The sequence below is a fragment of the Ceratotherium simum genome, chromosome 21, assembly GCF_057802395.1.
Source record: "Ceratotherium simum simum isolate JZ-2026a chromosome 21, ASM5780239v1, whole genome shotgun sequence".
NCBI classification, from domain to species: Eukaryota; Metazoa; Chordata; class Mammalia; order Perissodactyla; family Rhinocerotidae; genus Ceratotherium; species Ceratotherium simum.
Window position 1 is genome coordinate 44,272,020 of NC_141920.1, and position 67,077 is coordinate 44,339,096.

At 43.0% G+C, this 67,077-nt stretch overlaps 2 protein-coding genes and 1 non-coding gene across 7 annotated transcripts; 1 reads left to right on the forward strand and 2 right to left on the reverse strand.

The window, feature by feature from the left end:
• Nucleotides 1-8,487: 8,487 nt before the first annotated feature.
• Nucleotides 8,488-35,603, reverse strand: SNX5 (sorting nexin 5). 4 transcript variants are annotated; one of them, XM_087445655.1, is made up of 15 exons: nt 35,157-35,400; nt 32,105-32,180; nt 29,882-29,944; nt 23,813-23,917; nt 22,607-22,717; nt 21,544-21,665; nt 20,191-20,314; nt 18,873-18,968; nt 16,884-16,989; nt 16,723-16,798; nt 15,726-15,765; nt 15,550-15,636; nt 13,714-13,873; nt 10,390-10,475; nt 8,488-9,288 (listed from the first exon to the last, which is right to left on the reverse strand). In XM_087445655.1, exons 3-15 carry the CDS (start codon nt 29,942-29,944, stop codon nt 9,238-9,240), a joined length of 1,227 nt encoding a protein of 408 aa, XP_087301781.1. In that variant the 5' UTR covers nt 32,105-32,180; nt 35,157-35,400; the 3' UTR covers nt 8,488-9,237. The 4 variants fall into 4 exon arrangements, with proteins under 4 accessions (XP_087301781.1, XP_004433781.1, XP_087301782.1 ...); XM_004433724.3 differs by lacking the exons at nt 29,882-29,944; nt 32,105-32,180 and adding an exon at nt 35,473-35,603 and having other exon boundaries at nt 35,157-35,239; XM_087445656.1 differs by lacking the exons at nt 32,105-32,180; nt 35,157-35,400 and having other exon boundaries at nt 29,882-29,959.
• LOC147914299 (small nucleolar RNA SNORD17) lies at nt 29,159-29,395 on the reverse strand. The gene has a single exon (XR_015555699.1). It is a non-coding gene; the product is annotated as a small nucleolar RNA SNORD17 (small nucleolar RNA).
• Nucleotides 35,604-35,744: 141 nt separating the features above from the next.
• Nucleotides 35,745-53,443, forward strand: MGME1 (mitochondrial genome maintenance exonuclease 1). Of its 2 annotated transcripts, none has more exons than XM_087445657.1 (5): nt 35,745-35,833; nt 36,547-37,126; nt 40,805-41,021; nt 51,737-51,869; nt 52,263-53,443. In XM_087445657.1, exons 2-5 carry the CDS (start codon nt 36,613-36,615, stop codon nt 52,422-52,424), a joined length of 1,026 nt encoding a protein of 341 aa, XP_087301783.1. In that variant the 5' UTR covers nt 35,745-35,833; nt 36,547-36,612; the 3' UTR covers nt 52,425-53,443. The 2 variants fall into 2 exon arrangements, with proteins under 2 accessions (XP_087301783.1, XP_004433780.1); XM_004433723.3 differs by having other exon boundaries at nt 35,767-35,894.
• Nucleotides 53,444-67,077: the final 13,634 nt, after the last annotated feature.

Sequence of the window (67,077 nt, forward strand, 5' to 3'; positions counted from 1 at the left end):
AATTCACTGGTGACTGCTCAGTAATAGTTGCCTTAGTTCAGGCTCCTCCAGGAGCCGACCCAAGAGGAGGACTTGGGCATAAGCATTTTATTTGAGAAGTGGCCCCAGGAAACCCCAGCAGGGGGTGTGGAGGTGAGACTGGGTCATCGAGCAGGGACTGTGTGGAACCCACCTCCAATTTGTCCCACCAAAGGGCAAGGACCCACAAGCTCCTGTATCTGGCTGGAGAGGGTCACTCCTGGGGCTCTGACTGTGGGCATGCCTGGGCTGGTGGACCTGCCCCTGCAGGCAGGCAGGCCCTGGGACAGAGAGGCAGGGCCAGTCATGTGTGTAGGAACAAGGGGGAGGGAGCCTTGGAGGCCAGGGCCCTGGGGAAAAGTGATAACAGCATTGTTTAACCCAGGTACCAGCAGTGCTCCAGGGGAGAGAGATCAAAGAACAGCTCCCTAGGGAGTATTTCAGCAGAGAAGACGAGGCGGGAGCAGGAGGGCTCGTGTTGTTGACTCTCCACCTTCAGGCTGGGTGCTGAGTTTTCCAAGCCCACCTTGCTAAGGGCTTTGCCTGCAAAGGCACCTGGGCCAACACCACACTTTTGGAGGGCAGCTCCACGATCCAAGGGAGCAGGGCCCAGGCCACTGCCTAAGCTGCCCGCCCAGCCACAGAAAAGCCACAACCTGTCACCCCTGGTTACACTGCAGACTCCTTGGCAGAGATGGAATTCCTAGAATTAGCCCCCAGGTAAATGGCTCCAAACCAGTGGTTCAAACAGCACTGACAGAGAGCCTGCGTGCGCACAGTCGGCAGCCAGGAGACAGGCAGGGACCAACAGTATGACAATGTCACGTTAACTAATCCTTACTATGTGCCAAGTACTGTGCTTCTAAAGGCTTTGCATGGACCACCCCCTTGGTCCTCCTGGCCCCTAGAGCTAGTCTGAAATATTATCCTCCTCTTAGATGGGACTGATGATCCAAATGCCACTTAGATGTGGGCAGAAGAGGGGCAAAAATTTTACCACCCGGACCCTCTTTTTGTGCTCAGAGTAAATCCCCTCACTTCACAAATGTGGAAAGGAGTGAGCAGCAGGAGTCTGTCCATGGTCACCATTGCTCACGAGTGAGGCAGAAACTAAGTCAGGCAAGGCCTGGATGATTCCAAAACGTCACCAAGTTCTTTCCCACAGGAGCCACAGTCCAGTGGGGGAAACAAGGCCAGGAGGAAAACGAGCAAGAGAAGTTCTCCGGAAACACAGGAGAGGCCACAGCCTGGAGCCAGGCGCTGGGCACCGCCCAGATGCCCCCCTCGCTCCTCCTCCTAGGGCTTATTGTCTGTCCGTCCCGCCCCCCCCCCCCCCCCCCGCGCTCTCTTTAGTAGTTCTGTTAAGTTTCTAAAGAAGTGTCTGGAAAAGTACTTAGGAGGGCATCAGAAGGGGTTGCTGGCCTCCTACTCTGAAACATTTGCCCTCTGATTTTCCCGCCCCCTGCAGGGCTCTGCAAAGGAGCCGCTCCCCTGCCTGTCTTCTCCGCAAGGAGAGCCAGCCTGCAGCAGGAAAGCAGCCCCTTTCATTAAGCCAGGGAGGGGCCTCGCACTGGAAATGGAGACCCCACGTCTTGGGAAACTGCTGAGGAGGCAATAAAATTAGAGGGAAGGGCGGTGAGCAAATTACAGACAGGGAGTGGGCTGGCTGAGAGCCTCTCATTAGCCTGATTAGCTACAGTAAGAGACCCCATGGAAGGAGGAAAGGCCCCGGGGGAGCGGTTATCTACCTCCTGGGGGATTGAGGACCCCTCCAAAGCCCAGGCTCCCTCACCAGCCTCTGCCTTCTGGTCAGACCCTGTCCCCTCACGGCAGGCGGAGGACCCACGGGAGTCCCAGATGCACCATTTCTCTCCCTTTGAGTCTGGGCACCTGGCCCAGCCTCCAAGCCTCGTTTTCCTCATCTGTAAAATGGGTCTGATGAGCATCCCTGGCTCATAGGCAATGACCAGGATTCATCTAAACAAATGGTTCTAATCCCGCCTATAGATCAGAGCCACCAGGTGGATCTTGCAAACCACCAACATTTGGGTTGTACCCCACGCCACTGAAATCAGAACCTTTGTGGGTGGGCCCAGGCAACAGCATTTAAAAAATCTTGTAGTGATAGCCAGGTTGAGACTAGACGGTGCCTATGAAAGTGGCTACAACCCCTTGGTTCATGTCACCAACACCAAGATAAACGGCTCATTTTGGGGGGTTGCCCTCCCTGACTCTCATCCTTGTAAAATAGAGGCCACTTGAGGACAGGGCCCTCATCTGTCACGGCCACCTCCATTTCCCCAGGGCCTGGGACACACCTGGCATAGAGTGTTGGTTGAATGAATGCTCTTAACAGAACAAAACCTTAAACTTACAGGGAATCTAGGGCAGTGAACAGCCACACTCGAGGGGCATCCACTTAACATTCATTCACTTATTCCACGAATATCTCCTGAGGACCCACATGTGACAGACAGGCACTCTTCTAGGCATCTGGGGCACATCAGAAAACACAAAAGGCAGAGTCCTGCCCACCCTCCTTGAGCTTATAGTTCAGCAGAGACAGAAAATAAGCTATACATATAAAGAGTAAAGATGGAGAGCTTTGTGAAGAAAAACCTTTTTGAATATAGTAGAGTAAGGTACTGTGGATCAGGAATTAAATAGGGTGGCCAGGGAAGGCCTCAATGAAAGGCGAGATTTGAGCAAAGACTGGAAGCAGGTGAGGGGAACAAGCCAAGGGACTATAGGGGGAGAACATTCCAGCACAGGGAGCAGCTGGAGCAAAGGGCCTGAGGCAGAAGTGTGCCTGGGGTTCACTGGAGTGGAATGAGGGAGGGGTTCAAGCAGAGGTCAGAGAGGTCAGGGAGTTCCAGCTGCTGCTGCTGAGGAATGAGCCACCACGATTTAGTACATGAAACCACCAGCATCTTACTACACTGAGGGATTCTGTGGGTCAAGTATTCGGACAGGGTTTAGTGGAGTGGCTTGTCTCTGTTACACAATCTCTGGGGCTTCAGCTGGGGCTACGTGACTGTCTTGTGGTGACAAGAATGACTGATCTGGAATTCTCTAGTGTGCTACCCAATACAGTAGCCACTTGGCACATGTGGCCATTTAAATTTAAATTAATTAAACAGAATTTAAAAGTCATTTCTTCAGTTGCACTAGCCACATTCCAGGTTAGCTCAGGGCCAATCTTCCTCACACACACACACACACACAAATCAGGAGGCCTGGTAAATTTGGATCTTAGACAAATGACAAATAATTGTTTTAGTATAAGTATATCCCAAAAATTGCACGGGATGTACCGACACTAAAGAAGTATTGTTTATCTCAAATTCCAATTTAACAAGCTTGTCTGTGTTTTATCTAAACTAGCTAACGTGGCTAATGGCCACTGTATTGGACAGCACAGATATAGAACATCGCCATCACACAGAAAGCTCTATTGGACACCGCTGATCTAGAGACTTCACTCCCTGGGCTGGTTCCTGGGCTGGGATGACTTGAAGGCTGGGCTTAACTGGGGCACATGGCCTCTCCTACATGGGGCTTGGCTTCTCCCAGCACAGCAGCTGGTTGAGAGAGAGAGAGAGAGACTCGAGGGAGCAAGGAGCATCCAAGAAGCAAGGCTCCCTCTGGTCTATACTGGGAAGTGAACGCACAGCATCACTTCTGTCCCATTCCATGGATTACGAATGTGTCACTAAAGCCAGCCCAGATTCTAGGGGAGGGGAATTAGATTCCTGTGATGGGGAAGCAGCAATGTCACCCTCCAGAAGAACACATGGGATTGGAAACATTGTGGTGGACACCTTTGGAAAAATAAAACTTCCGGGTCAGGGCAGCAAATCAGGCAGGGCCTTGTAGTCGCCAGAGGACTTGGGCTTTTACGTTGCATCAAATGGGGAGTCATGCAAGGGTTTTTTGTAGAGGTCATGAACAGACTGAGGGTTTACAATAAAACATAAGGGGCAAAGACAGGAATGGGAGCTTATCTAGGATCCGGCTAGGCGGAAATCGGACCCCCAGCATACTGGTGATGCAGTTCCACGACAATCCCAGCCTCCCTCCCCAACCCCCCAGCTCCTCAACAAGGAGGCTTCCAATAGCACCTCAGGCTAGCCTCATCTCTGAGGCAAGACACATGCAGTCAGTTTCATGTCCCCTGCCCCTCCTAGTGTGACAATCACTTTAACAGACAGGGCAAAAGGGGTCAAAAGCGCCGCAGACACAAACAGACTTTAAAAAACACTCTGTGCAAGCCCTGTAGGGATTCCCAGCAGGCGTTTCCAAGTGCCCTCCCGACCGCCCAGACTCGGGATTTCCTGTCTTCTGGGGCCATGGCCCAGCAGGCCAAGATCAGCTTCACGGAAGGAAGGAATGGGACTTTATCGGTTGCCTGTTTGCGTGTGCTCACTGGCTCCTTCTCCTCTCGTCCCCTGAGGGTCCTTTTCTTGTATTCCTCCTCCTCCTGCCACTTCTCCTGCCTCAAATACACTCCCAGCTCCCTGCTTCCCAACACCACCGAATCATGGGCTCATGATACAATCAACAACTCAGAGGAGCGGAGAGGACCCGGGAGCCCCAGCCGGAGCCGGCTGGAATCTCAAAAGCTGACTCCAGGGCCGGCCCTGTGGCTTGGTGGTTAAGTGCGCGCGCTGCGATGCTGGCGGCCCGGGTTCGGATCCCGGGTGCGCATCGAGGCACCACTTCTCTGTCCATCCTGAGGCCGAGTCCCACATACAGCAACTAGAAGGGTGTGCAGCTATGACATACAACTATCTACTGGGGCTTTGGGGGCAAAAAATAAAATAAATAAAATCTAAAAAAAAAAAAAAAAAAAGCTGACTCCAGCTCAAAGTTTCCACACTCGAGTGAACTGCTCAACTGCTTTACAGAACCTTCCCTTACCCTGGCAGGACAAGGGCAATGGGGAACTGGGACTCACATCAACTATGCCAAGAATTACCATGTGTACCAGGCCTGAATCAGGAGTAATTGGTACTAGCCTAATGGCCCAGCAGCACCGTTTTTATTTGCTGTTCCAGAATCTTGCCTTGTCTCAGGTTGATCATCCAGGTCCCCTCCTGCGGTTTTGCAGTGTAGTGTGGCAGGGACACGGCAAAGAACAGACACATGATCTCCATCCCATCTCCAAACTCCAACAAAACCACAGGAAAGGATCTGTGATGCGGCAGTTAAAAAATTAAGAAATAAGTCCAGTAATAAACAGTTCCTGAAATGTTAAGCAGCTGACCAGCCTTCCAAATCTTTGCAGCAAGCTTTAGCGGAAATCCTTCACCCCAAACCCCCAACTCTCTCCCCTTTGACTGATGCTAAAAATCCCCCTTTAGCTGAGCGTGCACCAGATTAATTAATGCACGTGGTCAAGAGCTGGAAGGCAACCATCAGAAATAAAAATGGCTGTGGGCTGGGATTACGGGCTCTCCTTTTCCTGAGTGTTTTGAAGATTATAGGTCCCATAGTTTAGCAAGCTTTACAGGAGTTTTGTAATGCATATGACACAATTAAAATTAAAATCCTCCTAAAGTGGCCACGTAAGTCATTCACAGTCTAACTAATGAGGCCTTTGCATAAGGATGGGGGAGGTTTGCTGAATGGAGGGACGAGGGTGGGAGAGCCAAGATACCCTCAGCCTCCTCCACACGTTGTCTCCAAGGAGTCCCGCCCTCTTTCTGCTGGCATGGGCAGTGGAAAGACAAAGATGCAAAAGAGGTGTTCAGGTCTCTGGACCATGGAGACCATTCCAAAGGGAGAGATACTCAACCACCAGGAACCTCCAGAAACCACCCCAACTCTGGTATCCTGCTTCCTTTTCTGCAAAATACACTACATACATAGATGGGGAAAGAAATCAGAAACATATCTCATAACTGACTTTTATGGGATGTGGTAAAATAAGACTCATACTTTCTAGTTTATACGTTTGTATTGTTTGAATTCCTTCTAAGTATGCATTGCTTTTATAATCAGAAATAAAGATGAAAAACAAAAAGTAAATGCCTTTGAGTAGTGGCAAACCAAACCTTTGCTGTCCACCCAGGCAAGGGGAGCCGTGTGCACCTGTGTGCTGAGATGGGATGGGGGAGGGAGGGTCCTCCTGGACCTTTCAGCCGCTGGCTGTGTCTGACTTCAGTCACTGCCCAGCTGTGGTCCTCCCTGCCTTCCTTCCAGGCATGCTGCGTGGCCCAGCTCTCAGCCTCCACTACCTCACCGCTGTTTGACACCAGTGCCAGAAGGCAAGTTCCCAGAACAGGAGAAGCAGCCTCAGCAACAGAGGTTGTGCCTCGGGTCCCCAGGAATCTGAGGCCCACATGAATCCCGGAGAGGACTACTGGTCTGGGAAGACACCGTTTGACATAACTTGAAATCTTGGATCCCATGACATTTCTCTTCCTGCCTCAAGATGATCTTTTGAGCAACCCTGCAGGAACACTAGGTTTCCCCCTAGTTGCATCCAGAGAGGAGGCTCCACAAGCCATGGGCGTATGGCGGCCCTGGGTGCCTCTGCTGCCTACAGGCTGCAGGTTGATGGTGCAAGGCACTTACTTCCTTGACTGCTCGAAATAGCTTCCAAATGGAAATCCACCCCTTACAGAGCTGGGTCCAGGCATCCTCTCAAATGAACCTCACAACCCCAAAAGGCAGGCAAGGCAAATGTTAGCGGACAGACCCAGAAAACTGGGGGTGGAACAAGCAAACACATGGGGAGGTAGCTGGCCCACTCCTTATGCTTTAGTCACCCCTAACAGCAAGAAAGGCATTAACTGACCTCGAGTTTCTACCAAAGCTTTACGGATCATGGGGGGGTCTGCACTCCCTCATCCTCCTTCAGGGAAAATGCACTACCTATGCACTGCAGCTGTGTGTGCTACAACACAGCCTTCCTACGATCACTAGCTGTCAAGGCTCTCAAGGTAACCCTCAACCTGATGGCACACTCCCACTGAGGCTTTCAGACACCCCAACAAAACCCTCCCCACATAGCATTCTGAAGTGGCCTCAACTCACCCATTGGCTTTAAGAAAAACATTTCAAAATGTTCTACCTAAGCCCACCTGCACTCTTGGAAGGCTCCTCAGCAGCTAGTTTCCCACCCGGCTTCTCCTCCTGCCGAGGCTCATACAGAAGCTGCCTGCCCTTTGCTCTGTGCTCCCCTGCCCACAGGCTCTGGAGCAGGTAGAGCATGGTGGCACCTAGTCCCACACTGCCTTACCTTCATGTTTCAGGATGTTGGCTAACTCTCCAGCCAGCTCACCTGGTTCCTCAGAAACACCGAATACCAGACTGCACACAAAGACAGTGACTGCTTCTTTGACGTGGGCAGGAAAGGGAAGGGGCTAGAAACATCCCCATCCACTCAGACCCCCGTGGAATTTCATGAATGACCATCAGACACAATTACGACTTTAAAAAATTATCTTTGAGCCAATAGTGCAGAAGATAAACACCTAGAATCGTGCCCAAGTCTGTATTCAAGATCGCCGGTATAAAATTGAGGGGTACAAAGTATTGCTGCAGCTTACAGATTTGTCTGGTTCAGGGCAGGTGCATGCTTAGGTCACTCAGCAAGCAGGGTCAGTACTGGAACCCATGTCCCAGCCGCCTGACACTCGGCAATAGACCTAGTCCAAAGTGCTACGAGGTCCCAGTCAAACCCTGAAGCAACTAGCCAGAGCTTCTGGGACCAGGTGCCACACAGGTACACACTAAGAGTCGCCCACCCCAACCACACGTTAACACTTGTGCTACTAGAGCCAGTAGAGGGGTGACTGGTTAGAGAGAGATGTGGTTAGGAACCCAGACTGGAGTTACAACTGTTTCAGTTCACTCATTTTATGCAGCATACTTTCCAAATATGTAACATGAAGAGAGAAGCTACCGTGTCTGGCCCGTGCAGTAAATTTTAATTACCTGTAACTGGTTGGGAGGCAAGAATGCAATACCAGTTTAAGAAAAAATGCTCCCCATGGTGTTCAAATATCAAAGTTCTGCAACCCTCACACCAGTTGCAACTGATTAAAACAAGAACAGAGGCCAACAGTGGCGGGTAAAGATTTTCTACACGCGTCTCAAAGCATCTTCCCAATAGTTAATTACAAAGGTCTTATAAGATGTGCAACTTCACCAGGGGAAAACCGGGCAGGCACCACCATAAGTGCTCAGTCATCACCAACGATGGGACCCATATCCTTCCCAGGACACAGCATCACTTGTGTTCAAGTCTGTCAAAAATGCAAGTCTGCATCGAATCATGAGCAGACAAACCCAGCTCTGGGGACCTTCTCAACAAACCCTGGCCTATAGGCTTCACAAGTGTTAAGACAGGAGGCTAGGACCCTGGGCACATAGCGAAGCTCTCACCCCTGCCACGGCTTAGCTGCAACCGCAGTCTAGGGGTACTCTTGGCCGTGTTTCCCACAAAAACACTCCATGTGGTAGCATGGTTTATTATTTTATTATACACTTTATAAAAAGTCCACACACTTATACCCCCACTACCATTAGGGAGAGGGTTCACATCTTAATGTAGATCTGTGATCTTCTAAAGCAGCCCGTAGTATTTGTTTTTATCCTCTCAAGCTACTTCTCTCCCCTCCAATATTTACATCCCCACTACAAAAATGGAGCTGCAAAGGGTGTATAAAGACAAATGAGATTTTCCTTCTCTTGTTATACTACAAACATTTGAGGTGACTAAAGAACCATGAGTAAGAGTGAGAAATTATCTAGTTAAGGAATGGAATGTCTATGTTAACTGTAACAAGTAGCTGAATTATTTGTTGTAATTGGCACCTACCCTAAAGTAACTGGTTTGTAGGGTCATGGGCACATGAAACAGTGAAGACGATGTGTGCCAGGCAATTTGCTTGTACTTGTTTCTAGAAGGCACATGTTTCCTGCACCCTTTCTTAACAACTAAAGACAAATTACAGGAGAATCCAGTATTCAGATTCTGCTCACTTTGAGGTATTAAATGCATAAGGAAATGGTTATGTCCAAATAGCAGGAAATAGAAATATTTTTAAACCAACACGGTTAAGTGTTAAAAAGATTTTTAGAAATCAAAATATTTATTCACATAATTTTAAACTGAAGTCAAAGGTAATAAATCTTCTGTGGCAATGATTTAAGTGCAAGTGATGCTGGCTTTCTTCACATTCACATCCTTCACTCAGAAGAGGCAGATCAGTTGTTCTTGAACAGGTCAATACAGCTCTGCAAGAGGGAGACATTGTTCTGGAAGAAAAACAACAAAGCAGACCAACAACTCGCCATCGAGGCCAAGACTTCCTATATATCTGTAAGAATTAAACTCAAACTCACCAACTTAGCTTTTCACAACCTATCTGAAGCCAACTGAACTGGCTTGACGCTTTTCTTCATTAAATCACAACTGAACCACAACCTAACCCTCTCACCCCAATTTCATGTTGGCGAGTTCCTCTCCCTCAGAGGGTCTGGGAGTGCTGCCTGAGGGAGGCTCACAGCAAAGGGGCTAGTGGTCGCCCCTCCAGCACCTCCACGCCCCCCCCCCCCCCAGCGCTTTGTTCCCAATGCAGTCTTGACAATTCTGCTTACTGTGACTTAACCTAAATGCTATCTATATAAATAAGTTGTTCTTTGATGTTAAAGGCCTTGGAAAGACTGGAGAAAAAGTTGCTAAAAATTAGTAATGGGTAAGATTATAAATGAGATTAATAAAAGATAAATATTGATATAGAACTTTGCACAAATTGCTTTACAAAGTTCTCACTTGTAAGGAATTCAGAAAACTTAGCAACACCCAGAACAGTATGGGTACGATTTATATATAAATGATACTTTAAAGTCTAACTTAAAAGGTCATACACAGCAGGACTTTCACTTAAGCAAGTGAATAAACACATCTACGTTGTAATCAAAATAAAGGAATTCAAAATACACACAAATCTTCCAAGTCTTCTTGCTTTAACCAATGTTAATGGCCAGTGACAGTGGCTCCCTGCTGACCCAAGGGCTAACCCAGTTGCCCTGGATCAATAGCACTCTGGGGATCAATCTTGGCTACACCCAGGAACCACCCAAAGAGCCATCCCCAGAAATTCTGAGCGAATGGGTCCGGGCTTCTAAAATTCTTAAAAGCTCCCTAGTGGATTCTAATGTGCACCCAGCATTGAGACCCACTGTTCTCCATCTTTTCTGTGCTAAATAATCGAACAAGTGGCTCCCACCTACATTACACGGGATTAAAACCACAAGAGCAAACCCCATCTGCCTGATGAAACTGGGATAGTGAATTGGGAAATAACTGCGGAAGAAACCCTAAAGCTGCTGGCTTAATTTGAAAAAAACACTTACCCTGGCATGCTTTATTTCCAGTTCAGACATTTCAATTAGATTCTTTCTAAATGCTGCCACTCTCTTTCGTTTGAAATTGATTAGTTCTATAAAAGAAAGTTTACCAAGAAAAGTTGAGAATTTTCATCTTTAACTTTCAAATATCATTCTTACAATAAATGATCCAAAGGTTTGATGCATCATATTTTTATTATCTCTATGATTGGGACACATACCAGACATTCTGTGGACACCATAGTGATGTGCTTGCCAAGTCTTTAAATGAGCACCACCACCCAATCACACGACCATCAAAATTCGGAGAATGGCCATTGACTACTTGGAGCATCTCTGAACTGAGCAACCTCGCCCTTAACCTCTAGGTACCAGTGCTTGTGGAGACAGGGCCTGGGAGGTGTGAGCCCCACATACTTACACCAATGGCTTTTTTGTTTTTGCTTTTTAATGTGTTATTTTTAAACTTTGAAAACTGCTACTCTCATGTTCAGACAGCTTTTCGGTAGATACGATCTCTAGGCCATGCCACCTTTACATCTATCCTTTCCTTTCCTATCGCCACCATCAGAATTCAGGATTAATGCTCTATTAGAAATCAGGGTAAACCAAAAATATGTACTTACTCCCTTCTAATTCCCTCCATAAACTTGTGAACTTAAGCTCTCTGCCTTGCAGCTCTCATCATCACTCCTGTGGTCACAACTCTCCACAGCTCAAGCTGGTACTCCAAGGTACTCAGGAGCAAACTCACCCTCCTGTATCACTACATCTATACAGCACTGCCCAGCAGAAACATAATGCAAGCAGCCACATTAACAAGTAAAAACTTGCACAAAATTTTTATAGTGATGTGTTAATGACAATACCTTGGATATACTAGGTCTTCTCAGATCTCAAGATAAGCTCACTTCCTTCCTCTGGGCCTCGTTCCTCAGGACCAGGACCCAGCCTGTCTCCCCCCACACCATCGTTTGTACTATGCTCGTTCAACTGACTATTCAGCTCAGCCACAAACCTTAGAACTTGGACCAAAGGCAAACAGATTAAGACCCACTCATCTCAGTATTCTACAGAATACTGTATTTCTGTACTTTTAAATACCATACGCCCAGGCTTTCATATTGAAGGAAGAGGATAAAATCTAACAACACAGGAATAAACCTTAGGCAATAAGGATAGGCCTAAATTGGCACCATTTTAAAGCTTTGTAGTTTTTCTTTAATCCCCTCTAAAACTGTCAGAGCCACTAAACTCTGGCCTACATAATAACCTAAGATTTCAACTCAGTAATTATGAACTGTGTTCTTTTCCTTATAAATTTAAATTAGGTGTTAAAAAAAGGCCAAGATTTTAACAATAGGGCAACAAGGAGGTTCCTTTGAAAGAATCCAAGGCAGCCATGTGAGCATGTCTGCATGCCATTTGCAAAGTTTTCATAGAGAGCAGCTCTGTCCCTTACAGTTAAGGCATCACAGTCCTGAATAGAAATGAACGGAGGAGACAAAGAAGTATAACTCTAGTGCTCACTGCTATTATCAGGACATTTCCAGATATGCCTAGATTTCAAAACTACGGGAGAGGAAAAAAGTTCTGAGAAAATAAAGTCTTAAAATGAGATAGGGATTTCCCAGGGAAACCTGAGTTTTGAAGAGGTAGAGGAGTATTTTCAGGGTCAACCAAGCGAGTCCTACTATCATTACATTACATTCTGGAGGATGGTCTTTACCTCCAGAGGGGCGGGGAGGGGGGATAGAGAGAGAGGGAGGGGGAGAGAGAGGGAGGGGGAGAGTGAGGGAGGGAGGGAGAGTGAGGGAGGGAGAGAGACTGTGTGTGTGTTGACCTGTGTGCATGTGCATATACCCCTACATTTCCTAACAGGCAGCTGAAGGGCACAGAGGCAGAGACACCCCAGGAGCAATGAGCATACTTAGCACCCAAATCTTGTTACTATTCCGTAAGTAAAAAAAACCCAGGAGAAATGATTTCTTTCGTGGTTTTTTTTTTTTTTTTTTGAGGAAGATTAGCCCTGGGCTAACATCCGTGCCCATCTTCCTCTACTTTATATGGGACACCGCCAGAGCATGGCTTGATGAGCGGTGCGCCAGTGTGCGCCCAGCATCTGAACCCACGAACCCCGGGTCACCGAAGTGGAGCAGGCACACTTAGCCGCTACGCCACCGGGCCAGCCCTGAAATAGTGATTTCCAGAGCTAGAGTAGAAAGGTAAGATGAGCACAAAACACTAACTGCTCAAAAGAATGGGACCACCATGAGGACACGCCAACTTAAAGGCGCTCCCACTGGCTCAGTCTGGTCTATTTGAGCACTAAAATAACTTGGTATAATAAGGAATTTTAAAACTATTTTCAAAAATAGGAATCCATGACTCTAATAAAGGTGACCAAGAAGGAAATGTGGGAAAGCGAAGGCGTGTGCTTAAAGGACAATGCCAAGTGCTAACTTGGACAAAGAATGCTAGAATTGCGGGAGGGGGGAAAACGCCTTCATGCAACCACCAGAGTAAAGGCTGGCTCAGGCAAGAATCATCAACACAGGCTAAATTTAGGGAGAAAGTTTTAGTAGGATATATGCGTCTTAAATAGTCTCCCTCAGATTGCTAATTAGTGGCATGGGAAAAAAATATTAGCTACACAATGGAGAAATATTGGACATCTAATTGAGTAATCAAAACTAACACCACAAATAAAGGGAAAATGGACACAACACGCCCACAGATGTCATACCCTAAGAAGGACGGATTATTTACGTAGTATTCCGTTAGAAACGCATGACAAGAATCTAATCATGAGGAAACAGACTAACTGAAAAGTGAGCAACATTCTATTTGTAAAAAGAGATTATGGTCTTCAAAAGGGCAAATGTCATTGAGAAAAAAAGGCTGAGAAGGGTTCCTTCCAAATTAAAGGAGACTTAAGAGCTATGATAACCATATGCAATCCTAATCTGTAGGCCATTATTGGGACAACAAAATGAGAATGCAGACAGTAGACTGTATTGTATCAATGTTCAACGAAGTTGATAACTGTACTCTAGGGATGTACGAGAAATACACAACAAAAATTTTAGGAATAAAAGCAGCATGATATATACAACTTAATCTCAAACGGTTAAAAAAAACCAGATGTGTGTATAAAAACACGTGGGAGCATGCATGCATGTGCAAGTGACAAATGGGCAAACTGTGGATAGCTAGGTGACTCCAAGTAAAGGATGTATGGGTGTTCTCTGCACTATTTGTGCCATCTCTCTGGAAGCTTCAAATTATTTTCAAATAAAAAGCAAAAAGTCAAGAGTGGCCCTGCTCAACCTTCTTTTGCAGATTCAGAAAGCTGTTCAAATTTCTGGCAGCATTCCTGCTGGTGCGCTTCAGCCAGCTTGACGTCTCTGCTTTTTAACCGGGCCTTATCCAAGGCTTTGTTTGAGTTCTCATAGTCAATGAGGGCTTTAGTGCGTCTGTATAAAAGATCCTGAAAAGAAAATTAACAGACATGACATGGTAGTTAAACCTATCCTACAAAATCTCTAGAGAACAAAACAGAAAGACTAAATATCTAACCTACTCCAAACACAGGCCAAGTACCACGGTGCCAGTGCACTGCCTGAAACGTTAGACCACAAGAATCTAATCTAACCTACCTCTACCCCCACCCCTCCCCATTACTATTTTTAATCTCAAAATTAGGCTGGGAACAGCGACTTGTATAGCACCGTGGAGAACTTTTTCAGAATTCTTTATACGGATCAAGAAAAGACCCCCAACAGTAAAGACTAAAGGATTTTTTTTCTAGTTGCTTCAATTATGGAAAGTAATTTCAGAAAATTAACCACTGTGTACCAGAACATAGTTACTGCTGGGTGAGTCAAGTGATGCTGCTAGAATGCACCTGGGCAATGAAGTAGTAAGAAACATTCTTATGACCCACCCCATCCTGCAAATCCCACCTCTACGGATCTACCCTGAGGAACTAATCTGAAATAAACATTCTTTGCAATCTTATAGCAAACTACAAGTTACCTCAGTATCTAAAATGGGAAGTTATAATGCAGTATGACAGATACATGAGGTTCAATATACAACTATGTCTACTGTTGTGCACACTCAAAAACTTGAGTGTTTTTTTGTCAGCTCTCACGTCCATTAAAGTAGAAGATAAACTATAAAAGATACAGTCTAAACTGCGTAAAACATACATCCAAATAAGACTAAGGAACATGCCGAAAGACAAATTAACGAAAATAAAACCAAAATATGGGGAAAATAATGAATTTCAACTTCCTGACATTTTCCCTATCTAATTTTATGTTGCCTGATCTAGCACATTTTGTACAAAAATAATTTAAACATTTTTGTTCAGGGCAGTGTAGACAGTAAAGAAAGCTTGTTTCATTCCCAAAGGTCATTCTGCTTATCACTTAGTCTTGCTTCTGATAAGCAATGCTTTAGGACTCAAAGGCTGAAGTGATCACTGCAATTCAATAAAATCTCACAAACCGCAAAAACTTTTTTGCCTCAGAAATGGCCCTCGGGGCTTGAGTTTAGTTATGTCCTGCATCCAATAACCTATAATCCCCCAAACCATTATCTGTCTACCCAGCACTACCCCTCCTGCTCCCAAGCAACACAAAGTAAGGATACAATGCCACGAAAAGGCATATCCTTATGAAAAGATTTCAACCTAAAATGGAACTGGAGGATAGGAAATGGAGAATCTCATTCATGTGCCCTCAGAAGGAAATTTAACCGAGAGACTGATTTCTCGTAAATGCCTGATTTACAGAAGCCCAAGACTTATCTCCGGACCAACGAACAGCCACCAGTGAACTTACTCTTCGACTCCGGCTGGACTTTCTCTTCTTGCACTCCTGACCCATAAATACAGCCCACCACAAGCCATCAAAAGACTCACCTGCAGCTTGCTACAACATCGCTACAAATTGCTACAAATCGCAATTTTTCTGCTATTCCTGAATAAACTCAATTTCTGGTAATTCAAGCTTGCCTCAGTTTACCTCTTTAGACTGACATCACTCATACAAACAATCCTGACAAATTCCTGTCTGAATCCATCTCTAACATTAGACATCTTCTGGGTCATGGCAAGGCGGTCTTGCACTACTGAGGAGTCAAGAGCGCCCATCTCACCTTTGCAGCCTCTATGTTCAGCATGTAGTATCGGAGGAGCTCCGTCAGCTTTAAATCTTCATCTGAGGAGACCCGACTCTCTACTTTCTATTTAAAAAAGTAAAGGTCACCATCATTTAAGCAGAAAGCTACAGATTATAAAATATATATTATAAGACCAACATAAAAACCCTTACCCTAAGTTTTTCAAAAAGCTCGGCAACCTTCAATAGGTACCTGAAAATATACACATGATTTTGGGTTGAGGTCTTGAATCATGTATGAAATATGATCCCATCAATACTCTAAAGACACAAATGGGTAAATTCAAGAGTCATAGCCTTTGCTACTTTGGAATTAATTAACTTACCAAAGTAGTATTTTCATCACACTGACCCAATCTAGTAAAGTTGGTTACAAAATCGAGCACATTTACAGTGCCACACTCATGGGCATCAGCCTTCCCTTGGTGCCCCTTCAGCCATCTTGCCATGCGGAACCTGTATCCCCAAGATAGTTCTTATCCAGTGTAAAAACTGTTTAAGCAAGGTCAAATTCTAATGAGCTACTACCTTGGGTGTTTCAAAGCCATAAATATGCTACTATTTCATCTTGGTTCTGACATTAGCTTGACTTCCACTTTCAAATCAGAAATATTACCACCTATTATACCAAGGCTCAGTATTAAGTAGAATACTGGTCTTACACCAGAAATACCCAAGATGGAGAAACTGAAAAATTCACATAAAAAAAGCTCAGGATCAGACTGGGATCATTACATTATCCTTATGACCACCTTAACCCAAATCTCTTCAAGTCAGTCCAAGGTACTACCAGGTAAAGCGGCAAGCACCATTTGCCAATGAACACACAAGGCAAACTTTACTCCAAGACAACTTCAAAACTAAAATAACAAGAAATGGAGACATGTAAGCTTGACAGAAATAAAGGCTTTGACAGTACCACATTTGGTATAGAAGTGCCCTCTGAGTCCCCTACAAACATCCTAGAAGTGTCTGCTATGTTCAGAGGGTGTGTAAGATTTGAGTGCTGGAGACTATCGTCTACCCTTGATGAGCTTGTACTCAAGAGCAGAACTGAAACTATATAGTCTACTCACTAGACTTTTCATGACACCACCCAGAGGTTTTAGATTAAGAGATTAGGGGAAATGCTTTTCTAATAGAAACTTACTTTTTGATGACCGTGGGCTCTTCTAAAGCCAGGCTATGCAGACAGGCTGCAGTGTGGATATAGTCATCTGCAACATCTACAGAAACAACGACAGCCCTTTTTAGAGGAACAGAGCTGGCACATTAGCAAAGCTAAGTGGCTAATGGATGAATGGTATTTACTTTTATGAGATCTGGTCATTTTGTCAGCTTTTGCACACGAATCCTTGATCCTATTATAATAGTTAATGAGGAAATTTTTCTCTTGCTCAAAGAAGTCATCTACCTCCTAAAAGGGAAAGAAAAAAGAAATTTAAGAAGCACAACTTTTAAGACTATATGTACTTTATATTAGAACATTAAGGAAATAAGCTTATTCTTAAGAACTTTAACCTCTATAGACCAGGAAAATAACTGACAAGATACCATTTCATACTCAGTATCAGCAAATATCAAGTGCTGGCAGGAAATGTCAACAGAGAGAACCATTTTGAATAGCCATTTGGCAATGCCCAGTAAAACTAGGGGGTGGGGGATTTGGCTGGTTCCAGACTGGAAGGCAATACCGGCATCTGGTGGGCATGGCCAGGGATATCAACCTTTCTGCAATGCATGGGTAGAGGACAGTCCTGCACACTTTAAACTAAGCCAATGAGATGGTCCAAGAGTTTCCAAATTTCTGACAATGCCCTCTCTACTGAGCACCTATATTCTGGGCTCCTTACTCAAGTCCTCAAGTGGCAAAGTCAGATACCAGATAGTAACTGTTAAGGTAACTCAGTTAAAAAGGGGGGAGGAAGGGGCTGAGGAGTAAAGAAATAAATCACACCTATAAGAGACTGTATATTATTTTGATTTTCTAGAACAGCACTAACAGAAATATGTGAACCACAGGTGCCATTTAAAAGTTTTCCAGTAGTCACATCATAAAAAGAAACAGGTGAAATTACTTTTAATATTTTACTTAACTCAGTATATCCAAAACATGAAAATATTAGTGAGATACTTTATATTCTTTTCTTGGTATCAAGTCCCTAAAATCCAGCAGGTAAATAAAACTAAAAATTTAACTCCTTAATTGCACAAGCTATCTATGTATCAGGTGCTCAACTGCCACATGTGGCTGAGGCTACCAAAACGGACAGTGTAGTTCTGGAGAACGGCATGAAATACTGATCTTGTAGCTTATTTTCTTTTTAAAAATAACTGAAACACTAAGATATCACCTCACACCTGTTAGAATGGCTATAATCACCAAGACAAAAAACAACAAATGTTGGAGAGGATGTGGAGAAATGGGAACCCTCATACACTGCTGGTGGGAATGCAAACTGGTGCAGCCACTATGGAAAACAGTATGGAGATTCCTCAAAAAATTAAAAATAGAAATATCTTATGATCCAGCTATCCCACTACTAGGAATCTATCCAACAAACCTGAAATCAACAATCCAAAGAGGCTTATGCACCCCTATGTTCACTGCAGCATTATTCACTATAGCCAAGAAGTGGAAGCAACCCAAGTGTCCCTCGACCGATGAGTGGATCAACAAGATGTGGTATATATATACAATGGAATACTACTCAGCCATAAAAAAAAAACAACAAAAAAACAAAATCATCCCATTTGCAACAACATGGATAGACCTGGAGGGTATTATGTTAAGTGAAATAACACAGAGAGAGCAAGACAAACACTGCATGATCTCACTCATATGTGGAATATAAACCAACACACGGACAGAGAAAACTGTACAGTGGTTACCAGGGGCAAGAGGGTAGGGAGGTGGGCACAAGGGGTGAAGGGAGGCATATATATGGTGATTGGCAAACAACAATGTACAACCAAAATTTCACAATGTTATAAACTATTAAGACATCAATAAAAAAAAGTCAAATAATAATAATAATAATTGAGTAATATCTCTCCTTACAGAAAAGGAGAAAATAAACACTTAAGTGTGGGAAGGTTCTTACCCCTTTCTCCTGGGAGAGAATAGGGTATTTTGGGAAAATAAGCGAAAATGCAATGAGTAGATGAAAATAAAATTTTTTCACATTTATTTACATTTCTGAGAAAGTAACACCATTTGTTTCACAAGTCCCTCTTCTGAAGAAAAAGGCCATGTATTAACATGAAGTCAAGAATTTTCTAAAACTAAAAGCCACTTACCTTAACTCCAGAAAAAAGGACTTCATCAGCACTTTTCACCACACTTTTGAAAAAGCCACCAAACATCTCTTTGGTATTTTTCCGCCTAACACTTAGCTGAAGAGAGAGAATTCCAAAAGAATAGTTCATGGTATGTATATTTTTCTAGGTTCTTTTAAAGAAATTCTGAATATATTCCAAGTAATACTGTTTACTATTACAGGCATACACCTAAGATAACTTTAATTCCATCTTAACCACCAGATCTAAAATATTGCATAAACAGCTAAACCTAAACACAGGGCATAATTTTGAAAGCATGGCTTAACAGATATTTTGAAAAAAATCTAGGCACCAAGTCTTAGTGGCTTTTAAATCCTTGTAGAATTATTGTCCTGTTCTATGTTGTTTATTAAACGTCACTGGTTGGAAGACGTTGAGGAAATTTCTAAGTCAGGGCCTGCCTCATATATATTAAGTAACGAGAAACACACTATTTATCTATCTTGCTGAAGGAGATTTGCCCTGAGCTAACATCCGTGCCAATCTTCCTCTACTTCTTTTAGTATGTGGGCCCGCCAGTATAGCATGGCCACCAACGAGCAGTGAAGGTCCACACCCGGGAACCTAACCCGGAACGCCGAAGTGGAGTGCGCTGAACTTAACCACCAGGCCACCAAGGGCTAGTCCCATACCATTTATTTTTATTTTATTTTATTTTATTTATTTATTTTGTGAGGAAGACCGGCTCTGCACTAACATCTATGCCAATCCTCCTCCTCCCACCCCCCCCCCCCTCAAAGCCCCAGGAGATAGCTGTATGTCATAGTTGCACATCCTTCTAGTTGCCATATGTGGGACGCGGCCTCAGCATGGCCGGAGAAGCAGTGCATCGGTGCGCGCCCGGGATCCGGACCCGGGCCGCCAGTAGCGGAGCGCGCGCACTTAACCGCTAAGCCACGGGGCCAGCCCATAACGTTTATTTTTAAAAAAGCATACAGGTCTCCTTTCAACAAAAAGATAGCCAAAAAGAAAACAATTATGGATCAATTTAAGTTCCCTCTAACAATCCCAAACTTAACTGAAGGAGAAAACTAGTTTTTAGAAGGGGCAAAAGATCAAAATCCTTACGCAATTAGTTTTTAGAAGGGGCAAAAGGTCAAAATCCTTACGCAATGTTTTATGAGAATGTCTTACACAATGGATCTATGGGGAGCGGGAAGTGGCATGTAAAAAGGGTTTCCATTGTGTTGTTAAATTCAGATCTTTAAAGTCAGTTTTCTCAGAAAATATATTAAGTATATTTTTAAGTATAGTTTTTGGAATAAAAATGCCTTACATCCTGATCATATTCCAGGAAAACATGAAAGTTGCGATCTTTACTGAGAACAGGGTGAGAAGAGAGCCGCTGAAGAAAGACTTCATGGGAGGACACAGTCTTCTTAAAGACAGCAAGATATTCACTGAAAGAGAAGCACACAAGCCATCCATTTGGCACCACTCAACTAACTGCTCCAATTCTGCTCATCATTGTTATCTCATCATTGTTCTGCTCATGCCACTAAGCAAAACACCTGAGTGGACCAAAACATTTTGGTATAACTTTTATCTAATTAGGTAATTTAGTTAGGTTGCCATTTTGTAATCTGTGGAATGAGCCAACGAAGGGGGAAAGTGGTATTGTAACTGGACTTGACAGAACAAGTATGTGAAGTCCCAAACCTACATGCAACGCTTGCTGGTTATCTAGCAGCCACAGAACACTGGTTTCTTTAAAACAATGAAAAGCCTTTACATTTGCAGCCATGTACACAGCACTGAGTCTAATAAGGCTTGGAATTATCAGAAATTATAAAGCGACTTTATCTCAATCTAGACATTAAAGATCACTCTAAATATTCCAGTGGTAGGAACTGGAGTCTGTGGTGCTCGGTGCTTTATCCTCAGATCTGATCATTACAGACACTCAAGTGCGTGCTGAATGATGCAGTACCTGGAGGTGTGTGAGCACCAGCCCTAGACAACATGGGCATGGGGCAGAGCACTGACGAGAACTGCTGCAATAGGCACCTGAATTCCAATACGCTGATGGTGGAAGAGGGGAGGGAGCCAAGATGAAGAGCGAGGATGGTTTCATAAGAAACTTAACGCAAACCTCCAACTATAATACAGAATAAAGAATCCTTTTCTGTTTGAAATAATTAAAATCACACCACATTAAAACACACTTCCTGTGGACCTGGACTTCTTTCAAACCGTCAATGTGATCATTATTCAGAATGCTTCTTTCCAATAGCATTCACTGCAATCTAGTTTAAACTATACTTTTAGTAACCAAACTTCAGGGACAAAAGCTTCCTACATTATCCACAGCCTGAAGAATTATTTATATATAAAGATACAAAGGTTTACTTACGTCTTCACTACGCCAGACCAGCATTCTACAACAAGTACTGTCTACAGAGGGGAAAACAACTAGTCTATCCAGTGTCAGTGGCCCCCAGAGAATCACTGTCTAAAGTACAAAGACCATGCTCCACACTCTGCAAAATGTAGCTTTAGAAGACAGCACTAGGCAACTAATTAACTGCTGTACTTTAAAAAAGTTAGTTACCAGGTTTTTTAAAATTTCTGTACATCACCACTTTCCTCCTTCTCAGAAGATAAAGCTCCACCAAGAAAACCCACTTACGCTTCCAACTCTTGCTTCATCTTGGCAAATTCTTCTTTGGTCATAGACCCTTCACCCTCTCCCAGTTTCTGCATCTTCTCTCGAGGGCCATCAAAGTCAGGCTTTGTAGGAGCAGGTGGAATCTGCAGCAGAGGCAGGTAACTAATGAGTGATGTAACCTAGCAGTGATGTTCTAGTCAGTGCCTATGCACAGGAGGCAGCCAGCCCAGCGGGGCTGACTAAAGGTCAACCTGTTTCTCTCTCAACCTTATTCCTTCGGTAATTTAAAAGTGTCCTCCCCACAACGTGGCACTAACTTTGCTATCATTTGTTCAGTTTACCCATTACACACAATTGGCAGGGTACAACTGTGTTTATCCTGCTTCGATGTCAGTTTAAAACATATATATTACCATCAATGCTAAAATGAAGCCGATGAAATACCGTAAGATTATATAGTCTTTAGACTTCAAAAGGAATTTTTAATTCTAGAAGATAATCAAAACATTTTAATTTTGAGGGAACAGAACATGCTTCAACACAATCTTCAGTACTAATTTTGTTTAATTATTTGGCCAGATTCTTCAGTCTGCCTGGCAGGACAAGCCACACTTAATTCTTCTTTAAAAGTGGCTAAGTCTCTTCCCATAGCCATGCATTAGCTCTCAAGTGCTGAGCACCAAGACAAGTGCCTCCTTTACTCCTTGAGCAGACTACTACACTTTTGATAAATCTATTGCATATCATCACCAATACAGAGATTTTCCTAGAAATCAATTCTACTTGATGCCTCAAAGAAAATGCCAGAGAAATAACTAACTCAAAGGTAGAAAAGACTTAAATCATGAAATGGTTTAATCCTTATACTGTACAGAATGTAAGACTATGCTGCATCTCATAGCTGCTAACACTATTGTATATTTTAGACTTTAACAGAAACAGTACGTACTCTAGTTGGCAGATGAAATCAGACTGTTTTCACAATCCTTTTATAAAAAGCAGATAGAAGTCTCTTTAAACAAAATGAACAGCAAGGTAGAAAAAAGAGCTTCAGTAATTATTTGATTTTCCAAAATGCACTTACAATAAGCCCAGCATAGTCTGTAGTTTCAATAAGAGTGTCATGTAGCCACACAAAGTCTTCATGTTGCCTTGTAACAGAAAACTCTGGGCTCTGAAACGTGGGCAGCGTGGTCTATAGAGAAAGAAGTGAGAAGTTAATTGGTAACTACTTTTAGATAAAGTGGTTTGGGTTTCCTGGGCTGCACTATGAGAAAATTCTGCATAATAAAACATCACAATGAGATCCAGTAAAGAAAAAAGCAGCACCACATGATCTCTCCGCCACTACTGAAGTCATAGCTAAGATTCCATGCTTTTTATGGAATTCCTTCCACAAAACTCCACCTTTCAGGTCAATTCAAACAGATATAATTGTGTAGTCTTCACGCTGCCTCCTGAGTAACTGAGGTATGCTAATCAAGCCACCAAGGTATTAAGAGAAAACCACGTGGGAAAGGACCTTATGCTGAAGATGGCATATACCAAGAGGTCTAGCATCAAACTGCCTGATTCAAATTGTGCTCAGCCATTTCCTTTATTTAAACCCGTGCCTCAGTTTCCTCACCTGTAAAATGGGGATAATAGAACACCATCATAAGGTTCTTATAGAGAAAATTAAATCCACGTAAACCCTTCACCAGAGTGCCTGGCATAAGATGAGCATTCAATACATTTTAACCAGTGTGGAACATAAAGGAGGCTGAAAATGTTCCTGGAAGAACTGACTCAGAAATTAAAACTTCCCACGTTTTTCAGATTGGCATATTGCTTTTGTCAAATTAAAAATTTGGAGGAGGACAAAAGTCTTTTGCATCACAAGAAATAGGTGGAGTGAAGGCCAAGAACCTAGTAAATATGGGAAAAGCACATACTTCCCAGGCATGCAAATCAAAAACAAAGGTGAAAGAGTGGAGCTGTGCAGCTAGGCAGCTCCACCCAGATCACTTCGCGTGGTTTGCTTCCTCATGGAGCAGAGTACAAGCCACGCTTGATTACATCAGCAATGCCCACTGCACTAGGGCTCCACCATAGCGGAAAACACTGAAGCAAGAGCACTCATCTGATGCTTTCTACAAGCAAGATAAGGGAAGTTCTCACTGGGCAGCAGTGCTACACACAAACAAACAGCAACCATTTCGGTTTAGGATGTCTCTTCTAAAGATCCGCTGTGAATAACAAGGCTGCAACCTAGCATTGCTTTTATTACTGAAGTCATTCTGTCACTTACCTTGGTGTGCACTGTAAATTTGACCTTATCTCTCTCACTGAGTGCATCAGGTATGTCAATCTGAAGCGAGGGATCAATATTCAGGTCCACAGATACAGATCTCAGCTGAAATACATTTTTTTGGCGATTAGTCTCAAATTCATTTTATAATTTTATTTATTTATTTTCCCCCCAAAACCCCAACAGATAGTTGTATGTCATAGCTGCACATCCTTCTCGTTGCTATATGTGGGACGCAGCCTCAACATGGCCGGACAAGCGGTGCGTCGCTGTGCTCCCGGGATCTGAACCCGGGCCGCCAGTAGCGGAGCGCACGCACTTAACCGCTAAGCCACGCGGCTGGCCCTCAAATTCATTTTAGTCCTAAAAGGTATTCTTCCAAAAATGGGAGTTAGTCACTAAAAAGCAGTCTCTACAAGATCATTTAGAACCAAGCCAATGGAGATATATCTAAGTTTATTAGAAACTGTGGGGAAACCTGCTCTTAAATGCATGGGTGGGTCCAAAGTATTCCTGTAATCTGAATGAAACAACCAAATGATTCCAATATCAGGTGCATTACACATTTTATGTCTACTTGAAAAATACATTTAACCAAATACTTGAACTGTACTAAGAAAGCTTGAACTAGATATAGACAGAACAAAATCTTGAACTTCTTACATAAATGCCCAAACTACAAAGAATATTCAAGAGGCATTAATCAGACTGTACAGGGCCAGCCCCGTGGCTTAGCGGTTAAGTGCGCGCGCTCCGCTACTGGCGGCCCGGGTTCGGATCCCGGGAGCACACCGATGCACCGCTTGTCCGGCCATGCTGAGGCCGCGTCCCACATACAGCAACTAGAAGGATGTGCAACTGTGACATACAACTATCTACTGGGGCTTTGGGGGAAAAAAAAAGGAGGATTGGCAATAGATGTTAGCTCAGAGCCGGTCTTCCTCAGCAAAAAGAGGAGGATTAGCACAGATGTTAGCTCAGGGTTGATCTTCCTCACCAAAAAAAAAAAAAAAAATCAGACTGTACATATATCTGAAAGAAGTTAGAGACTAGGAAAACGTAGAGAACAGTCATGTGGTATGGGATCCTGTGGAGAAAGATAAGAAAAATCCAGCTCAATATTTATATTCAGGGACTGTTTCAAACAGATGAGAAATCTAGACACAAGAGGTGAACTGTAAAAATGAACAAAGGCCTTAATTAGCAGAATCACACTATGGGTTACACCTAAGTGGCAAGTGGGAGCACTGCCCTGGAAGCAAAAGTAACTGGTTTTGTCAGTTGGAAATTCAGAGGAAAATAAGACCCAACTCCATTTTTGACAGTTTAAGAATTTTTGGAAAAACTGGACTGTTAGGACTAAGCATCTCACGTCCTCTCCCTTTCCTCTTAAACTATAAGCTAGTACTAAAGCAAACTCGTCATACACTCGATTATTGAACACTCGGAGAATGCCCATTGAAGACTGGAGTTAGAAGGATGAGAGAGGAGGCAATACTGAGGTATTTCCCTTTGGATTCTTTCCTTCAAAATAAAAAGTTCATCAGTCCTTGGTCTTGAACTTAACTTCTGAAACCAGAAAAACTGGTTGAATCAGGTATAAAAAGATTAAATATATTCACTAAAAATACATGGATTACTTCTCTCTCCTTTATCTTAAAAGCTGTCAGTACTTCCCTCTTTCCTTTAGCAGTGTACTAAAAAAATTTTAAATTGCTGGGCCGGCCCAGTGGCGTAGTGGTTAAGAGCACGTGCTGTGCTTCGGTGGCCCAGGGTTCGCAGGTTTGGATCCAGGGCTCGGACCAACGCACCACTTGTCAAGTTATGCTGTGGCAGCGTCCCATATAAAGTGGAGGAAGATAGGCATAGATGTTAGCCCAGGGCCAATCTTCCTCAGTAAAAAGAGGAGGATTAGCAACGGATGTTAGCTCAGGGCTAATCTTCCTCACACACATACACACAAAAATTTTAAATTGCAAAAACCAGAGTTAACCCTATAACAACGGCTTTCCTCTAAGAGATAAGCTTCAAGTTCTGTCACTAGAACATGATTTTAATGTGAGATATTAGTTAAGATCACAATATATTTAACAGTCCCTGACATCTCAACCTAAATACTTCTTCCAAATGAATTCTTGATGATTCCTATGAAATATTTGCTTGTTTGGCTGGATTTTCGCATGTCCATTTATGAGATTTCTGCAAACCAAGATAAAGCTTCAAGGTCAAGGATACTTCATTTTATCACAGCTGACTCCAGCTCTAACATATTTCTGATAAAAGCTTCCTTCCTTCTGATAATTTACCACTGGGCAAATACAGTTCAAAAAGACCTCAAAATATACACTAAAATTTGATTGCAGAGAATACTGACCACGCCTCCTATCTTATGTTTGCATCTGTCAGCGCCAGTACAGGAATAAAGCAGGCCAGGCATAAAAGGAGCAGCAGATACTGGTGGAAAGATGGGGCAGCTCATGAGACAAATCTAAGGTCCATTTCCCTGAGCTCAGCAACAACTGCCATGTTTCCTGAGATTCCGTTTCCTAAAGAAATCACAAATCCTGATTTCTAGCCAGCTCTCAATTTCTGAACATGCTGACAATTCCATTTCAGCTCACTATAAGCCAAGCAAAATCAGTGAGCCTGCGAGCTCCACATGGACCACCTTTGGAATCAGGGTTGGAGGACCCGAGGGGAACGCAATCCAGTAAATGGCATTCATACAAGCACCAAAGTCAAAGCTACAAAGGTTGTACCAGCTGCTTTCCATTCCACTGAATGATCACCTTCCGGCTTCACTTCTTTTCCCATACTCCCAACTGCATAGAAGTAACAGCCCAGACTACTTACTATACTACTATCTTCCTTCCTTGTCAGCACAGCAATGTTTTTTGGTATAAGAAGGCAATGAGGACAAAGGAATAATGAAAACCACTAGAGGTTTTAAAAGACTTTGGCCTACAGCAGGATTATCAAGCATCCAAGCTTCTCCTGCAGTAATCATTTTTGCCTAGACATATCACCTGAGGAAGGGATTCAATTCAAACAAAAATCCAACCACCTGACATGATAGTCTTAACCACCAAAAAACAAACAAACAAACAAAAAACACAGATAGCATAGAAAAGTCTGCATTTGGGCCTTAAAGAATTGTCTGAAAAAAGGTATTTGCAAAATTCTAAGCATTCAGGCCATCACCAATTCAGTGGTCCCTACTCACAAGTTAACCGAACTTTCTCGTATTGTAGCATACAATCCTCCAGAAAACAAAGCTGATGTATCATCAAGGAGTAAAAAGTTGTGAAACGTTTAAAGCTTCGAAGTCAGCACCATATCCTCACTCCGGAAACACCAAGTGTGATTAAAACCTCAGCATTCCTCCTTCTGCTTAGTCAATAAAACCAACATCCCATAGCTCCATGCTACAGTACTTGCTAAATCAATCACCAGGTTGGAGGGTACAGAGTGGGTAGCAGCCCTCCATATACTTTCCCCGATACCCACCTCTACCCTCTATCCTAGATAAGAACCCAGAGTACTGCTTTGCCCTGCTGGCCAACAGTGATTCTGACTTGGGCGACAGATGTCAAAATGTCTAGAATGGCTGTTTAAATTAGTGGGGAAAGATAGGCTTCTGAACAGAGTCTGACCTTATGTGCGTATATTGATTTTTCCATTTCCCAGTTCTCTTAGGTCACTTGTGAGAATCAAATTTAAAACATATCTACTCTCAAAGGATGGAATGTAAGTTTTAAAACTGACTTTTTATAGGTTTCCATTGAAGCCATTGCATCACACACCCAAAGTTTTAGATGGAGTTTCAGTCCCCAATGTATTTCCCTACTCCAGATTAATCCTTATAGTAAGCATTACAATGATCTTTGAGAGAAGACAAAAAGGGATGCACAAGCATTGCTTCATTCAGAAAGCAAACTTTTAACTGTTTTTAAGAAATCCGAAAGCTTGGTAAGAGAGCCTGAAAAGGAGAAAAACTGATACAAAATCCCTGAGCTTTTCCTCACCTGCTCACCAGCCTCCCAGCTGGGACACCTGATACCGGCTGCAGCACAACTCTGCAGAGCTCTGAGCTGCTAAGGACCACTTCTGGTCCAAATCTCACTTATGATTTACTTTGGTACAAGACTTAACACCATCTGCAAAGCTCCCTCTTCAAAAGGTTTAATGGCTCACAGATGGCAAAAGGCACCTACGTGACTGGGCAACACAGAAGGCTAGATTCTGAAATTTGCAACCCACGGGGGAGAACAGAGAAAAAACATACAAAAGGTAAAAATGTTGTTATGGTGACCACAGACGTCAGTTTATACTAGCGCCATACAGCCATAATGACAAGACACAACATGACAAGACACAACGGGAAGAAATCATCTCCACAGAAATACTGATCTGCTAGAATGGGAGCCAGTTGAATAGCCATTTAAATCTAACCAGTTTTCTATACAATGTTAAGTAGTCAAATATGCCAGTCCCCACACTGTCATCTTATTTTGAATGTTGCAAGTAAACTACTACAGATAGAGGAAAAAAGACTACTTTTACATAAATGACTTTCTAGTTTCCATTCCGAAGGAAGAAATGTACTTAGGCAAACATGCTGCATTAGTGTGTCTTCCCTTGAAATGTCTCTCTCTCCTAAGGATTTTGCTTTGTTATCCTTCACCCCACTGCCCAAAGAACTAAGACTCCCTACATCAGGAAGAGGGCCAAAACGACAAGTCATCCATGAATGGCACGTTGGCAGGGGGAAGCCAAAACAGGTAAGAAGCCTGCCTTCCTGGGTCAGATTTTTCACTTTGATCACAGGAAGCAAGAAACAGGGCACATTTCAACTAGAAAGGTATGCATAACCTTGCCTAGTCCAATACTCATTAATGAGGAAATAAATCCAAAAGTGTTATGCTACAGACACTCTAGATTTGCATTAATTTCCAAAAACAAGATTCACTGGATACATACTTATGAAACAACATATATTACTTTGTTACTGTTTCAACTCACAGGAAAGCGTTCTATAAGAAATTTTAATATCATATCCTTCTCCAAACCCCTCTATTGGTACTTGAATGTTTGTTAGTTTTCTTCTATCCTGAAGGTAACTAAAACCTGTTTATCTGTATTCTGTCCCAGGTTTTCATAGTATTTGTTCTCATCTCCTGCCCCCCGCTTCTCCCTTTCCTATAATTCAGGCCTGCCAATATCATATTGCGTCCACAAGAACAAAAGAACCAAAGACTTCTAGAAGATCTCGGTCTACTAACATAGATAATAGCTATGGAAGAAGTTAGTTATAAGCTTGAAAAATAAGATAAAGGGCTGCAGCAAGTGATCAGATTTCCACCACTCATCTTGGTGAGATGAGACCCAGAGGGACCCATCCCTGCTGACACCAACCATTCTTACCGGTAGTCCACCAACACACAAGCTGTCCACAGTAGAACACCACAGACTGCAAGGCATTTGGAGGCTACACAGCCCCGAGTTCCTAGAACAGGAACCGAGGCTTGGAAGAAGATTAGTGCAGCGTACTCAGCGAATGGATAAACTCAATCATCATGTCACATGGCTGCAAGCCCGTAACTAGTCAAATCCCAACATGGAACCAGAAAGTGAGTTTATGCTGAATTACTGGTTTAAATAACATTCATTTCAAAAAACCCATCTAGTTACTAGATACTTGGATTATTTTCAAATGAGTTCACAAAGCAAAAGGGTTGAATTATATCATCTTTAAGGATTTCCTAGCACAGAAATTCTACTGGGAATCAACACATCACTGCTATAGAGGAAGCAGCTGCAACAAATGAAAAACTAATTTCTTCCATTCAAAGCTAAAGTCCTTTACCTACTACCCAATTCCATCAAGGATCCCTCCCAGAAATTCCCTAGTGTGTCCACTCCACAGCCCTGTTACAAACTTGACATGTTAACAGATTACTCATTGTTGATGAGGGTTATTTAAGAACATTCACTGTCTGACTTTTATGATCTTACTTTGCGATCAACCCAAGATGAAATAGAAATAGGTTTGAGAACAAAAAATTTTACCTTCACCATCAACCAAGATGACTCAGCAGCATGGATAGAGTTGCCTGAGGTTAAGCTTGTCATCTGTTTGAGACACAAATGGCAGCACAGGGAAAAAAGGATGCCTGCTTCACGGTGGGGTTTCTTCTGCTTTGAGAGGTAGCACACATTTCCCAGTTCAGATGTACATATTCCAATACCTCATTTTGTCACTCACCAGCTACCTGATATCCATCAGCACAAGGTTCAAGCTTTGTACCGCTCTTCATTAAAGATTAAGAGAAAGCTGAGAAGTTGGTGATATCTGCATTTGGACTCCTCACTATTTACACTTACTAGAATGAAGGCTTAGGGGTCTGCCCCTCAAAAACAAGTAAACCATAAACTCTTCAGGCAGAAGATGCATACCACAGATTAACATAAGCAGCTATTTTTGAGAAAATTACATTTTCTCTCCAGACCACATAGCTGTGCCTGAAAACGTTACACCAAATTTGCAAAAGAGAAGAGGGGAGGGAGTCAAGCCAAGAATCCAATTTCTAAACTGAGTAAGTTCAGTCCTCCCTGTGTTTCACATTGCAACTACACACTCCACCCTGGGTATCTACCGTTTGCCTTTGGGGCATGAAACAGTTGACAAATTCCATGTCCCTCTTTTAGGAGGGATATCTCTTCTTAAGAGTAACTCAGTGGCCAACCAGAAAATAAATAAGCATTGGAGGTAAAAAAGTAGCTTTTTGGAAACTAGATTACGCAGAGAAACCTCTCAATTTATACTTGTAAAAATAAGTTTACCACATTCACGTGAGACAAGATGTCCTACAGCCATCTTCCTTCAGTTTCAAAAAGAAAAGGCAGAACTCACAAAGCTCTGAAATACTTTCCTCAAGATAATTGGCTTCATTAAAAGGTAGGTTGTTTCCCCGAATATTAAGGTCATTGCATGGGCCTTTCACCACTGGCTATTTGGAGCATTCAGAGTACTAACCTACAGAACTATTCTTGTCTAAACTAATTTCCTCAAGCAACAAAGCCCTGACAATATAGAGAGCAAAATGTTTAAAAGGCAGGATTTTAAACCAAGTTTAAACCAGCATGTTTCTCAGTGAGCTTTGTGGGGGATCAGAATTGGCCACCCCAAAATGTGTCTCTTTGCCTTGGCTTGATTATGTTCAAGAACAAAAGACTGAAAGACACTTTGACCTCCTCCCACTAATTGCCTAAAAGAAATTTAAGATAGAAGGGCTGCCCCCAGGACACGCCATCACCACAGATAACTGGGTATTGACAGACTGGTAAGGTCCTTGCTAAGCCCCTTCTTATCAAAGTTCGGTTGAGCAAGATTTGCTTTCCCATCTCCATGTGAATTCCCTTCCTCCCCTTTGAAGTCCCAAACCACTATCCCCAACATCCTCCTTCATCTTCAGCCGAAGATGGTGTTTAAGATGAGCGTCTCTCCCATTCTGTTGAGTTACCCAGTTTTTCCTGGGTCTCTCCCAAGTATACATATTATAAACCTTTGTTTGATTTTCTCCTGTTATATTCTGTCTCATGTCAATTTAATTCGTACCCCAGCCAGAAGGACCCAGAGGGCAGAGGATGTCTTCCTCCCCTACAGCTTTAACTATGGCCCACAATGCTTTGAGTGCTGTGGCATCAGAGCCGCAGGTGTCCACTGTGGGCATGAACTCCAACAAAGGAAACGCAAAGCTGTCTCTTTGTAACCCTCAACTGCCCAGAACCCGCTAAAGAAAAGCACCTTTTACCATCTTTTGATAAGGTTCCTCAGTATTGGGGGGAAAGCTAACTCTACCAAAGATAGTCAATGATGCTTATGTTTATCCAGCATGTTCTTTTCTTAGCATTTATCCAGCATGTTCTTTTCTTAGAATTTATCAATCACAGACCTGAAAAAACTTGAAACAAACTGGCACACTAAAGATTAGCCTCTGTAATAGAACCTGAGCCACTCATAACATCACACCTTTTTAGAAAGAAAAGTTTAAACCGCTGATTCTCAACCAAGGGACATTTGACAATGTATGCATATATTTTTGACTGTCACTACTGAAGGGGAGGGAACTACTATCACCTAGTAGAGGCCAGGAATACTGCTAAACACCCTACAATGCACAGGCCAATTCCCCAAAACAAAAAATTACCAAGCCCAAAATGTCAACAGTGCTCGGAGGTTGAGCAATCCCAGTTTAAACTAAAGCTCCACATTAGATGCTAGTCACTTACCAGATCTCACACCAAATGAGAATTTAGATCTCAGAATCTAGAAAATTCCATAATAGCCTCCCTTGGCCATTTGTTCCTACAGTCAAAGAAAAAAAAAAAAAGTAAGCAGATCATGACTTGCTTAAGTAGTATTTACAAATGGGGACCTTAAGACATTGTGTGCAAGTTACTGATCCAGAAAACTAAGGCTTGGGCAGCTTTGATAAGTTCTACTTCCAGAGTTCAAAAAAGAAAAATGAAGCCAAACCATTTAAGTGTAGCAGAAAACTTCAGTCCACAAAAATTAGTGAATTTGGACTTGCTGCAGTATTGGTAAAAGTTCAGGATGGTTCCTACATTAACACAAATTGTAGGACACTCTTCCATCCAAGCTGGTGAAGAATCAAGTATCCTTAGAGACAACTTCCACACCAGCTAACAAAATACTACCGGCAAACCAGAGCAGCAGCATAAACATAAGCATTAATGACTGGCTCTGAGGAGAAACCATTCACCCAAAGCCCATGTAACCAACTAGTGAAAGTTAAGGCCAAATTGTAATAGCACTAGGCTGTAAGGGCCATCACCTAGCCTTTGCAACGCTTTTCCTATGTGCTCAACTTACTTCAGTCCGCTAGCAATTTAAAAATCATAAAAAGTCTCAGGAGACAATCAGGACCTACGTTCAACTTGCCATAGGCTTGCCAGACTAACAGGAACCAGACTCATCACCACAGAAAGAGACACATTGAATCTGTGAGCGGGAACCTATCCACAATGCCCGGCTATGTAAATGACTTTTTGGCAAACAGAAGACCTGAGACCTAGAAGGTGCAAAATGACTGGACGCCAGAGTAACTATAACTTTTAGGGGAACAAGGTTCTGCATAATCTCCAATTATTTCCCTCGACCCACTAAAAACTCTAGACACCTGAGAACTTGCATCCAGTGGGGTTTGGGGGGGCGGCACGCAGTACTACTTTACCATGAGGATGAGGCCTAACGGTGCTAATGCTTTAGTTAACGTTTTCAGGGACTAGACTTATTAACACCCAACTTTTCTAAATTTAAAGATCAAAATACAATCTATCCCATCAGAACACTAGTTAAATACCAAATTAATCATGCAACTCTTTTCCAAACTGCTTTTTGGGAAAGGAGACAAATCGCAACACCTTCAGCTAAAGGATGTGACTAAATGGAAGTGTCAGGCTACCAGATACAGGCTAACACTCCTTTCAGTTTTGCTGCACTAATCAAGAGTGCTGTACAAGCATTCAAAACCCTCAAAAATCAATTATGTTCCCTACTTTATTAGTGAGTCTAAGCCCCATGAACTCCTATCCTTATGGAAACTCCAACGCAAATAATCAGAAAGTTTAAACGTAAAACGTTTTCGGTAAAAATGTAAAACACTTCAGTTGACTAACAAAGCTCTATTACAGAAAGAATAGTTTGCCCAGGATCTGGCCTCCTGTTATTTCACACTTGTCCCAAACTCCCTTTTGGTTATCAGTAAAAACCATCTAGACCTGTTCCACAGCACAGAACTAATACCAGAGATCAGGAAGCAAAATGAAGCCATGCGTTAGGGTAACATCTTGTTAACTTTTATTATTTCCTTATTTCTGTAATTAAAAAATCAAAAGGAAAATAATCCTATATAATCCTTTCCTGTAGCCACTAAAACCAGGTGGCAGGAAATAGTCTTCATAATCCTACCCCAACTTTGCTGGAGGAACAGAGCCGTGGGGAAATTATTTTAAAAACCAGCTACGATTACTGTACTAACAAATAGGAAGGCCGGTTACAGCAGTTAAGTCCTTTTAAATAGCTGTCTAAAACATATCCTCGATCAAGCAGAGAAGGTATCAAGAAAAACAAATTTTTAACTGCTATCAAAATTCCTATTTACCTAAACTTCTCAAGAGAAAACTACCTTGGTAATGTTCTAGAAAGAATCGTAGTCTCCAGTTCCCACTTTCGGTTTTAGTGAAGAGACAAAAAAATTTACTTCTTTCAACTTTCAAAGAAATAAAAATATCCTAACTAAGACGCTACCTTCACGCACAAAATTGCTTTTCAATAATACAGCAATAACACCCCTGTTGGAACAATCCAGCGGCTGTGCGTGAACTTCAGTACTAACTAGATAAAAAACTTTCCAGAGGTGCCTCTGACGTTTAAATAGATTTAATTTTTTAAGATGCCTTCCAGGTTACTTAAATTTGGGCGCATCTTGTATTTTTTAGATTACATTTCTTTTTTTTCATTTTCTGCCAGAAACACTCTTCTGTTGAAGATTCCGTGCCTAACGTCGTGGCTCATACCAACCTCTATGAACTGCGAAACCAACTTAAACGTAAAGGACCAATAAAAGAGCGTAAGCTTGTCTCCAACTGGCTATTGCGACTTGACTTGACTGCATTAGTTACCTTTCAAACTTCAAAGTTTAAGCGACGTGGAGATAACCCACATAAACATGCAAGTTTAACAAGTAAAAACCAAGTTCAACAAGTATTTGAGCACCTACGAAAAATGACAGAAGTCCCGCAGTGACGCCATTTAGCGTTAAGACTGTAAGGAACATGCTTCAGGTTTGACGTGATGGAATTCCCCCAGTATTTGGGCCACAAAAAGTGTTTTCTCAAAGGAGAGGGAGCAATTTGGAGGCAACAAAACCAAACTCGGCCGTTTCTCGCCTGTTGAGTGCGTTTCACGTTCACCGCCCAGTCTCCAGGAAGCCAAGGGAAATTCTGGTAACCTTCTACTAAGCACATCACCAGGTCTCCAGAGACTCGCCACGCGGCCGCTGGGTGCAGACCCCGGGGCGCGTGCTGGCCGGAACGGCCCCGCGTCTCCGGGTCCTCCTCGGGGTCCGGGGGGAGCGCCCGGGGCAGCCCTCCGAGGACCGAGCAGGGGACGCTCGGCGGCCGGCGGGTGCTTTCCGCGTCGGGGAGCCCTTCGCGAGGAGCGGGTGCACGAGGCGCCCCAGAGCCCCCGGGGATGAGAAAGGAATGGGGAGGTCGGCGGGGCCTCCTGTCCCGGAGCCTGAGGGCGGGAGGGCCTCACCTTGCTGCGGTCCTCCTCCTGCTGCTGCAGCAACTCGGGAACCGCGGCCATGGCGACGCGAGCCTCCAGCGGGGGCCGCCTGGCTGTGCGAGGAAAGAGGAGGCTGGGCCGCCGCCAGGGCGCCTCTCACGAGCGGCCGCGGCCCCGCCTCCGCTAGCCTCCCTGCCCGACGGCGGTGGGAGGCCTCGAGACTCCGCCACCATCCCAGCAGCCCCGGGCAAGGCGAGCGGCACGCCACGTGGTCCCCCAGAGCGGCCTCCCCCGTCCCCGCTGCCGTCCATCTTGGAGCCGGGCAAAGAAGCTACGCGGGGCCTACCCTCGCTCCGGGCCGCGCGCAAACCGCCAACTGCAGGAGCAACACGGGACGCAGAGCGACGAACACCCTCCCAGCTAGGAACGTTTCAAGAAAGACCACACTCTGGTGCGGGGGAATTTATTACTCAGCCAGAGTCCAAGATGGCGGCGAGCTGTGACGTAACACGATCTCGCGAGAGCGAAAGAGCGCGAGTTGGAAGCGCCCGCGCTTTCGCCCGAGGGGAGGGACTCCCCACGGATCGCATGAGTGTCTACGGAGGTGAACGACGAGCTAGGGGCGGGGCGTGAGCGCCGCAGTGCATGCTGGGACCGCCGTTCTTAGGCGGGGACTAACTCGAGGCCAAAGCGCGCGACTAATGAAAGTAAGGGTTCCGCGAGGTTGTTCGTGTTCTGGGAGTAAAGCGAAGTGTGGTGGCGTCTGAGGTATCTACTTCTGCCGTGGGCCGGGCTTCTGTTTAAACCGTCTCTTCCCTAATCCTGACTCCCACCCGAGGGACCACAGCCGTCCTTTCCCCACCCTGGTCCCACAGCAACGGCGGAACGGGAGGCTGCTTTCTGGGCATCACGGTGGTGGGCCCTGCAGACCGCCGCTTACCGGCTCCGACCTGACGTGACCCTTCCGCAGCTCCATTTCCACGACTGTGGAACGGGGTCGCAGCAGTACCCACCTTAGAGCGTGCGCGGGTTGAATGAGAAGCCTCCACACACTACTGAGTACGGAACCCGGTGTTGAGGGGTCGGCGGTTAGCTGTTGACTGTGACTGTCATGGCCGCTGTGGGACGGGCTCCAGCCTTCTCTTGCTCTCTCAATCTCTCACGCCTCCTTTTCTAGGCGTCCCGTTTCTTCAGCTTGAGTCCTGGGGACGTCCTGCCCCAACCTGTCTACTTTGTCGCAATTAATAAGCGCTGGTCCTGGTATTGATGCGAGTCTTTCTTTGAAAGAGCTTTTTCCCAACATGTCGAGAAAGCTTATGGAATACAGTCTTCATGTGCAGTATCGTGCTGAGGCAGCTTTCACTTGATGGTGCGAGGATTTATCACGTATGGCCTCTAACACCACTTTTCTCTTTAATAGGAATGCAAACATTGCAAACGCCCTCAGCGCTGAAGTAGACCAGAGAGAAGTGAAAAAAATCTCGAGATGAAGGCATTTCAGACCATCTGCAGGCAGTTGACACGTTCAAAGGGGTTTTCTGTAGAACCAGCCCCTCGTGTGGGTTTCTCCACTTCCTGTTATTCATGTGGCCGAAAGAAAACAGTGAATCCTTATGAAAAAGTGGACCAAGAAAAGTACTCTGATTTAGTGCGGTCTGTCTTGTCATTCAAAGGTCACTGTCAGACTCCAGAATCGTTGTTCGAGGAAGATACTTTACTCTATGGACCTGTGAGTAAGTGTAAGCCCCCAAAGCAGGGTGAGGAAGCAAGAGTTCCACAAAACTGGTTTCCTCTCTTCAACCCAGAGAGAGGGGTAAAACCAAATGCGACAAGTGATGCTACAATTCCTTTGAAAGTCCCTCTGCAAAGGAATATGATACCAAGTGTGACCCGGATCCTTCAGCAGACCATGACATCGGACCAGGTTTTCTATTTGGAGAGGTGGAAACAGCGGATGATTCTAGAACTGGGAGAGGATGGCTTTGCAGAATATACTTCAAGTAATTTTCTCAGTCCTGCTTTTGTACGGTTTACTGTGTTTTCTAGAATCAATAGAGCACCAGTGTCAAAAGAATGAGTTTTTTTTAACTTTAACTAGTGATGAACTACTTTCAAATGATAATAATTAGCATTAAATAGCACTTTATGTATTAACTCCTCATGGCAACCTTATGAAGCACAGATACTTTTATCCCCATTTCATAGATGAAACGGAAGCACAAAAATCAAGTACTTTGACTAAGTGATGTATAAAATTCATTTATTTTGTAACTACAAACTTAAGTATTAGAATTGCCTGTTTTCTTTGATTATGGAAAAGAGTCAATCACCAGATAATGGAATTCTAGTTGTTTGCTAAGTATTCTGTTCAGAATCTAGTAAATACCCCCTTGCTGTACTTACCAGCAGACTGACTTGTAAACAATTAGCCAGAACACATGATCTATATTTAATGATGTTTTATTTTTTATTTTTTATTTTATTTTTTTGTGAAGGAAGATCAGCCCTGAGCTAACATCCCTGCTAATCCTCCTCTTTTTGCTGAGGAAGACCGGCTCTGAGTTAACGTCCACTGCCAATCCTCCTCCTTTTTATCCCCAAGGCCCCAGTAGATAGTTGTATGTCATAGCTGCACATCCTTCTAGTTGCTGTACGTGGGACGCGGCCTCAGCATGTCCGGAGAAGCGGTGCATCGGCGCACGCCCGGGATGCGAACCCGGGCCGCCAGCAGGCACCCAACCGCTAAGCCACGGGGCCGGCCCATGATCTGTATTTAGATCTTGGTAAATTGAGATAATCAAATGCTCTTGATTAGGAACTGAGAGTAATAAACTTTAGCCTTCAATTCCTAACTTGCTAACTTCTTAGACAAGTGAGAATAGCTTCCTTAAAACAGATTCATTCAAAAGCAAGATGAAAGGAAAAACCATTGGCACAGGTGAATTAGCTGGTCCCCAACAGGATCACATAGTTGTCTTTTGTTAAAGCTGTTGCACATTGATCATTCTTTAGCCTGTGCCTCCCAGAGAGCAGTATCTGTGCCCCTAGTGATACACAAGCACTTTTATTTTTACTGTTGAGTAATGTACTTAGTTTGAGGCATCTTAAAAAAAACTGTGTGTGCCTAACATATTAAACATGTGGTCACGTGTGTTTTAAAGAAAAATATTAACTTTATATAGGTGGCACCTGGGTATGGCAAAAATGGTCAAGGCACTAGCCTGTTTTAACATTCCTCAGCTGTTTGTGGCAAGGAATATATGCAGGGGCTAACTGCCTTCTTAAGATAGTTAATAAGTAACAACCACCAAACTATTCTCTGCTTTCTAAACAAGCAACATAAAAAAAAAATCTTTTAATGACATCTTAAGTTATTTCTGTGTACCACTAGAATTTAGAATTGACATTGTTTCCTCATGAGAAGTTTTGATTTTCCTTAAACCAGGAATGTCACAGCTTGTGGGAATCTAAGAAACACTAAGGCAGAAACCTGCTGGGATATGTGGGAACCTAGGTCTGTAGCTCTTGGCCCAAAATAAAGAAATGCTCTGGTCGCCCCTTTGATAAAGAAGAGGAATTTCTGTTTGGAATATGAATTAGCCCCACTATCCCAGGCAGAGAGAAAACTACAGTTGTTTTCCATAGAGTCAACTGTTGATCTAGATTACTAGGATGTGTTTTGCAGTTAACTTGGGACCAACCTTAACAGGCAGAAGCACGTTTTCTTTTCCCATAAGGGGGCAATCACCTACAGATTAGAGTTGTGGCCGACAAAAAAGGAATAAGAAAGAAAAAAAAAAGCATGTCATAACCTACTACATTGATTAATGGGTCAGGAGAGACAGTTTTTTTTTTTTTTTTTTTTTTTTAAGATTTTATTTATTTTATTTTTTCCCCCCAAAGCCCCAGTGGATAGTTGTGTGTCGTAGCTGCACATCCTTCTAGTTGCTGTATGTGGGACTCGGCCTCAGGATGAACGGAGAAGTGGTGCCTCGATGCGCACCCGGGATCCGAACCCGGGCCACCAGCATCGCAGCGCGCGCACTTAACCACCAAGCCACAGGGCCGGCCCAGGAGAGACAGTTTTAAAAATACTAGATTGATAGATTCTTTTCTGCCTGGTGTTGCGAAAGGCCAGAGCATAGAGATGTGCTGAGAGCTGGCATTCTCAAACGGTCAATTTCCCAAGCATCACTTTACCTTTTGAATATTGCCAAGGATAAGAAAAAGTCTGGCTTAACCCTGATTTATATTCAAGTATTGATCATAGTGGAAAGGGCTGGGGTTTATTTTTGCAGGTTTTTGCTACACTGATTTTTAAATCCTAAAATATTATCCATCCTGCCAGTTCTGTCAGTCAGAATATTGGAGATTCATGAATTTTTTTTTAATGCACTTTATATAGTGGGACTTGAAAACATTTCACCTTCATTCCTTTAATTTATTGAGTGAATACTGACTTATGCTATCTGCAAATCTTGAATCTTTTAAAATTTATTTTGACAATTTGAATCGTTTTTAACCTGAGCCTTACAATGTAAGGGATCCTATAATCTAGATTCCCATATTGTTGCCTCTTACTTGTGAACAACCAGGGGTTAAGTCTGCAGTGGGGAATAAGTTGTCTGTTTGCTTGGTAGTAATATGGTTTGATATTACCTCATTAGATGAGATTGTTTTCCTCGTTTTCTGTGGGTCTGTCTCCAAAAAAGTATATATCCTACTCTTTCTGTGTGTATCGAAATGATGGTCCCAGAGTTTGCCTCCCTTACTCTGCCGTGTGGTAGACTAGAATGAATATAGACTCTGGTGCCAGGCTGCCTGTCCAGCTATTTGCTTTTGAGCAAATTAACAACACCGCCTAGCTCTCATTTATTAAAATGAGAGTAATGATCCTTATCTTAACAAGTTGTTGTGTTTGAAAGTTAAATAATATTTTGAAAGAGCCAAGGCCACTGCTTAGCACAACAATGCCCACTCTTTCTTTCTTTCTCTCCTTCCCTTATCAAGAGTCAAGTGAATATGTAATATTTCTTGCATCTGTTGAATATGTTTGTGTTCTCTCTTCTTAAGTGTATGAGGAAAAAAATTTAGAACAGAGCAACTGTCTTAGGCTAGTCTAGCCTTAAAAAAAAGTGCAGGAGAAGAATGTCACAAGTTCTGCCCCCCAAGTCCCGCAACATCCAATTTCTTGTATTTAATTTGTATGTGCCTCAATTTTCATTTCTTGCCAGTCACTAAGCCTGTTAATAAAAGGATTCTCCCACCTATGTTCATCATTAAGTTTTGGTTTTAAAAAGAACTATGAACAGAAGCACGGTTCCCTAAATTTCTAATAACTATTACAACCAGTTAACTTACTAAAATGGGTACTTAAATTCACAGTACTGTAAACTAGGTGGGGTTCTATAGCACCCAGATCTTCAGTTCTAGCTTTGGCCTAATTCTACCAGAAATACTGCATTTTAATCCATTTTATTGTCTAAACTATTCTAGTCCCTTTGGATTTCAAAGTGCATTCTTAGGTTTCACAAGAGGCTGAAATGTGGTGTGTTAGGGATTGTCACTTAAAGGTAACTCGTATGTAATTTTAATTTTATTGTTCAGTTTTTTAGAGTATTTTTTAGTACTAGCTTTGGTTTTGTCTTGTTTTCCTTTTCCCCTGATTTCCTTTTCAGACATATTTTTACAAGGGAAACGATTCCATAAAGCCTTGGAAAGCATACTTTCACCCCAGGGAAACTTAAAAGGCAGAGATGAAAATCTTGAATCTGGCTACATCGAAAGTGTCCAGCATATTCTGAAAGATGTCAGTGCAGTGCGAGCTCTGGAAAGCGCCATTCAACATGAGGCCTTAAAGTATGGAGGTCTGCTGGACTGTGTGGCTGAGTATCAGTAAGTATTGGATTGTTTCCATCGAAGTGTGGAGGTGAATTAATGCAGGGTGGGACAGGAGGTGCCTGTCAAACACTACTTTTTCCCCTTAACTCCTGCTTCAAGGTGCAGCCTCTGTAAAGTTGAAAACTATATGACAAGTAGAAGAATTGGGAATGGGGTGGGAGGTAAGGACGGATACAGGGGGAAGACCCACATAATCCTTATAAGTCTGTGTTCCAAATCCAAGTGTTTGGTGGCGAGAAGGTATAACTTTTCAGTATCCCTAGGATGGCCTGTTTTCCAGCATGTTCCTCCTCAGTCAAGGTGCCAGCCATAAGACCCAATTTGATTCCTGCATTTTTCTTTCCTGTTTCCCTCAAAATAGCATCTTGATATTTTAGCCCTGAAAATCAATTCCTTTCCTGGCTTCCAGGCAGTGTTTGACATGGATAGGAATTTAAGCTTACTAAATAAAGCTTCCTGTAGTTTTTAAATTGCTACTGTGTTAACTGTTTTTCCCACTTAATCCCAATTCCAAGGGTAGGTACAACAGATAACCCTATTCCAAAAAAAGCATGTGAGCAATACAGCAAGATGGAGGGAGAAATCTGTGAGTTTAACCCTTGGAACTCCAGTTAAAATTTAAATTTTAGGGGCTGGCCGGGTGGCATAGTGGTTAAGTTCGTGCATTCTGCTTTAGCGGCCTGGAGTTCACGGGTTTGTATCCTGGGCACAGACCTACACACTGCTCATCAAGCCATGCTGTGGTGGCGTCCTGCATACAAAGTGGAGAAAGATTGGCACAGATGTTAGCTCAGGGCCAATCTTCCTCACCAAAAAAAAAAAAAAAAAAAAAAAATTAAATTTAAAAAAAATTTATAGAATATTTATTAGTCTGGAAACTGTTTAGTCTACCTAACAGTTTTGTGCTATAGCTACCTCATGTTGGAGAACCCTCTGTGCCTAGAAATTTAATAGGCTATTTTTGGCTGTGCTTTGGATTAATGGAGGAAGCCATACAATCAGTTATACCTAAGGCCTACAAGAAGTCCCTGACACCAAACACTTTTCATAGGAATTATAAAATATGTCCACAGTATTTCTGTTTATTTGCTTTTTGCTCTTTAGGTTAAGAGCATCGACATTGAGAATATGAACATTGAACATTTTTGAAACTAAGGTTTTAGAAATTTAAAAAGAATTTTTAATGGGTAATATATGCACTTGGTTAATTCAAGCTATTCAAAGTAAGTCTCCCACCCCTACTCTTTTTTAAAAAATGTTTTTAGGGGGCCGGCCTGGTGGCGTAGCAGGTAAGTGCGCACCCTCCGCCGTGGCGGCCCAGGGTTCACAGGTTTGGATCCCGGGCGTGCACCAACGCACCGCTTGTCAAGCCATGCTGTGGCAGTGTCCTATATAAAGTAGAGGACGATGGGCACGGATGTTAGCCCAGGGCCAATCTTCCTCAGCAAAAAGAGGAGGATTGGCAACGGATGTTAGCTCAGGGCTAATCTTCCTCACAAAAAAAAAAAAAAAATGTTTTTAATGTGGTGAAATACACATAACATAAAATTCACCATTTTTAAGCGTACAGTTCAGTGGTATTAAATACATTCATAATGTTGTGCAGCCATCACCACTGTCCATGTCCAGGACACTTTTCATCTTATAAAACTGAAACTGTGTACCCATTAAATAGGAACCCATCCTATTCCCCCCTACTTCCAGCCCCTGGCAACTACCATTCATTTTACTTTCCGTCTCTATGACTTTGACTACTCTAAGTACTTCATATAAGTGGAATCATACAGTATTTGTCTTTTTGTGACTGGTTTATTTCATTCAGCATAATGTTCTCAAGGTCATCTATGTTGTAGCATATGTCAGGATTTTCTTTTTTTTCCAAGCTAATTAATATCCATTGCTTATATATACCACATGTGGCTTATCTATTCATCCATCAGTGGCCACTTGGTTTGCTTTCAGGTTTTAGTTATTATGAATAATGCTGTTATGAACCTGGGTATACAAAGATCTCTTCAAGACCTTGCTGTCATTTTTTTTGGATATATACCCAGAATTGGAATTGCTGGGTCATATGGTAATTCTATTTTTAATTTTTTTAGCAGCTGCCATACTGTACTCCACAGGGGCTGTACCATTTTATATTCCCACCAACAATGCACAAGAGTTCCAGTTTTTCCACATCCTTTCTAACACCTGTTATTTTCTGTTTCTTTGATAGTAGCCATCCTGATGTGTGTGAAGTGATACCTCATTATAGTTTTAATTTGCATTTCCCTAATGATTAGTGATGTTGAGCATCAGTTCATGTGCTTATTGGCCATTTGTTGAAAAATGCCCTTTCCTCGTTGAATGGACTTGGCACCCTTGTCAAAAGTCATGTGACCATATATACAAGGGTTTATTTCTTGGCTCTCTATTTTGTTCCATTGGTCTATATGTCTGTTTTTATGCCGGTACCACTCTATTTTCATTACTGTAGCTTTGTAGTAAGTTTTGAAATCAGCAAGTGTGAGTCCTCCAGCTTTGTTCTTTTTTAAGATCGTTTTGGCTATTTGGAGTCCGTTGAGATTCCATGTGGATTTTAGGATGGGTTTTTCTATTTTTGCAGAAAATGCCACTGGGATTTCTATAGATATTGCATTAAATTTATAGATTGCTTTGGGTAGTATGAACATCTTAACAATATTAAATCTTCCAATCTATGAACATGGGATGTGTTTCCATTTCTATTTATTTATGTCGTTAATTTCTTTCAGCAATGATTTGTAGTTTTCATTGTACAAGTCTTTCATCTCCTTGGTTAAGTTAATTCCCAAGTATTTTATTATTTTGATGCAATTATAAATGAAATTGTCTTTGTAATTTCCTTTTCAGGTTGTTTATTGTTCGTATATAGAAATGCAATTGATTTTTGTGTGTTGACTTTGTATCTTGTTACTTTTTTGGATTCATTTATTAGCTCTACCAGTTTTTTTGTGGATTCTTTAGGGTTTTCAACATATAAAATCATGTCATCTGTGAACAGAGATAATTTTACTTCTTCCTTTCCAATTTGCACACTTTTTATTTCTTTGTCTTATATAATTGCTCTGGCTAGAACATCCAGTTCTCTGTTGACTAGAAGTAGTGAAAGCAAACAGCCATGCCTTGTTCCTGATCTTAGAAGAAAACCTTCCACTCTTTCACCATTGAATATGATGTTTGCTGTGGTTTTTTCATACATGGCTTTTGTTTTGTTGAGGTGATTTCTTTCTATTCCTAGTTTGTTGAGTGTTTTTATCATTTTTATTTTTATTTTTATTTTGTGTGTGTGAGGAGATCAGCCCTGTGCTAACATCTGCCAATCCTCTTTTTTTGCTGAGGAAGACTGGCCCCGGGCTAACATCCATGCCCACCTTCTTCCACTTTATATGGGATGCTGCCACAGCATGGCTTGCCCAGCAGCGCGTCGGTGCACGCCCGGGATCCGAACCGGCAAATCCCGAGCCGCCGCAGCAGAGCGCACGCACTTAACCGCTTGCGCCACTGGGCTGGCCCCTTTATTTTTATTTTATTTTTTTTTGTGAGGAAGATCAGCCCTGGGCTAACATCCATGCTCATCCTCCTCTTTTTGCTGAGGAAGACCAGCTCTGAGCTAACATCTATTGCCAATCCTCCTCCTTTTTTTTCCCCCAAAGCCCCAGTAGATAGCTGTATGTCATAGTTGCTGCACATCCTTCTAGTTGCTGTATGTGGGATGCGGCCTCAGCATGGCCGGAGAAGCGGTACATTGGTGCACACCCGGGATACGAACCCCGGGCCACCAGTAGCAGAGCGCGCGCACTTAACCACTAAGCCACGGGGCCGGCCCGAGTGTTTTTATCATGAAAGGGTATTTAATTTTGTCAAATGCTTTCTCTGCAGCAATGAGATAATTATGTAGTTTTCTTCATTCAGTTAATATAGTATATTACATTGATTGATTTTTGTATGTTGGACCATCCTTGCATTCCACTTGGTCATGGTGTATAATCCTTTTAATATGCTGCTGCATTTGGTTTGCTAATATTGTGTTGAGGATTTCTGCCTCAATGTTCATAAGGGTATTGGTCTGTAGTTTTCTTTTCTTATAGTGTCTTTGTCTGGCTTTGGTATCAAGGTAATGCTAGATTCATAGAATGAGTTAGGAAGAGTTCCTTACTTTACAATTTTTTTTGAAAAGTTGTAGAAGGATTAGTATTAGTTCTTCTTTAAATGTTTGGTAGAATTCATCAGTAAAGCCATCAGGTCCAGGGCTTTTATTTGCCAGGAGATTTTTGATTACTGATTCAATTTCCTTACTAATTATAGATATATTAAGATATTCTATTTATTCCTGATTTAGTCCTGGTAGGTTTTGTGTTTCTAGGAATTTGTCCATTTCATCCATGTTATCCAACTTTTTGGCATACAACTTTTCATTAGTACTTTCTTATCCTTTTACTTCTGTGGAATCAGTAGGAATGACCCACATTTCATTTCTGAAATTTGTAATTTCAAATTTGTAATTTGAATCTTCTCTCTTTTTTCCTAAATCCGTCCAGCTAAAGGTTTGTCAGGTTTTTTTTTTTTTTTTTTTAAATTTTTTATTCATTTATTTTTTTCCCCCAAAGCCCCACTAGATAGTTGTATGTCATAGCTGCACATCCTTCTAGTTGCTATATGTGGGACACGGCCTCAGCATGGCCGGAGAAGCGGTGTGCCGGTGTGCGCCTGGGATCCAAACCCGGGCCGCCAGCAGCGGAGCGCGCGCACTTAACTGCTAAGCCACAGGGCCGGCCCGGGGTTTGTCAGTTTTATGTAACTTTTCAAAGAACCAACTTTTGGTCTCATTGATTTTTTTTTATCATTTCTCTATTTTTTATTTATTTTATCTCTGCTCTAATTTTTTCAAATTTTCTTCCTTCTGCAAGCTTTGGGTTTGCTTCTTCATTTTCTAGTTCCTTAAGTTATAAGGTTAGATTGTTGATTTGATTCTTGTTTGTTTGTTTTTTGTTTTGTTTTGTTTTTTGCCAGTCAACAGTGTCCCTTTTATTTCCTGTTGCTCTGGACACAAAGGTCATTCATATAGATCAGGCCTTTCCTCAGACTAAGACAAATTTAGGGGGAAAACATTGGCTTCTATTTTCTGATATTTCTGTAATAAACTTGCATCAACTCTGCAATAAAAAGTTACTTTTTCTTATTGCAGTAACATTGGTTTATAACATTATGTAAATTTCAGGTGTACATCATTATACTTCTGTTTCTGCATAGATTACATCATGTTCACCACCCAAAGACTAATTACAGTCCATCACCACACACGTGCGCCTAATCATCCCTTTTGCCCTCCTCCCTCCCCCCATCCCCTCTGGTACCATCAGTCCAATCTCTGTCTCTGTGTGATTGTTTGTTGTTTTTATCTTCTACTTATGAGTGAGATCATACGATATTTGACTTTCTCCCTCTGACTTATTTCGCTTTGCATGATACTCTCAAGGGCTATCCATGTTGTCACAAATGGGCGGCTTTCGTCATTTCTTATGGCTGAGTAGTATTCCATTGTATATATATAGCACATCTTCTTTATCCATTCGTCCCTTGGTGGCATCTAGGTTGCTTCCAAGTTGTGGCTATTGTGAATAATGCGGCAGTGAACACAGGGGTGCATGTATCTTTAGGCATTCGTGTTTCCATGTTCTTTGGATAAATACCCAGCAGTGGAATAGCTGGATCGTATGGTAGTTCTATTCTTAATTTTTTGAGGAATCTCCATATTGTTTTCCATAGTGGTGGCACCAGTTTGGACTCCCACCAGCAGGTATGCGAGTTCCCTTCTCTCCACATCCTCTCCAACACTTGTTGTTTCCTGTCTTGTTAATCATAGCCATTCTGATGGGAGTGAGGTGATATCTCATTATAGTTTTGATTTGCATTTCCCTGACAGTTAATGGTGTTGAACATCTTTTCATGTGCCTGTTGGCCATCTGTATATCTTCTTTGGAGAAATGTCTGTTCAGGTCTTCTGCCTATTTTTTAAGTGGGTTGTTAGTTTTTTTGTATGAGTTCTTTATATATTTTGGATATTAACCCCTTATCAGATATATGGTTTACAAATATCTTCTTCCAATTGTTAGGTTGTCTTTTCGTTTTGTTGATGGTTTCCTTGGCTATGCAGAAGCTTTTCAGTTTGATGTAGTCCCTTTTGTTTATTTTTTCTGTTCTTTCTTGTTTTTTAATGTAAGCATTTATACCTATAAGTTTCCTCCTTAACACTGCTTCCACTGTGTCCCATAAGTTTTGGTGTGTTGTGTTGTTGTTTTCATTTGTCTCTAGGTATTTCCTGATTTCCCTTGTGATTTCTTTTGTGGTTGTTTAAGAATGTGTTGTTTAATTTCCATAATTTTGTTATTTTCCAGTTTTACTTCTGTTATTGATTTCTGACTTCATCCCATTGTGATCAGAGAAGATACTTTGTAGGATATCAGTCTTTTTAATTTGTGGCCTAATGTATGGTTTGTCCTGGAAAATGTCCTATGTGCGCTTGAGAAGATTTGCATTCTATTATTGGATAGATTGTTCTGTATGTGTCTGTTAGATCTAGTTAGTTTATTGTGGTGAAGTCTCCAACTCTTATCGTAGAACTGTATTTCTCCTGTCAATTTTGTCAGTTTTTGCTTCATGTATTTTGCTGGTCTGTTATTAGGTGCTTAAATGTTTATAATTGTTATATCTTCTTGCTGTCTTGAAACTTTTATTAATATATAATATCTTTCTTTTTCTCTTGTCACCTTTTTTGATTTAAAGTCTAATTTGTCTGCTATTAGAGCCACCACTAGTCTCTTTTGGTTACTATTTGCATGGAATATCTTTTTCTATCCTTTCAGTTTCAATCTTTTTGCATCTTTGGTATACAGAGAGTCTCTTGCAGAGAGCCTATGGTTGGATCATGTGTTTTTATCCATTCTGCCAGCCTCTGTCTTTTGGTTGGAGAGTTTAATCCATTTACATTTAAAGTAATTACTGATAAGGAGGGACTTCTGTCGTTTTGCTATTTGTTTTCTATATGCCTTATAGCTTTTTGGCTCTCATTTCCTGCATTGTACTGTCTTCTTTTGTGTTTTGTTCATTTTTTTGTAGTGAAATGTTTCAGTTCCTTCCTCATTTCCTTTTGTGTATATTCTCTAGCTATTTTTCTCGTGATTAGCATGAGGATAACAGTTAATATCCCAGTTATAATATTAATTTGAATTTATACCAGCTTAACTTCAATAACATTCACAAACTCTGCTCCTTTAACAGCTCTGTCCCCAACCCTCTCAGTTGTTGATGTCACAAAATTACGTCTTTATATATTATGTGCCCCAAAACGTAGACTAATAATTTTTTCAATGCATTAGTCTCTTAAAATGTATAGAAAACAAATGAAGTTATAGTAATACTAGCTTTTAGACTAACATTTCTTTTTAAATACATTACTCTCATAAATCATGTAGAAAACAAAAGGTGGAGTTACAAACCATTGTTACAATAACACTAGCTTTTATAAATTGCCCATGTACTTACCTTTATTGAGATCTTTGAGCATTTTTAAGACTCTTGAAAGGCCTCTGTTTAGTAGATCTGCCATCACATCTTTTTCAGGGACTGTTTCTGTTGATTTATTTTTTTCCTTTGAATGGGCCATACTTTCCTGTTTCTTTGTATGCCTTGTGATGTTTTTTCGAAAGCTGGACATTTGAATCTAATATTGGTGGTAACTCTGGAAATCAGATTCTCCCTGTACCCCAGGGTTTGCTGGGTTTTGTGTTTGTTTGGGGGTTTTTATCATAGACTATCTGTGTGCCAAGGATCAGCCTGAGGTATAAACTTAAGGTCTTCTCAGCTCTTTTCTGAGCCTGTACCTTTACCTGGACCTGTGCAGTCACTTTCTAATTTTCCCCATATATGCAGTTGCTTTTGGATGTCGTAGTCTTTTTTTTTTTTTTAATTGTTACTTCATCATGAACACCTTTTTATTTTTTATATATTTATGTATGTATGTATGTATTATTTATTTTGTGAGGAAGATCACTCCTGAGCTAACATCCAATGCCAATCCTCCTCTTTTTGCTGAGGAAGATTGGCCTTGGGCTAACGTGCGTGCCCATCTTCCTCTACTTTATATGGGACACCGCAATAGCATGGCTTGACAAGCGGTGCATCCGGGGGCGCCTGGGATCCAAACCTGCGAACCCTCAGGCTGCTGAAGCAGAGCGCGCGCACTCAACCGCTGTGCCACCGGGCCAGCCCCTGGATGTCATAGTCTTTAGTGTCTACTTCCAAAAGGAAAAAAAGAGAAAAATGAAGCAGGGGGAGTGGGGTGAAAGGGTGCCAGCCCTTTAAATCTCCTGGAAGTCACTTCAGGCAGAGGAAGAGGAGCTTGCAACAATGGGGGAAGATGTAACAACAATGGGGGAAGATGTAACAACAATGGCCACCCTCCTCTTTGTCTGCACCTCTGTGATCAGAAACAGTGATCAGTGATGAGAGCACAGATCCCTGACATTTGGAGGACTGGATCCTTTGTGTCCACTCTGACTCCCATAAGCTGTGTGTAAGCTGCTCCAGGAACATGTGCACAGCTGCCTTGCCCGGTGAATGAGTGGTGGGGGATGGGTAGCTGCTACTGTGCTAACAGCTAAAATTGACCAAAATTAACCACAATTTACCATCCAAGCCCTCAATAGACTCTAAGTTTCTATAATAGTTAGACAGATTTCTAGTTTTTCACAATTACAAACTGTAGCAATGAACATGTCTCCTCATACACTATTGTGAGAGTTTCTCTAGGCAGATGCACAGGTTCGTTTGTTTGTTTGTTTTTGGTGGATGATATATGCAGTTTGGATAAACTCAGTTGGTCTGAAGTAGGCCTAGGCGTGAATACTTGTTAAATTTTCCAGGCACTTGTCACTTGCACCTAGGATAGCAAATCATTGCTCTCCTGTACATACCTAAAAGGGAAATTGCGAGGTCAAAGAGTACGTGCATTTTAAATCACCACAGATACGAGTTTGCTTATTTTTGCACACCTTTAATAACACAATTTAGTAATTTTGATAACATTGTATCTCATAATTCTGATCTGCATTTCACATAAATTAGGCTGAGCATCTTTTCATTTGTGTAAGAGCTAATTGTGAACTGTCTTTTTACAGTTTTAATTTGAGTTTATACCACTAAGATTTTTTTTTCCCCATTATTAAGTTCTACAAGTTATAGTACGTTGCTAGAAACAGTGGTCCACAACAGAAATCTTTCTTTTACAGTATTTTGATTTATTCAAGGGAGAGAACTGGGAATGGTAGCCTCTGGAGTTACTCAGGCCCTCTCTTCATTTGCATAGATTGTCAGATTTTGCGATATTACAAAATAATTATAAAGACAATAAAATTACCACTATATCTGCACTATCCAGTAGATTAGCCACTAGTCACATATGGCCATTAAGCACTTGAATGTGGTCAGTCCAAACTGAGGTATGCTGTAAATATACAAAGTAGATTTCAATGACTTAATACAAAAAAAGAATGTAAAATATCCCTTCAGTAACTTTTTTATATTGATTATATGTTGAAATGATAATATTTTGGATGTGTTGGGTTAAATAAAATATTAAAATTTCACCTGTTTCTTTTTTCTTTTTCATTTTCTTTTCGATATGGCTACTAGAAAATTTAAAATGACGTGTGTAGCTGGCATTTTATTTCTTTTAGACAGTGCTACTCTAGACTGATTTTATAAATATCTTGCATAAGTTGTAACTCTAAAGCCATGGTGACAAGTAGGTAACATACATACTTTGTACAAAATCTCCCTCTAAATTGCTGATTTTGAAATTGAAGTCATGAAAGACAGATTGAGCAGATAGAGCCCTTTGGGAGTCACCAGTTATTAGTCCACTCGCCCTGTGATCCTTTTGATATCTGCAGTTGGCAAGTATAAAATCCCACCAGGATGGGGGGAGTGGGGAGGAATGCACTGGTTATTTGGCTAAAAAAGAAGTGGCAGGAATTTTATTTTCCCAATATTCCTAATAGTGAGACTTCCTACCCTGTGTGTAAACTTTTAGGGCAGCACCAGGTCTCCTTATTTGTATTTCTGCGTATAGATGGCACCTATTAAATGCTGATGGATGTGAACCCCAGCTTTGGTTTCTGAGCAAGAGAATTTCTGAGGCTCCGTGGTGTGTAGTCCTTTATGATAGGGACTTGGCTACTGGTCTGTTGTGGTTCATTCTGATAGACATTTGAAGGAAAATCAACTAAGATAATAACAGATGTAGTTTCAGTTCGTCTGTCAGCTGTTAAAGGAAAGGAGGCTGTGGAGGGCCAAAGGAATCTTGACCAAGTTTAGAAACTTAAACTGCAGAAAAGTTGTTTCCCAGCACTCCAACATGGGCCTGCACCTGTAGCTCTCGTCAGTACATTTAGGGAAACATTTTCTATCACACTCTTGACCTGAATAAAGGGCTCAAAGGAAAGAACACGCCTTTCTAATCCTGAGAAGTAAAGCTCAGGGAAGCTGTCTTTTTGGAAAGTGGAGAACAGAAGCAATAGTCATTGGGTGACGAGTAATAAACTATACATAAGAATAGGGTTAACCTAATAGAGTTTCTCAGTTTGAACTATTATATACAAAGACTTCCTTTGATTTCTCTTTAGGGGCAAGCTGTGTGTGATTGAGTGGAAGACATCGGAGAAACCAAAACCTTTTATCCGAAATACATTTGACAACCCGCTGCAAGTTGTGGCATACATTGGTGCCATAAACCATGATGCCAACTATAGCTTTCAGGTCAGGACACTGAGCCTCTACTTAATGCTTTGGTTGATGCTTGTTTATAGCTACTTAACTCCTGATAGTTTTTGTTCTGTTTGTGTCCCACAGCTTACTCTGTTCTTTGTTCTTTCACCACTTTAAAAAGCACTCCCCCCCCCCGCCCCCCGCTTCCTGGGGTTGTTGTTAATAATTCTTTACTGATCACAGTCCCTTCTTCAATGTCTTAACTGTTATCTTTATGTTGTTACACGCCCTGGTGCCATCTTTCATCAACCTATCTTATAAACTGAGTTAGGAGATTTTACTGTAGATTGTTTTGTTCTGAGTTTGCCCTGGAGTAAGAAGGAAATGAACCTAAACTCTGGTCTTATTGTAGAAATACTGGAATTGCCCTGTGTTTCTTCCTAGGTTCAGTGTGGCTTAATTGTGGTAGCCTACAAAGATGGATCCCCTGCCCACCCACATTTCATGGATGCTGAGCTCTGTTCCCAGTACTGGGCAAAGTGGCTTCTTCGACTAGAAGAATATGCAAAGAAGGAAAAGAACCAGAATATTCAGAAACCAGATTAGGGGGCAGGATGCTGTTTGAGAACATTCAGCCCTTTCCCACAGTTTGGGAAGGTATATCGCTGTTTACTATGATCTAAAAATGGAGATGCTACAGGATCTGAGAGCTACATTAACACAAGTGGAAATATTAATTGTTGAAATTCATTGCATCCAAAAAGATTGAAAAGCCAAAAAAGTTTAGATTTAAAGAGCTGGACTTCAGCACATAAAACACCAACTATGATACCTCTGACTATTATTTACCTGAAGAAAGGGCAAGCAGGATTGGCACAGCGTGGGTGGCTCTTGGACTTTCTGTAGACCATTCTGGGTCCCTGGCAGGACGCACAGTCTCTGAATTGAGATTGGAGGGCAGTGAGGCTTGGTGTGCCAAGCACTTCCCCAGGGTACACCAGAAGGGAAGGGGCCTTGCAACCCCAGGGTGTGTGTGGAGGGAGAACTCCCATCAGCCAACTACCACTGCCAGTGCAGTTTCATAAAACGTGTTTTATATATTGGGGTTTTCTATATATTTCATTTGGGGAAAAAATTTTCATTCAACATTTTTGAAAAATAAATGTGTCATTCCTTAGACTCAAGTAAACATTGCTGTCTAGAAAGATGGAAGGTATTCACCATGTTGTTGGCAATACCCCATGGCGTACCACCAAATAATCCCCAGAAGTAGCCAGACCCCAATCTGAAAATCATAATTATAGGTATTTTAGTAGCTATATTCTGGTTTGAGTCAATGAATCATGAAAATAGAGAAAATGTATTGTTTGTAGAATTTTTCAACTATGGAGGACAATAATAAAATCTATTAATTTTTTTTTTGTTTGATAGGTAATAAAAATTATTAGTTGTTACTGGGTTTGGAAAACTTAAATGCCCACTATAGCCTTGTTGGGGGGGGGTCCCTGTTTTATGGAGTGGGTTAGCATTTAAGTTACAGTTGCTGTCATAAAACAGTAGGGTGCTAGTTACTTTTTTTCTTTCATTAGCTATTAATTATAAGAAATAAAATGTGAGTAAAGTAATGAGGCTTTTGGTTTTGTTTCTTTTATTTAAATTTGTGTGTTTATAGAATAATTTCATAAACCTGAAAACTGTTTAGATTTTGTTTTTAAATTTAGAATTTTACCGCTGGCCCAGTAGCTTTGGTATGTGTTCTGTGTAAATGGCGTACAAGAAGGAGGTATCCTCGGGGCCAGCCCGTGGTGTAGCGGATAAGTGCGCCCGCGCTCCGCTGCTGGCAGCCTGGGTTCGGATCCTGGGCGTGCACTGATGCACCGCTTGTCAGGTCATGCTGTGGCAGCGTCCCATATAAAGTAGAGGAAGATGGGCACGGATGTTAGTCCAGGGCCAGTCTTCCTCAGCAAAAAGAGGAGGATTGGCATGGATGTTAGCTCCGGGCTGATCTTCCTCCCAAAAAAAAAGAAGGAGGTATCCTCAACCATGGTTACCTGGCCAGGAAAGAAAGATTCAGATGGGAGAGAGGAGGATTGAGGGAGACCTTTTGTTGACTCGATACACTTCTGCATTTTTTTCAAGCAACATATATTCCTGTAGCCTGTAATTTCCAAAGCCAGAAATCAAGTGAGATAATTAAAAGTTGTACCAGCCAATTTTGCCACACTGCTCTAATAAGCCTCGCCCTAGAATTTAGGAGACTAGACCCAGCAAGACTTCATTTTAATACAGTTCTCTTGAGTTAATGTAAATGCACCTTGGATCTGTCACTTTGTACCGAGTCTCCCAAGCTAATGGTGGTGTGAAGAGTTCTGTGGAAGACCATCAGAGTCAGACCATGAAGACGTGGTTGGTATGAGAACAATGAAGGTAAATCCCTGATAAAAGCCTGCTTCAGGCTTCCCTGAACTGCGCAAGGGGACATCGGTTTCTCACTACAGTTCTGATACTCCTTAAACCTCACCAATTAAAGAAGTCTCAATCCTCTGAGAGGGAAATGTCAATGAAAAAAGTTATTTTCACTACTAAGGCTTAAGAGGAGAGAGCCAAATTTGAGTTTCTAAATGAGTCACAACTTTTCAAGAATTAACATGTATCTTACTAATTTTTGGAAACCACCTATTCCCCTAAGTGATATATGACATAATAAACTCCAGTAAAATGAAACAGGATTTGTAATGAGAGATCTCTAATTAAGGATCATAATTAAAAAAAATTTTTTTCCCCCGGGAAAGATTCGCTCTGAGCTAACATCTGTTGCCAATGTTTCCTCTTTTTTTTTTTTTCTCCCCAAAGCCCCAGTTCATAGTTGTATATTCTAGTCCTAGTTCTATGTGAGCTGCCGCCACAGCATGGCTACTGACAGGCAAGTGGTGTGGTTCCATGCCCAGGAACAAACCCAGGCCGCCAAAGTGGAACGTGCCAAACTTTAACCACTAGGCCATTAGGGCTGGCCCAAAATATTTTTTAAAGGAGGTGTAAATTGGGCCAGCCCCAGTGGCCTAGTGGTTAAATTCAGTGCACTCTGCTTTAGTGGCCTGGGTTCAGTTCCCAGGCACAGACCTACACTGCTCTGTTGGCCATGCTGTGCTGGTGGCCCACATGCAAAAAAAAGAGGAAGACTGGCACGGATGTTAGTGCCAATCTTTCTCAGCAAAAAGAGGAAGATTGGCAACGGATGTTAGCTCATGGCCCATCTCCCATCAAAAAATAAAGGAAGTATAAATTGCTCTTCTGAGGAGGCTTCCTCACAGAAGTACAGAACATAGCCTTCCAGTCTTGAGCTTTGAGACTCCTTTAGTTTCAAAGCCAGCTGCGTTTCCTTGTCATCTGCGATTCTACACATTCTTAATGCGTTTAGCAGCTGGCAGAAGCTCCATGCTGGCACTAAAACCAATTTTAAATTGTTTCCGAAAAATTATGCCTTTTTTTCCCCCTCAGACCTGGCCTCTTGCTCAGAGCCATTAGCCCCTGCTAGTCTGAGGACATTAACCTCTATAAACCTATTACAGTTCTAGGAAAGCTTGTCATGTGACCTATGGTTTCACATGTGCCGACCCTGGTAAACACAGGAAGAGGGTTCCTCATAAGTCATTGTGTTTCTAGGGAACCAGTTTGCCTACCGGCTTTAAAAGGAGTTAGAGAGGCAAAATTTGTTTAAATCACTGAGTCTTTCCACCTGAGTGATTAAACATTTCATTGTAACTCCCCCCCACCCCCCACAGGAAAGTGAAGAAGGGAATAGTTAGAAGTTTTTAAAGAAACACTTCAGCTGTTTGGAGCTCCTGCCCTGAAGAGAAACATTGTGTTAAAACAAACCAATCAATTACTAAGTAAAAGGCAGAACTGACCTGACTTGCTTCCCTGCCCTCCTCCCCTCCCAGCCTCAGAGGCCCACAGGTTAAGGAAAGACATGCTGCTGCTTCAAGTCTAACCTACTGACCCTTTTAGGTTATTTACACTATAGAAGGGAGCTTGAGAGAATCTGGGGACACGCCCCTGATCGAGCCTTAACAATAATAGTTGTCAGGTTTGAGTGATGCATTTATGAAGATCCCATCATAAAATGATGTTCTGCGTTAGAGCTGGGTTTGAGTTTTTTCCTTTTTTACTCAAGAGATAGGCAGGTAGAGAGAGAGAGAGAAAATAATAGGACACTTTGTTTCCCTAATCCCATTTCCCTTTCCCCTGAGACAAACCATCATAAATTTGGTGTGTTTATCTTTCTAGTGTATCCTTTTGTAGTTTGACCACCTGTGCTGGTCTCTGTGAAGAATATACAGTTTTGCTTTCTGTGTTTTGTTTTTTACTTGGTCTCAACATTTGTTTTTGAGATCTCTCCAGGGTGAACATTTCTAGATCTAGCGCGTGGCGTTTTAACTGCTCTGCAGTATTCCCTCAGGCTTAATTGTCTTGCTAATGAACTGTTTTGCTACTACAGACAACTCTGCGGTGAACACACTGTATGTAGGCTAACTGTTTTGCTACTACAGACAACTCTGCGGTGAACACACTGTATGTGTATGTGCTTCCCAGCACACACGAGGCACATGTAATGCAGTGGAAGCAGGGTGTGGGTCATGGCTCAGCCACTTACTAGCTCTCAGAGCTTGGGCAAATTACCTGACCTTTCTGTGCCTGATTTCCTCATTTGTAAATTGGAGGGAAATAACAGTACCCACTTGTTAGAGTTGTGAGGATTAAACGAAGTGAGCACTTAGAGCAGTGCCTGGCACATGGTAGGAACAAAATAGATGTTAGCCATAGTTGTCATCGTAAAATGATCAACCTAGGTGTGTTTGCTGGGTCACAGGATATTCACAGCTCAAACATTACTGCCAAATTCCTCTCCAAAATGGTGATGTCAGCTTACACTCCCACCAGTGGTTTCTGATATTTCCTGCTTTGCCACATATTCATTCACACAAGAATTTTAAGACTTTTTTTTTTTTGCCAACACGATGGGGTGAAAACAGTTAATTTTTACTTTATTTTGAACAGTAAAATAAATCTGCTTAATAAATAAATAAAGCTTGAATAAAATCTGCTTTAAAACGGGATTGCCATCTAGTGGTGGGAGAAGTAGACTGCAGTTACGGGGCAGAAGCCAAATATGGGTGGGCCTACAAGTATCTTGGGGGAATTGGGGTGTTCACTAACACAGGTCTAGTGTGAATTAAAGTAACTGCGTGAGAGTTCTTCTATTATTGTCTCCCCATGTTTAGGGAGCTTGTGACTTTCTCCTTGCTTTTTCCAGTACAGCGACATGGAGACCTGTCTGCACAGCCCTGTGTGGTCTCTTACAGCCAAATGAATCTGGGTCACTGGCTCAGAAAAAGAGAAGTGAGATAAATTAGGAGTGAGGCTATTTACAAACTGGCAGGCGACTGCAGGTCCAAGCAGGGCAGGCTTTCCTTAAGTGACCCTAACCCTCCAGTGGAGAGAGGGTCAAGTGCACCCATAGGGGCCATTCCCTCCAACCACCACAGAGGGCTGGTTAACTTCTTTCCAAATCAGGGGCTTGGACTGTCTACTGCAAAGACTTCTAAAATCACAGTCTAAGAAGACTTAAGAGTGCATGAAAATGTTAGACATTAATCATCAAAGACAGATACATTTTGAAAGATCTGTACATGAAAGATAAGGGTGTAAAAAAAGCAATGTTGCTGAAATATTATATAGTATGTCTTTAAATATGTACTGTCACTAAATTAGTAGGATATTAAAAACTAAAAAAAAAAACAAAGTCTAAACAAGCACAGGTCAGCTGTGATTGAAACATCCCTCAGGCCAATCTAGACTGTCCCATAGCACCAGGCTCACACCCATTTTTAAGCTGTTGTTTGTGTCAATGCCTTCGCCTAAAATAACTTCCCTTCATCCCTTTGTTCAGCCACATCTTCATTTTCCAAGTGCTTGGACCTGAACCCCAATCCTACCTGACGTCCAGCTCAAGTCTTACCTACTCCACAGGAAATGAGATGGCATAGTGCAGACAGCAGGAGCCTCAGAGTTAGGCAGACAAGGGTTCAATCCCAGCCCTGTGATGTGAGGTGCGTCACTTCCCTTCCCAAGGCCTGTTCCCACATCCATAATTTGGGGATAGTACTGACCCCAATGTTGTCAGAAAAATTAACGCAGGGAAATGTGTTCCACTGCTAGCAATGGAATAGGCACTGGACAAACATGAGTTCCTTCCCCCTCGGAGCTGACTGCAGTCAGCACATGATGATTCCACCCTTCACTGAACTCCTACGGTGCCTTTGTTTTTGCCACCCACCCATTGATTCTTATTTGTATTTTACCTTTTTCTGTCACTTAACCATTTCAGATGTGGATCATCTCCCCTGTTCATGGGACATGTGTATATCATTCTGCCCAGTGCTGAACAAATGTGAAGCATTCAGTACATGTAAACTGCTTGTTAAATGAACTGTCCCACATGTGAATGCCTCCTCCATTACCATAATCAGCAATTACACTTAAGGCGTGGGGTTTTTTTAAATCCAAGACTTGGGTAATAACTACAGAACATGATACAGAGTACAGGTGGTCACAAGATGAGAGAATTCAGTGCATCTTGAATTCAAAATCAAGAAAGTCAAAGAAGTAGACAAAAGCCACACAAAACAGTTTTAAGAGAGAAGAGAAGGAACAAACAACAAAGGGGAAACTGCCCTGCCCCAGAACAGCAGAAAAAGAGCTGGGGATCAGAGTGGTCAGAGACATTGATCAGAGACATTGTGGTTAGTTCTGGTCAGCCCTTTGCTAAGAGGCTGTGGGTTCACTTGTAGGCTCAGCGATTTGAAAAGTATAGGTAGAACTAGAGGAGTCAGACAGTGAATCAAGACTTGTAACATGGGACTTGTGAGGCAGTACAGAGAAGGACAGGATAGTGCAAAAGCACGGGGTTGTGAGTTAGTAGTTAATTCGTCCCTTCACCCGGCAAATGTTTATTGAATGTCTGTTTTATGCCAGCTTGTACAAGACACTGAGGATACAGACATGGACTTTACAGTCTAGAAGAGAGGCAAACACTTAAGAAGTGAAAAAAGTAGTAAGAAAATTACAGCTTGAGAGGTACCATGAGGAAACAGAGAGTCACTGAGCCAGTGAGGGGGATTGCAACTTTGGATTGGGTGGTCAGGGAGGGCTCCTAGTGAGTGGCGTGTAAGATGAAACCCGAAAGATGAAAAGTGGCCAGCAATGCAGAGCCACAGAAAGTGTATTCCGGCAGAAGGATCAGCCAGTCTGAAGGCCTAGAGGTAGGAGAGTTGACAGTCTAGAGGAGGGGAGACTATAAGAAGACCCGGGTGGTCAGAAAGCAGTAAGGAAAGGGAAGGAATTGCAGACTGGGGGGCAGGTGGGGGTGCCAGGTGATGTCAAACTCAATAGGCCATGAAAGGTCTTTGGATTTTATTCTAAGTAAGAGGGAAAGATGGGATAAGCAGGGGAATAAAGTCATCCAATTTCCTTTCAAGAAGATCCATCTTGTTTGGAGAGCAGAATGCAGGGACAAGAATTAAAGCGCAGATCGGTTGGACGGCTATTGCAGCAGGCTAGAGCAGGGGTCAGCCAACCATGGCCCGTGGACCAAATCCGGCCTGCTGTCTGTTTTATGCCATCTGTGAGCTCAGAACTGTGTTCACATTTTACATGGAATTGACTGAGAGGCCTCTGCCTCATTCTGGTATAGCTTTCTCTTCTGAATTCCTGGGGAACATTAACATAGTTAGGAATTCCAGCCATCCAACATCACAGAAGGTGGCCACCCTGAGTGCTGAAACTTTGTGAACTGTTAGCTACACATATGTAAGCCTGAACACGTATCTGGCTCTCAAGACCCAGCTCATGCTCCTGCTCTGCAAAGCTCCCAGGTACCCTCAGTGGAGATCTGCCTCCCACAGCATTGGACACAGGCCTCTGCATTAGTATTCACCACGCCTACTTGCATATCCATCTCCCGCACTAGGCGATGAGCAAGGATCCAGTTTGATATTTCCTCCGCCCCCAGTGCTAGCTCAGTGCCTGACCTGTGGCAGACGCACAGGCAGTGCTGGTCAGTACAGCAAACACTGTCTTGCCCTGTCCGTACACCCTCAGCACTCGCCGTTCGAAACAATGGTGCAGTGGACTGAATGCCTGTGCCCCCCACCCCCAAACTCATATGTGGAAGCCCTAATCACAACGTGATGGTATTTGGAGGTGGGGCCTTTGGGAGGTGATTAGGTCGTGAGGCTGGAACCCTCATGAACGGGATTAGTGCCCTTAATGGAAGAAGCCAGAGATCTAGCTTCCTCTCTTTCCCCCATGTGAGGATACAAGAAGTCAGTGGCAGTCTGCAACCCAGAAGAGGGCCCTCGCTAGAACTCGACCATGCTGGCACCCCGATCTCGGACTTCTAGCCTCCAGAACTGTGAGAAATAAATTTCTATTGTTTATAAACTACCAGTCGATGGTACTTTGTTACAGCAGCCCAAACTGACTAAGACAGATGACTTCTTATAAGAACCTGAGAACTGCCTAAAGGTTTTGTCTGGCTGCAGGGCAGGCTAAAGTTCCATGGAGTTGAATCCCCTGGGGGCAACCCTTAGCTAATGAAACACAGGAGTTGGTGGATGACTAGGCCAGCTTCCTCACTCCTCGGGTGGGACAACTCTGGGGCGTGCTCTCCATAGCTTCCCAGAGTTCCCCGGCTGGGAGGCCCAGCTGTCCACAGCAGGAACCTGCTCACCAACACACTCTGTACTGGCTCCCTTCTCTTCCCTGTTTCACTTTTCCACGACCATATCACATTCCCGGGGGCAAATAAACCCCTGTCTCAGGTCTGCTTCTGGGACAGTTCGTGAGTTGGATGATTGGATATATGGATGAGGATGCTCAGCAGCAAAGAAAGAAATGGAAGCCAGCTTGTCCAATGTCCCCTAGCACATGCTGCTACTTCCACAGTGTGTCTAGGCTACGTTGGAGCACGTGCACAGCCAACAGCTCTGGCACAGGAAAAAGCACTTCTCAGCTGTCCCCACCATCCTGCTATTTGCCAACCCATCCATCTGCTGTCCCCATGAAACACTCACCCACGTCAGCTAAAATGGTGCACTAGGCTTGGAATCGGTTGAGAAAATGTCAGGCCGATGGAACAAAGGAGAGAATTGAAATAGCAGTTGTGTGGCCCGTGGTGGTGGCCACACAAATCTGCCCCTTTGCATAGAAGGCAGGACTCCCAGAGCCCAGGAAGCCTCTCCAGGGGAACTGTTACATAGCAAGGGTGCAGGGTGGGCCCTGGGAGTCAAGAGCAGCTGGGTCAGGGCCCTCCCTTCATCTCCTCCCTGGTACCTGGTGCTCTTTGCCCCTTCCTCCAGCTGGCTTTGCATCAGCTATTGCTTCTTGCCCCCTCTTCGGGAACACAGGGGATTCCCCAAACACAGAACTGCATTTGCTTCAAGTTACTATTTATTTTTAAATGTTTATCTGTTAGTTTTCCAATCAGTTTTCCATGTAGCAGAGTTCAATAAAAATGTGTGGATTTCTATGCCTAAGGTGGGTTGCAGGCTGTACCTCAGAGAACAGTGTGTGCCTGTACGAGCTGGGGAAGGGATGTTTTTTCTCAGAGGAAAAGGCTCATTCTAAAACCAAGGCTATTTTAATCTTAGAAGGGTGGATACTTATATATTCACTCAATTAACACATATTTACTGAGTGCCTACTGTGAGCCAGGCACTATCCTAAGCTCCAAGAATAAAGCTGTGAGCAGAACAAACAAAATTCCTCGCCTCGTGGAGAATATCATCCAATGGGAGAGACAGACAGTAAACAAATGCATGTAGGAGTGTCAGGAAATTTTGAGTGCTGTGAGGAAACACAAAGCTGAGGTAAGGAAAGAGAGACAGAGGCTGTGACTTGAGTGGGTGGTCAGGGAGTGTGGTCGGTTACCCATTGCTGCGTGACACACCACTTCAAAACTGAGTAGGGCCGGCCCCGTGGCTTAGTGGTTAAGTGCGCGTACTCTGCTACTGGTGGCCCGGGTTCGGATCCCGGGCGTGCGCCGATGCACTGCTTCTCCGGCCATGCTGAGGCCGCGTCCCACATACAGCAACTAGAAGGATGTGCAGCTGTGACATACAGCTATCTACTGGGGCTTTGGGGGAAAAATAAATAAATAAAAATTAAAAAAAAAAAACTAAGTGAGTAAAACAACAATCACTCTCAGGATTCTGTGTGCTGACTGGGCTCAGCTAGGTGGTTCTTCTGCTCCCCATGGATTTTCACTATGGCTGCAGTCGTCTGCAGGCAGAATGGCCAAGATGGCTCATTCACACATCTGGTGTCTTGGCTAGGATGGTGAGAAGGCTAGGCTCTGCTGGGATGTCAGGATAGCTGACATCCTCTCTCCATGTAGGCTTAGGGCCTTTTCCTCTCTGGGTGCCCTGTCCATGCAGCCCCTCACATGGCCTTTCCACATGGCCTTTCCAGAGGGGTAGCCAGACTTCTTACATGGCAGCTCAGGGCTCCCCAAAGTCAAAAGCAGAAACTGCCAGATCATCTTAAGGCTTAGGCCTTGAGTTGGCACAGCATCATTTCTGACACATTCTGTTGATTAAAGAAAGTCACAGGGCCAACTTAGATTCAGTGTGTGAAGGGACTGCACAAGGGAGTGGGTACTGGGAGGCAGGGTTCACTGGGGGCCAGCTACCCAGAAAGCCTCATTGTGTGACATTTGAGCAGACTAGAAAAAAGTGAAGGAGTGAGACATGCAGCAATAAGAGGGTATGCAAAGGCCCTGAGACAGGACTGTGCTAGGAGTGTGTGAGGAAAGCAGAGTCCACTGTGGCTGGAGCTGAGCAGTGAGTGGGGAGGTCAGGAGGCAGCCAGGGGCCAGACCCCCTCAGTGCTGCAGGCCGTGGATAGGGATTTGGGAGTTATTCTTAGTGTGATGATGGGAAGCCCTGGACGTGCCGTGATCCACAGTGCCACCTGATCTTGATGCTGCTGGGTCCTGAGCTTGTGGGTTGAGACCCCCTCATCTTCTCACTAAGGCCCCCCAGGATCACCCTATTTAGATACAGCCTCCTCTCCCTGGCACTCACCATGTGCCTTCTCTGCTTGATGATTTCCCCAAAGCACTTAGCACCAACTACAACTTGATATTTTACTAATTTATCTTATCTATTGTCTACTTTCTCCTTCTAGAATATAAACTCAAAACAGGCAGGGATTTTGTCTTGTTGGTCTGTAGGCCCAAAACTAATATTTGTTGTATGAATGGACTGATCAGTCACTCTCTGTGGCCCCAGCTGGTCTAACACAACGTTTGGGACATGTGGGGAGGGGGTGGACCTAGGAAACACTGAACGACTAAACTAATTTGGCAACAAAATAACTTTTATAGTTCCACTCTGCTTACCCAAAAGTCACCTTCCAGTAAGGATTTATACAGGGAAAATGAAGAAGAAAGGAAAGAAACCTTCAAAGCAGCCTAAATAGTAACTAGAGGTCACAGGACAGCCTTTCGCTTCACCTACAATTCTAGTGTGCTCAATAAGCTGGTTATCAGACAACTGTAGCCTGGGAAGCCCTGGATTTAAGGAGGAGGGGCTGTGACAGGACAAGGAGAGACAGCTGCCAGCAAGGGGAGGGCAGAAAACTCAGAAAGCAAATGGAAGGTGCAGAGCAGAGCAGTCGGGCTGCAGGCCCGTGGGCAGCAGCGGCTAAGAAGCTATGCCTACAAACAGTATATGACCATAGGCCATATTTATGCTGACGACCGAGTCACTTTTTACAGTTCAGATTGTGTTCATTGTCTTCTGTTTTCATTCCAAGCAGAGAGCAGGCACCCACCTGGTCAGAAAACACCTCTCAAAGTGTGCTCCTCCCACCGCCGCCCACCATGGCCTCTACTCTGCTGCGGCAGCTCCTTCTCACTCTCTGTCGTTGGCTCCTCTTCACTCCCAACTTCTACATGGGCGTGCCCGGGGTCTTCTCATCGCTGGAATATGACTGCAGCCAGCCTCGTGACTTCATGCTTTCTCTGGTCCAGTAACACTCAAATTCCCATCTCCACTTCATATCTCGTCCTGGAACTCCCACTGCCTGCTCAACTGGTCCTGTGCTTATGAGACACCTGGATGTCTCTTAAGCAACTTGAAAAGATCCAAACCGGAACTCTGGATTCCACCCCTCTCACGGTCCTCACGGTCGCTCCCATCTCAGTAAACGACACCTTGATTCTTCCAGTTCCTCGGGCCAAAAACTTTGGAGCCATTCTAGACTCTTCTCTTTTTCTCATAACGAGGGTGACCATGTCATTCATTACATAAACTGGAACTGTCCGAGACAAATAAGGATGTTTATGGTCCGTCCATTAGCCCGTATCCAATTCATCAACAAACCCAGTTGGTTCTATTTTAAAAAACATATCAAGCATCTGGCCGTTGGAGAGGATGTAAAGAAAAGGGAACCCTTGTACACTGCTGGTGGGAATGCAAACTGGTGCAGCCACAATGGAAAACAGTATGGAGGTTTCTCAAAAAATTAAAAATAGAAATACCACATGATCCAGCTATTCCACTTCTGGGTATTTATCCAAAAAACATGAAAACAATAATTTGAAAAGATATATGCACCCCTATGTTCATTACAGCAATATTTACAATAGCCAAGACTTGGAAACAACCTAAGTGTCCATCAATGGATGAATGGATAAAGAAGATGTGGTATATATACACAATGGAATACTACTCAGCCATAAAAAGATGAAATCTTGCCATTTGCGACATGGATGGACCTTGAGGGTATTATACAAAGTGAAATAAGTCAGACAGAGAAAGATAAGTTCCGTGTGATTTCACTCATATGTGGAAGATAAACAAACAAACACATAGATAAGGAGAACAGATTGGTGATTACCAGAGGGGAAGGGGGTGGGGGGAGGGTGAAAGGGGTAAAGGGGCACATATTTATGGTGATGGATGGAAACTAGACTTTTGGTAGTGAACACGATGCAGTATATACAGTAGCCAAAATATAATGATATACACCTGAAATTTATGTAATGTTATAAACCAATGTGACTTCAATAAAATAAAATAAAAAATAGGTGAGATCATGTTACTCCTCTGCTCAAAATGCTCAATGGTTTCCCAATTCATTCAGAAGAAAAGCTGAAGTCTTTACAATAGCCTGCAATGGTGACCTGCCCCCCAGCCTCTCTGACCTCGTCTACACTCTCCCCATCTCTGCTCACTCGGCTGAAGCTACGTTGCTCCTCCTGCTCTCCAAACAAGTCAAGCGCACTCCTGCTTCCTGGCCTTGGTCTTTGCTGTTCCCGCTGCCTGGAACACATCCCCAGATAACCGCAGTGCTTACTCCCTCACTTCTGTCAGGCCACACGTCCCTGACCCCCCTAAATAAACTACCAACATCACCCATCCATCCTCACCCCAGCTCTCCTTGCCTTATGTAGCAGGTTCTATTTCCTACAAATGGCCATAGCAACATGTATGGTATGGTCCCACAAGTTTTTCTAGAACCACTCTTCCTACCAAAAAGGAGTCTTATTCCCCTTCCCTTCAATATGGACCAGCCTTAGGAACTTGCTTCTAACATAAAATGTGGCAGAAGTGATGCCGCAGGATTCTTGAGATGGGCTCTTCAGAGGTGATACAGCCTCTATCTCTCTCTCTCTTAGGACATTCTCCCTTGGAGCCCACCATGTCAGAGGAGGCCCAAACCAGCCTGCACAGAGAGACCATATGCGTTACACCAGATGCATGAGTGAACAAGCCTTGAGATGGTTCGCAGACTCCAGCCTTCAAGTGTTCCAGCTGAGGCTCCAGCCATCAAAGAGCAGAGAAAAGCTGTCCCCTCTGCCCTGTCCAAATTCCTAACCTACAGAACTCCTAAGTTTTGGCACAATTTGTCACAGTTATAGTAACTGGAGCACCAAATTTGATTTCTCCCCATAGTAGCCAACACAGTATATATTTACTTGCTTATTGCTTGCCTGTCCCCCTAAAAGAACGGGAGCTTCTGGAGGGCAGGCGCTTGTGCCTATTTTTTCCTAGCCTCAGTATCTAGAAAAGTACCAGGCATACAGTAGGCACTCAGTAAATATTCCTTGAACAAATGAATCTTTGCTAATTAAAGAAAACTGCTCCTTACTATAATTTGCAACACCTTCTGCTGAGGCACGCGACCTTTTCCTGAAGAAAGTGTTCTCTGGTGTGTTTTGGACCAGCTCCCTGTTAAAAAATATCTCTTGTCAGCCATCTGGAAAATGATAAAGTTGGATCCATACCTCCCACTATACGCCAGGAAATAGTCCAAGCGGATCAAAGATTTATACGTGATAAAATGAAACCGTTAAAGTCCTAGAAAAAAGCATGACAGAATTCCGATATAATCTTGGAGTGGGAAGGCCTTCTAACTACGACTCAATCTCCAGCAGCCACAAGAGAAAAAGATGGATCAATTCAAACTACATAAAAATCACAGAACTTCTGCCTGGCCAAGAAAAACCAGCATGAGCAAAATCGAAAGATAAATGACAGTCTGAGGGGAAAACCAGTAACTTCCATCACAAAGAGCTAAACATCCTGATATATTTGAGCAAACAAACAAAATCCTAGAAGTTGGGCAGGAAAAAAGGCCAACAGCCCAGTAGAAACATGGGCATCCAGGCAGTTCACAGAAAGAAGAAATACCGAGGGCCCTTAATCACAGGAAGACATTCCACCTCTTCCTCTCACACATAATAAGAGAAACGTAAAATAAAACTACATGAGAAACTATTCCTCCTCTATCAGATTGGCCCAAATCCTAAACTTGGGCACTACAACGTGGGCGGTGGTGAGGAGAGGGGCATTCTTACACGCTGCTGGTGGGACTGAAGTTGGTCCATCGCTGTGCTGGGGAATTGGGCCACATGGCTCCGCATGACACTGGGTATGCCCTTAGCCCCAGCATTCGGCTCTATGTGCTCAAGGCTGCTTGTGGCCACCCCTGTAACCCTGCCTGAGGGCTTCTCCTGGCGCAGGAAGCATGCTCGGCCAGTGCACAGGGCAAAATGGAAGGGCCCAGAAATGAATGTTGCCAATGCCAGCACCCTCAACCAGTGATGGGTGGGGAGCCAGTGGTTTCTACGCCCCTCTAGGCGGGTGACTCAGGCGCGTCTGTACTGTCTCCCAGAGGGTCTCAGTGGGAT

Bases quoted from the DNA above. Each gene is read 5' to 3' on its own strand.
- SNX5 (XM_087445654.1), bottom strand. From the start codon at position 26,291: ATGAGCTGCCCCATCTTTCCACCAGTATCTGCTGCTCCTTTTATGCCT. The intron at 23,918-26,186 runs GTCAGTATTCTC...AATGTATTTCAG, and splicing joins AACATAAGATAGGAGGCGTG to CTGAGATCTGTATCTGTGGA. The intron at 9,289-10,389 runs GTAAGTGTTTTT...TTTTTCTTCCAG, and splicing joins TGGAAATAAAGCATGCCAGG to AACAATGTCTCCCTCTTGCA.
- MGME1 (XM_087445657.1), top strand. From the start codon at position 36,613: ATGAAGGCATTTCAGACCATCTGCAGGCAGTTGACACGTTCAAAGGGG. The intron at 37,127-40,804 runs GTAATTTTCTCA...TTTCCTTTTCAG, and splicing joins CTTTGCAGAATATACTTCAA to ACATATTTTTACAAGGGAAA. The intron at 41,022-51,736 runs GTAAGTATTGGA...ATTTCTCTTTAG, and splicing joins GACTGTGTGGCTGAGTATCA to GGGCAAGCTGTGTGTGATTG.